Below are 64457 nucleotides of genomic sequence, written 5' to 3'. Positions count from 1 at the left end.
AATACTTTTTACCTTCAAAGTGGGGCTTGAGTGACTCTAGTCATAAATACCTTTATTAGGATTGATATAAAATGCTTTGCTTTTAAAGTTACAGGCTAAGAAAAATTCAAAGACCCTGCTCAGTGAGAGGTGGTCACACCTTGGAGGCAAGTAGCCTTTGGGATGGAGATGTGTTTTGGTATTATAATGATATAATGAGCAAAGTTCGTGGCATTTTGGCAAAACGTGACAGGCAGCTGACCCCAGAGTGTCAGGCCTGCAGTTTATCAGTCCCACACTACCATGCAATACCTTTCTTTTTGCAACATCCTACAAAACCTGGCTACAGAATCTCCACACCACCCCAGCCTCCGTGCTGGTTGCCTAGAGAACCAGAGATTCCTTGCATGCCAGCTGCACTCTTGTCTGGGGCCCTCTGTGATGTTATACCTTTCCTTAGAGTGTGAACAATGCTATAGCTCTAATATAAGTTTAATTTCAAATTTTTTTCCAGTAATCATTTCACAAGTGCACACAGACTTATCCTACTGCCCCAGGGGCAGGATTTGCTTTATGTTGGACTGTCCAGCAGCTAATATTTCTGCCTCTGGCACAAGAAGTCACGAGCGTGAGCTACGTACACTTAGAGGACTTGTACATGTACAAATGTAACCCTTAGAATCTTTATTTTTTTGCTAGTGCTTCTGGGCAGGTGGCAGGTGCCGTGCAGCCTCTGCAGGGAAATGCTGGTTTTCTTTCTCCTTTCCTCAAATACTCATGTATAATGAGACATACCTGTTCTTACATGGTAACACCATGCCATGGGTTTGTGGGCTCTTATTTAACTGTAAATTAAAGCTGTTTCTTACATAGCAGGCCCCCTCTGGGGGTACAAGCACAGGACTGAGAGCAGAGTTCCTGTCACCCAAGAACAGACATATGAACTACAAATAGTCAAGTAATGGTCACTGTAGAATGCCATCCAAAGGGGCAGGTAGAACAAGCTTCTGGACACAGAAATTAATCAAAGAACCCCTTTGAAAAACCTCTCATAAATGGCAAAAATGCAGAGGATTACAAGGCATGAAGGATGGTCAAAGAGCCCCCTACAAGAACAGGATGGAAGTTATCACGTCCAGCATTAGCCCCAGCTAAGGATGCTGTGTCTGATCAACACCACCTCTTCACTGCTCGTAGGTTCCCCATCCCTTCAGACAGGGAGAGGACACTGCTTTTTGATTAACCTTGTGCTGCTGCATACTCAGCAATCATATAGTAGAAAAATAACCCAGTGAGGTGTAAACTATTGAGTAAATGAAAATTTGAGGGAGCCAATCGCACACACAGTTTCTGCTCTACCTTTTCCATGTAACAAGGTCATGGCTGCTGCACTTGGGCAAAGTAAATTTAGATACAAACTGTTGGATGACACAGGCATCTCCAGCAGTCAATCTGCCAGCAACTAGACTGACCGGGGCTACAAAGAGATCTGCACCAGGCGAAATGAGTTCAGGTGGAGGTCTCAGAACTCACAAGTTTCACCTGCATGAACAGAGGCATGTCAACACAGTCTGGGCTTGCAGAAAGTAGTAATTCAGTAGCAGCTGAACCCACAGTGTAGTGGTTTAACCCTGGCCAGCAAATAAGCACCACACAGCTGCTCGCTCACTCACTCCCTCTTCCCAGTGGGGTAGGGGGAAAATCCAAAGGGTAAAAGTGAGAAGGAAACTTATGGGTTGAGATAAAAACAGATTAGTAATTAAAAAAGTAGGTTTTTTCCAAATGTATTAGTAACAGAGAGAGAAGAACCCCCACAAGTTTAGTTTGATCAACACAGGATGTGTCTGATGCAACAAAGGCCATGACTCTGAGGGGGCAAACGTGGGAGGAGAAAAAAGCACTATACATCTGTTTTAAGGAGCAACAAGCAAGTAGAAGCTGAATCAAATAGAAAGGCTGGGGCTGGTGTGAGAAGAGAGACACACTATTCAGGGACTATCACACGCACTGCAAGAGACACACGGCGGCCTGGGAAAAGCCATTAAAAGGTGGAGAAAGGACCACTGCAACTCTCAGGGTGAGTCCCGATCCAGAGGATTGGGCTGGAGACATGTGGGAGGAGCCAGACTCACATGAATCTGGTAACTGTAATAATTATAGTGCTAGAAAGGGCTTGTTTTCCCACACCACATGCTCCACTGCAAGAAACAAATGGCACTTCCTTACCAAACCCACTGTAAAGAAAACCCAGCCTGCAGATGCAGCACAGCAGAGAACGTGTCCCTGTCACAGCAAGTCTCATTCCATGGGAGGCAAAAGCTGTGACGGGTGATGGCTGCCCTAAAGAGGGATTACATTGAGTAGCTGGTTACACTGGAGGGATGTCCTTGATTAACAGCATATGACTGTATGGATCTAGCTCAAGCTGCAGCCTCAGGGTAAGACTGAAACCAAAGATCAGCCACATTGTCTGAAGATCCCCCAGTCAGCTGTAAATAGTCATTACTGAAGCTAGACTGAAACATTACATCTTATTTCCATTCACTTCACTGTTGGACTGTAAAAATGACATTTTATTTCTATCACTACACTATCATCATCCATTCCCAGGGTAACTCCCTTTGACAGAAACTGTTTGTAAAGCAGGATGTGGATAAGATTAAATCTGCCTTTAAGGACACATTTTGTTGTGGAGACTGTGACTTCATTATTCATCCAGATCTGGGTTCCCAGCACAAGAACTACATATATACACTGTACTGAGCCCAGAGAACTTGCCACTCAAGGCAACTAAAAATGATTAAGAAGCTGGAGTGTCTGACATATGAGGAGATGCAGAGGCAGATAGGATTGCTTAGCCCCAAGAAGGGAAGGCTCAGTGGGGATCATGTCAAAGCATAGAAACAGCTGATGCAAATCAGATCAATCCAAAATCTTCTCTATGGTATCCAGTGGCAGGACAAGAGGCTGTAAGCACAAATTAAAATACAGGAATTTTCACTGCATCACCCTTTTTGAGATGCAGAGATCAGAACTGCACTGAAGGTGTAGACAAACCATGAATTTATGCAATGGCATAATGACATCCTCTTTGTTCCTTCTCCAGTTGTTCCTAACATGAGATTTGCTTTTGTGACTGCCGCTGAAAACAATGCCTATTTGTTTCATGTAACCCCACCATCTCACCCCTGACTGGCCCTAGTCAGCTCAGAATCCACCATTTCATATATGAAGCTAAGAATGCGTTTCACCTCTGTGCCATACTTGACTTACCAGCATCAAATTTCACCTGCCATGTAACTGCTCAATCACTCAGTCTTGTTCTTGTGCAATTTTCTAGTCAGTTTGTGCCCTTGCTGCTTTGAATAACTTAAACTAATCAGCAAATCTTGCCACTTACTGCTTATTTGCAGTACTTCTGGGTCATTTATGAAAGTTATACAATACAGACTAACATGGAACTCTGGTGAGCATCTTCCTCAGTTGAAAGAACATTTATCCCTACCTTTAGCTCTTATCTATTAATAATGTATCTGTACTAGCACCTTAGTTATGGGTAGGGTTTCTTTGCTGGTTTGAGGGTTTTAATTTCTTTTTATTGATAATATAGGTTTGTAGAAATTCAAGTAGAATACATTAACCAGATCACTATAATTTTCATGTCTGCAACACCCTTCGTAGAACTCAAAATTCTCCAAGGCAGAAATCCCTCTTACAGGAGCAACGTTGACTAAGCAACTTGTATGTCTCCCAGCATCTACTAATTCTATCTTCTGTCTTTCTACTAATTTACCAGGAATAAATATCAGCCTTGGAGACCTACGGTTCCTCAGAGCTCCACTGCAAACCCTTTTATTTACAGTCTGGCATCAAGTTTGCTACTATGAAGTCTTCAGATATGAAGACAAGTTTTAGGTAGGAAGTTACACACTACCATAAATGATTAGGCTTTCTCATCGATGAGTTTGATGAGACTCCCTGGACCAGATAGATGGGTTTTTTAGGGTTTACTCTGTTAATCTCCACCATAACCTGTTCTACAGTTGCTCTTGTTTCAGATGGATCCTCTATGGAGTGCTGATCCTAAAAGGGCTTCCTTTGAAGGGAATAGTCCTGCTTTCTTCCAGAGGAAAGGCATATTTATTTCAGGAAATATACCTTAACAAATTAGCAAGACTCACAAACTTGGTCGATGCCTTCAAAACTTTCTTCAACACCTTTCTTGACCGCAGTTGACGTTGTCCCGAGCCATCCTGAAAATCCCCAGCATGAACTGCTCACCGAGAAGATGCCACAAACGTGCCTGAGGAGCGAAGCCCGCCCGGCCGGGCAGAGCGGCGTCACCGGCACCCAGAGCAGGCTCCGCGCGCGCGCGCTGCCTCAGCCGGAGCTGGACAGCGGCCTCCGCCCCGGCCCGCCCCGCCTCAGCTCACGGCGCGCCCACCGCCCCTCCGCCGCCACGCTGGGGCCCCGCCGCCCCGGGGCGGCTTCGCCGGGGCAGTTTTCTTCTTTCTTTAAAAAAAAAAAAAAATCCTAAAATACAATCACACTGCTCGGTTTTTTTGTTGTTGGGGTTTTTTTTTACGCCCAGAGGCAGCGCCCCGCTGCCTGCCGGCGGCTGGGGAGTGGGTCGGAGTGTAGCGGTGCGTGAGGGAGGGGAGGGGAGCGGAGCGGAGCGTGGTGCCGCCTCAGGTGGCGGTGTGCTCCATCCCCACAACATGGCGGTCTCAGAGCCTTTCGCAGCGGTGCTGGCCGCGCTGCGCGGATGCTACGCAGAGACCACCCCGCTGGAGACCTTCATCAGGCGGCTGCGGGAGAGCGGCGCTGGGGAGGCCGAGGTGCTGCGGGGCGACGACGCGCCCTGCTACCGCACCTTCGTGGGGCAGTGCGTGGTGTGCGTACCCCGTGGCGCCCGCGCCATCCCCCGGCCCCTCACCTTCCAGCAGGTAGGAGGCCAGCGGTGACCGCTGGACCGCTCGCACCTGCGGCGGGACGGGATGGGGCGGCCGCAACCGCGCAGCCCTTGCCGAAAGAGCGAGCTTTGTGCCGGGGGTCGCGGCTAGGCGCCCCCCCACCCCGCCGCCTCTCTGGCCAGGGCGCGGGGCTTGCCTGGCGGTAGAGGCGTGCGGAACGGGCCCCTGCGGCGCCGGGCTCCGCCGCCCGTCCGGCAGGGCGCTTCCTGTGCTCCATGTGGGGACGGCCGCCCGCCTGTAGCCCCTCGTGGCTGCTGCTGGCCGGGCCTCGCCGGGCCCCGGTGGCCTCACCGGTTGTTGGCCCCATCCAGAATCGCACCCCACCACCTCCTCTTCTCGGGGGTGCGCGAGGAAAGCCCTGGTGCCGGCGGGTGGGTGGTTGGATAACACCCGAGGTCTGCGTGTTTGGGGCTCCCCGACTCTGCGTGCCCTACGGGGTAGGAGCGACCAAATGTGGCCGGGGAGCAACTGAAAATGAAAAATGCCGCTTTCCCACCCTTGAGAGAATAGAGACGAGGGGGGAACACCATTTGGAGGTCGGTGTTTGAGAAGAAGAAATTTTTTAGAGAGGAAAGACTGCTTTTCTCACGGAGTTTACTGCGTGCGCGAGCAAAAGTGCTACTGTAGGAAGCAGGCTCATTGAGCGGGTCTTAGAACTGTAAACCGAGTCGTTCAGTTGAACCTTTCTTTATGTTAAAGGAAATGGAGGCCTCAAGAAAATCACTGTTTGCTCCCTGAAGGTTAGAGCCTGTGTGAGCACGTATCTGCGGGCAGAGTGATCTGAAGGCCTTGCAGTCCAGGTTGCTGAGGGAGCTAAGGGGAGCAGTGTAGGTTGTTTCCTGGGCAGGAAAACCGGGATCAAAAGGGCAGACGTTAAAAAGACTTCCTGAAAGTCGTAGGCCCAAGTTGCTGCATTGTAAATGTCGTGTGGTGTGCTTGAAAATCGTTCGTTTTGGGTATGGCACTTGTGAAGCATTAATAATTGCTTTGAAAGCTGTTGTCAGGGATGGTGTACCTTGCATGTCTGTTTACTTAAAGCATATATTGTGGCTGATGGAAAAGTTGATGATAAAAGCTAATTTTCTTTCTTCTTTCTTGCTTTCTTCAGTTATCTAGTCAGAGTGAAGTCATCACAAGAGTCGTTCAGAGATTGTGTGAAAAAAGAAAGAAGAATGTCCTCGCATACGGATATTCCTTACTGGACGAAAACAGTTCTTGTTTTCAAATCATGCCGTCTTCAAACATATACAGCTACCTGCCCAACACTGCAACAGAAACTATTCGTATCAGCGGCCTTTGGGAGACACTGCTGAGCAGGATAGGGGATGATGTGATGATGTATTTACTGGAACACTGTGCAATCTTTATGCTGGTTCCCCCTAGTAATTGCTACCAAGTTTGTGGGCAGCCAGTTTATGAACTTATTTCACGTAGTGTAGACTCATCCCCAGCGTTTGTTAAGCAAAGGTTTTCAAAACATAAACATAGTCGGTTGCTTGAATATATGCAGAGAAGATGTACGTTTCAGAGGCAGTATCTTTCAAAGTTGAATTGGTGGAAATGCAGACAAAAACTTGAAGCTAATGTCTCCAGCATGGGAAATAAAAAAATGAACAAGATACAGAAGTTAACATTCAGATACCAGTGTTCTGCAAAAGCTGTTTCTAAAACAAGCAAACACATCAGAACAGTTACTGAACATCTGCAGAAACAGAGTAGTTCCAGGTTGTATTTGTCAGTTGCGGTGCCATCTTTAAAAAGGAAACTTGATAGGGAGCAGCTTGAGATTTCAGCTAAGAGAGCAAAATTAGAGGAGAAAGCGGGAGAGGAAAAGGCTTGTAATGTCACTCCTGATGTAAACCAAAGCAGTTCCAAGAGCTACGGAGCTGATCATGTAGCATCACATCCTGTAAGTCCCATTAAAACACCGTGTGTTTCTCAAAGTGGCAGTGATATGTCTGGTCCTTTAGTTCACATGTCTCGTGGCGAGATGAAGTTTGCGGCAGGGGAAAGCAAACCTTTAAAGCCCAGTGTTGAAACGCAAGCAGAATCCCATAGGAAAGGAGCAGAGGTGTGTATGTCTGAATCTCAGTTGGATTCTGTGCAAACCAAACCCGTGGAGAGCATTACCTCAGAGTGCAAAAGGCAGGAAGGTTCCTTAGCATATTTGGCAAAGAAGTTACCAAATACGTTCTCGCGCTCTGCCGTGTACATTGACAGGAAGTTTCTTCTGTATTCTCGCAGGAGTTTCCAAGAGCGATTCCCTAAATCGTTTTTGTTGAATCACTTGCAGGGCTGTCAGGCAGGTGGAAGGCGGCTTATAGAAACTATATTCCTAAGCCAAAAGCTGTTGGAGAAAAAGCACAACCAAAGTCTGCCACATCACAACTGGAGAAAGAAGAGGTTGCCCAAACGCTACTGGCAAATGAGACACACATTTCAGAAGCTGTTAAAGAACCATGGAAAGTGCCCTTACTTAGTTCTCTTGAAAAAAAATTGCCCTGTCTGGATATCTGAAACTAGTGGGAGAAAAACTAAAGTGCCTTGTCAGGCAGCCTTGGCTTGGGAAGCAGAGGTTCAGGAGCAAGCAGAACAGTTTGGGAAAGAGCCTACTGGGAACATGACAAGCAGCAGGTGTGAATCTGGCCGCAGCAATGTGCCAGACAACTTAGGCGCTCCTCCTCTGGCAAAGTCTGTGTGTGGGGAGTCACGGAGGGAGGAGCAAAACCCTGGAGAGGAGTGTGACTCAGCCCTCAGGGAGCTCCTCAAGCAGCACAGCAGCCACTGGCAGGTGTACATGTTTGTGAGGGAGTGCCTGGAGCGGGTCATCCCCTCTGAGCTTTGGGGTTCAAACCATAACAAGTGCCGGTTCTTAAAAAATGTGAAAGCGTTCATTTCCATGGGGAAGTTTGCTAAGTTTTCCTTGCAGGAGCTGATGTGGAAGATGAGAGTGAATGACTGCATGTGGCTTCGTCTAGTCAAAGGTACTTCTTGTATTAAAGAACTAAGTGGTGGGGCTGGGAAGGGGAGGGTGTTGAATCTGAATTTAGAGTCATTTGCTTTGGTGGTGATAACTATAGCTGAGAAAGGACAGGTAGTTGTGTTTGGAATTGATGGTGGAAGAACACTTCAGTCTGCCTTCTGAAACAAGTTTTCATCATTTCATTTGCATGTTATGTGTTTAGTAGGGTGACATTTTCAGAAACACAAATTTGGAGCTCAGGCCTTTGACAACACTCTTTCCTTCCACTGCTGCCCTCCAAATTGCAGTAACTCTGGAAATTCATTAAAGTATGACCTAAGCACATGAGGAGCAAATGCAGTCTGCCTGTAGGTTACCATAAGCCTCAATAGAGAACTAAAGGCAAATCAAGACACTTTTAGTGACAGATGTTTCTCTGCTGTGGGAGTGAACCTTCATGCCACAAGGTGTTCTTTTTCCTCATGTATCACATGAATTCTGAGCAAGACTTCAGTCAGAATCATTTTTGTTTGGAAAAGACATTTCAAGTCCAGGCACTAACCTAACGCTGCCCAGCCCACCACTAAACCACAGTACAGGGTTTCCCGCCATCTGTCACTTTTCTGGAGCACTCTAGGAACAGGAGACCCTTACTGAGCATTGCTTCAGGCTGGGTAGGTGGTGACGAAGAGGTCACCAGATCAAGTAGTCCGTGACTGAAAGCTGTGTGAGGGAATCTCCTGCTTGCCCTGAATTCTATATGAATCCATTCAGTCTTGTTTTCAGATGATGACAGGAACATCTTGCTTCCTGGAAGAAGTCTGTTTTTTCAGATACCATCCTAGGGCTTAAATCTAACTGTGGTTCTGTGCTGCTAGCTGTAGGATCTAATGCATGGTGGCATTTTTCTCTCTCTGTACAACATGGATAGCATTAACTGGTGTGTTTGCAGTGTTTGTTCTTACTTGGATCCTACTGTAATGTAAGCTGAAGATGGTATCTCTTTTTAAATGGTGCAGCAGGGTTCTGAAGTTACTACGGGTTCTTTGTGATGGAGGAGGAAAAGAAAAAAATGTGATTTTTTGAGAAACAGGGTTAAAAATAGGGGAAGTTATGCTTCCATAAAAAAAGTTAATTCTAGTGAATATATTGATTCTTTATTCAGAAACACTGGCTCAAATAACATGATTTTCAAAATGCCATGGAATTAAATGCCTTAAAAGGTTTTTATTGTAAAATACACATTTAGTTCGTAGTCATTTGGAATATCTCATCTTAAAAAAAAAAAAAAAGTAATGCCCTCTTGTTCTTTGGCCTTGTTCCAGGAACAGCAACGCATAGTCGTGATTTTAACTGTCATGAAACTACTCCCTCATACTTGAAGATTAAACACGTGTTTAATAGCTTTGCTGTGCTGTAGGTGGTTTTGGGTTTTGTTTCCAAAAGAAGTAGTAGTGGTTTCTTGTCAGTTCCCTGATTTGCAGTCATCAATTGCATCTGTTTTCAGGATCTTAGAAAACAAATGATGGGGTTTTCAGGACAGCAGCTTAAAAACATCCTGGTTTAATTTGTATGTTTCAACTGCATATTGCAACCCTTTCTTCAGTTAGAACATTTTCTAACAGCAAACGTGTTTTCTTTTTCATTTCTGTTGCCTGGCTTCTTTTGAAGTAAACACTGTTTTATATCTTTATGGTAGTCTTTTCTTAGGTGCTGTAAGTGCATGAAAATGTCTGCACCCTGAAGCTCACAAAAACCAAACAGGGTAGAGAACTGGAAGTCTGTCTCTATAAGTCTCAGTTTTAAGCCTCAGCTTTGTTGTGTCAAAATTAAGCTGTTTTTAACATTTGTGCAATAATCATGATTTGTGCTGTGCAGCTGAACTAATGTTTCTGTTATGTTGTATTTTGCAAAATTCTGCTCTTTGATTAGAAAAAAATACCATTGAAATCTGGCAAAAATACAGTATGGTAGCACAGGGTTTTTTACTCACTACTCACCTATATTTAGACATCACTACAGATGTGTGTGGCCTTGAATTTGACAGTATGTTCTGGGTTCATAAATTTTGTCCCATTTATATTTTATAAGAGCTGATAGACTTAGGGTGTTTTTGGATTTGTTTTTTTTTTTCCTCTTGTTTTCTAACTGCAGCAGTAATTTTATATAGGGTGTCTGAAGTAAAGCCTAACTCTGAAACTAATTTTCACATACTTGAGAAATCTGAATATCATTCTCATCCCCAAGTCATCTCAGTTTAATTCTGTTCTTTTTACAGTGTACTTACATATTTTCACCCTTCTGCCTTTTTTTTTTTTTTAAATTTTATATCGTATCAGGCTTATTTTCATTTTTCCTTTCCCTTCACAATAACCTTGCCATTATGCCTTAAAGATCTTGCACAATCAACAACAGGGGAAGAAAGAAAGTCTTTGGGCTACTAATGACATGTGTTTGTATCTTGTGTGTCACTTTGTCACTGCATTAATTTTCATGTTTGTATTTTTAAGCTTGAGGCGGTCACATAATTTAATGGCAGTGAAAATTTGGAGTGGCAATTGTTTCTGTTTGCTTTTTATCTTTCTACTAACTTTAAGCTAAGAAAAGTGTTGTGTGTGGGGTGGGGTTGTTTGTATGTTCTGTTTCTTTGCCAATACAAATAGTTGATATTTGATACAACTACTTTTGAATTGTTTATTGAAGGTGATCACTTTGTTCCTGCCTATGAACATTGTTTCCGTGAAGAACTTTTGGCTAAATTCCTATACTGGCTGATGGATACTTATGTTGTTGAGTTGCTCAGATCATTTTTCTATGTCACCGAGACCATGTTCCAGAAAAACATGCTTTTCTACTACCGAAAGTTTATCTGGGGCAAGTTACAGAACATTGGAATTAGGTAACATTAGAAAACTAATCAAACATTAATGGAATATGTGGAAATCTCATGTTTTGTAGTGTAAAGTTATAATTCTGCTTTCACCTGCCTCTTTATCTTCCTTTTATTTACTTAGTTTCCCAAAAGAAAATTTGACCTGTGATTGTAGTATGCACAGCCTGTAAATTCAAAAAATATTTAGTGTGAATTAACTGATTCAAGTTTAGAATTCTTTGGTAGAAAAGAAACCTTTGCAGTAGTAAAATCTGTTAAAAAGATAACTTTGTTTTGATAAGTCTGTTTTTGACACCTTCTTACAATGAATATGGTGACAGAATCCTAAATTAACCTTGGGAAAGTTAACTTTAAAAAATATTCAGTTGGCTTTGTTTTTAAATTAAAGCAGTTGAAGCACAAGACCCATGCCAAACCAAACCCAAACCTCTGCTGAAATACGGTAATACTCTGTTCATAAATTCAAACAGTAGCCTTGTGGCTTTGGATTTTTTTTTTTTTTTTTTTGAAAGTAGAGGAATTTAAGAGCTGCAGCTTTTTTTCAGCTGTGGAATTTCATGCTGCTTTTTTGGTCTTAAAAATGTATGCATATATTGGTTAGGGAATTATTTAAGATGAAATTTTAAGCAAGTAGCTGAGAAAACATGAAGACTCTAAAGGTAATTTTAATGAACAGTGTTGTGCATGTCTCTGTAGTTCATGTCTTTTTTTTTCATTATAAATTTTTGTTGTCTGAGAGATCTTTGAAACTGTACAAAATCAACATACTTAACGTCTTGTGTTTTAACAGCTATTTTCTGTGGTAAATCTTTTGCTTTCACAGTGGTCTGTTGGTCTACAGTGTTACATGTGTGATTTTTAATTTTTTTTTACCTCCTGTCCCACCACTTCCTGATTCAACATTAGCATCTCCAGGGCAGCTCTTCTGCATATGTTTGCACCTAACAGGGCCTCGATCTTGTTTGTAGTTGTAGCACAGAATATACAATTTAAATAGTAGTAGTAGAATATTTTCATCCTCACATACACTGTTTGTCTTGTCTTCAACCTAACAGCCTTGGTGTTGCAGTTAGTCTTTGAAGTACATTAAAACTACATAAAACTCTAGGTTTTTTGCCATAATGCATCATGAAGTACTAACTTTTACATATTAGATGTAATTCTGTTTTTAGTAGAGTGTGTGTTTCAGAGAAAACAACCAGCTTTAGGTTTAGCCCTTTATCCCTGTCCTCAGTTTTGCAGAAGAACCCAGTGTATAAGAAAAAGGTGCTCTGAACTCAAAAGACCCTAACCTGGGCTGATCTCATTTAGCTTCTGATTTCCTCCCCATGTATTTCCCCACCTTACAGAAACGCAGTTCTCACCTTTGGCTTAAGGAGTCCCTGGACTTCAGATTATTGGAAGATGGGAAAACATACCAAGGAAGTACTGCTGCATGCTTGTCAAGGGCATGCTGTAAGGACTGAGTGTTTGTCATTTGCCACAGGATATATAGCTATATAGATTTTTTTTGGTCTGATCCTAGCAGCTGCATTTCAGCTTCACTCACAAGGCTGAGGCTTTCAGCACACTGCTTTTGAGTCTGCTGTGCAATGTGAGGTCTCCCACTAATTCGCCTTACTGTGTTCATACACATGGCAGACTGCCCACTTCACATAGCAATAGAGAAATTGCGGTTTAGAGATACTGTGAAACAGCTGTTCAGAGCTCCCTGTGCTTCCTTGGCCATTTCAAGACTCTCCAGGCACCATCCTCTCTTACCCAAGCAGTGTCTTCAGTCTTGGTGAATTGGTGTCAAAGGCTGTTGAGCTGCTTCCATCTTCTCTGGAGGAAGAGTGTTCGGTGGCCTCAGTTGTTGCCCTAATGTCTGTTTTGGGGCTGTTCTGGTTCTTAACTCCTCTTCATCTGGAGGTGCTCGTAGTTTGCAGGAAAGCATTTGCAGCCAAGCATAGCCATTGGTGCCTTTCCAGTTCATTTGCATCCTCCTTTGGATGCCCTGCATTGTCACTAGGAAGTGAATGTCTGGCCTGAAGGGCTGTCTGTGTTAGTAGATCTTCCCATGCAGAATCCCACTGAAGGGGGATTGCTGTTCTGGGAGATGACCCAAATCTGAATGTTTATGTCGTGGTTTGGCCCAGCTAGCAGAGCAGCACCACGACAGTCTCTCGCTCGGTGCCCCCGTTCACCTCCACCCTCATTAGGATAGCAGAGGCCCCAGCGAAATGGGAGTAAAAAGATAAGTAAGGTTATTGTGGATTAAGACAAGGGCAGGGAGGGCTCGCTGCCAATTAGAGTTCCAGGCAAAACAAACTCCAGTACTCGACCTAGGAAAGTATGAAAGTTTATTCTACAAGAAACAGAACAGAATAAAAGCAAAAAGGGAGTAGGATGATGAGAAAATTACAACCAGCACTTTAAGATCTCCCTCCCCCATCCCTCCTTTCTTCCCGGGCCCAGCTCACTGCTCCCGATATCTCTATCTCCTCCCCACTCAACAGATCAGGGGGGCAGGGAGTGGGGGATGTGGTCAGTCTCTCACAGATGGGCTCTGCCACTCTGTCTTCTCAGATGAGGACAACTCCTTGCTTCTTCCCCTGCTCCCACATGGGGTTCCTCCCCTAGAACACAGTCCTTAATGAGCTTCTCTGGTGTGAGTTGTTCCCTATTCTGCCGATACAGGGTCCCTCACAAGGGACACAGTCCTTGGTCAATATCTCTGGCGTGGATTCTTCACCACGGTTGCAATTTCTGCAGTTACAGGGTCCCTCTCTCGGGACAAGGCCTCTTCTGGGCATAAGTTTAATGAGCTGCTTTGTCGTGGGTTCCCCCCCACAGTTGCAGCTGTGGATATTGGGTCCCTTCCTCGGGACATGACCTGCTCCGGCCATAGTGATAAAGGGTCCCTCCTTTGGGATATGGCCTCTTCCAGCCATGGTTTTAAAGAAGAAAATCACTGCCCCGACTCAGGATCTGTAGTGAAGTGATTGGGTCCCTCCCATGGGACACGGCCTCCTGCAGCCATAGTCACCGTCTCTAGCTCGGGGCCTTTAATGAAGTGAATCACTGCCCCTGGTCCGGGGCCAGCTTTAGCAAAATGAGTCTCTGCCCCTGATACAGGGTCATCAAAATGAGTCTCTACTGCTGATGCAGGGTCTTTAAAGAAATGAAAATAAATCTCGGTTTCACCAGTCCTCTCTGTAGAATGCAGGGGAGTCTCTGCTCCAGCACACCTCCTCCTCTCTTTCATCACTGACCTTGGAGTCCGCATGGCTTTTTCTCTCACTGTTCCTACTCCTTTCACCACCACCAGCCAGAAGAAGACGAAGGGACAGAAGAAGGAAGAAACAGGAAGAAGAAGGAGGAAGAAGCCTCCTCTTCCGGCTTCTTCTTAAAAAGTTATCGTGAAGGCATCTAATTGGCTCAGCCCCAGAAGTGGGTCTGGCTCAGAGCTGGGGAGAGTTGCAAGCAACTTCTCATCTTTACAGCCCCTTCCCCCTTTTCAGAAAAGGCTGTCATGTCAAACCATGACAGTTTATCTTGGTGCTGTGTGAGTCGAGATTAGAGTATGCTGGATTTCTTGCACACAGATAACTTTCTTTTTGAAGCTATACCAAACTTCATATCCCAAATTAAAAATAATACTTTATTAAGAAAAGTCCAATATTTAATGATACAGGTGGTTCAAGTTATGTGGCCCAAGGAATACAAAGTTATGTTTTCAAAGTAATGTACCCAATTTCATGGTGACAGCACCTGTTTGTCTAAGGACCTCACTGTCCCTGCCCTTGCCACACGGTAGCTGTTGAGGATTGAAAATGCTGCAGAAATTCTAAATTTTTCCCCATCAGACTGTGGTGGGATGTCAGAAGACAGCAGGACCATACCCTCGGCTTCCTCCAGGTTCCAGTGCATACTGATGCTGTGAGTGTGCAAGTGCGAGTAGGGCGTTTCAGTGGCTGCTGGATTAGTGCGTGTTCAGCATCGTTAGCGCTGCTATAAATGCCATGAAATAAGCAATGAAGGTTGCTGCAGGCAAAATGCCAGTTCTGCAGCCAACCAGAGATAGTAATGATGAAAATCTGCCAATAACTGGTTTTCCCTTTCAGAGGAAGTAATATTTTTTTTCTATATATAGTGATTGTTTCAGGGTTATTTTTTCCTTTCAATCTTGAATATAAACTGCAAAGTGATGGAAATGTGTTCATCTGTTTTTGTTGACCTGGAGTTGCTCGTTTTGTCTTAGTGATCTAGCTAATACTGTAGTACACAAGCTTTATGGGTTCATGAAAGAGTTTAAGTAATAATAAATAATAATAATGATCTCTAGCTGTGGAAAAGTGATCTCTTGCTCATTCTGGTTTACTTTGGGCTACATCTGTACCAAGAACATTGGAAGTAAATTTAAGTATAAATCCTGAAAACACTTGCTCTCTAATAGCTCAAATTGCTGTCCCTGGATTTCCCTGTATCTTCTAGGTGTCGTGCCCTGTGTTGCACAGACACCAGCAGTTCCAAGCAGCTGGATCATTAGCTTGTATGTGAGTTGTATTGGCATAACGAGGAGAAATATTTGTGTGCCTCTCTTACCTGCATGCCAAGTGTGTCCTAAAGCATGCCTACAGGGTTTCCACCATCCATCCACCCCCTTTATGTGATAGTATGGCCTCCTTTTGCTAAACCAGCCTGGTGGTTGGTGTGGAATAAGAAAAATCTGCATGCAAGTTTATATTTGCATCCCTCCTTCTGCAGGGATTCAAATTGTCTCACAGGGAAGTACGCGAATCCCTAGGCTGTAGGGCTTTTTGGAATGACGTTTTGTCCTTCTGAAACAATGCAGGAGACTGATCCATGTCTTTCACATTTCTAGTAGGCCACTTTAACAAATGCATCTTAAGTAAAATCATGAGCACTGCCTCCTCTTCTTGTCTCATTGCTTTGGAAGCTGCACTGAACTGTATATCCCAAAGGAGTGTCTGAGGGGAAAGCACATTTCCTGATAAGATGGACTGTTGGAGCTCAGAATCTATGTCTTGGGAGCCTTCTGTTTTTTGTTATTCTCTGCTGTTCACTTCAGCTGATGCCTACTCATCGGATTGTTTCTTTAGAACAACGGTACTGGATATTTGAATGTCCTTTTGTTATATATGTGTCCTAGCATCTCTGTTCACTACACTACCTTTTAATATGTAGTAGGTCCCCTAAATTTGGGGAGTAAAACAGCCCATCCATTACAGTGTGCAAGTCCTTCCCTGGATGTTTCTTAACAAAGTTTTCCGAAGGCTTTAGTCACCTTTGTATATGTCTTTCAAGCTTCTGAAACCATGAAAAATAACCAGTGTATTTCATAATGTGCAAATATATGTGCCTAATGTGTGCTTAAGTTTTAGTTTGTATTAATTAAGATTTTTCTTTATTAATTTGTATTGATCAGAAATGTGTATTCTCTTACTATTGCATTACATTGTCATTAAGATACCTTGAAAATGTTCTGAAATTCAGATTTCCGTGTCACTTTCTGCAGTGGTCATTATTTGTAATTATCTTGTTAGTAAATTATTTGGCTATGTTGTAACTGTTGCTTACACTGAATATGTATTTACATTTTAGAAGCCATTTTGCCAAAGTACATCTACGTGCTTTATCTTCAGAGGAGATTGAAGCTGCCCGTCAAAACAATTATGTTCAGCTGGCATCAAAGCTCCGGTTCATTCCCAAAACAAATGGGTTAAGACCCATAGTGAAAGTGAGCGGTGTTGTTGAAGCACAAGCATTCAGCAGGGAAAACAGAGAAAAGAAGGTTTTTATTTTCTTTATTGCTTTATGCAGTTTTGGTATTGGCAGCTAATAGAGCAAGTGGGGTTTTATATGTTACAGAAAACTATTTTTAGTGTGGTGAACTGGAACACTCAAATCTGAATGACTGACTGGGTCTATGTGTTGCAATTTAACTTCACACTTCCCAATGCTTAATTACCGTTAGCTTCCATGGCCAGAATCCCATACTTCTGTTAGCGAGCCTGTCATAAGGAACCTGTCAGGTAATCATGTTTTCTTTTTCTCCTCTTTCCATCCCTTTCCCTCCGGCTTGCTAACTGTGCCTGGTTGTGGTAGGTGTTGGCCATCTATGGGCGTAGGCATATCTCAGAGTTATTCAGTGTTCTGAGCTAACGTGTCATGTTTGTTTGGCACGGGAGAGGGTGAAAAGCAGATGAGCCTGGCCTGTTGGGAGTTGTCTGAATACAGATTGTGCACATTGATCTTGGGGCTGGCTGCAGTGCCAGGTCAACCCAGGGGGCTGAACAGTGCTGAGTTGGGTGTGCTACAGAGGAAGGTCTAAGAAGGGTGAGGAAGCTGGATCAAACATAGTAGGGAGATAGGAAGGAAGCTGTTAATTTACTCCAGAGACACAACACACAGTGTACATAATAATAATCTTAATGGGCCTGTAAACTGCAAGACAGTGGGAACCCAATTTTGCTGTCTTCTACAACTACATTAATTGTTTTTTCCTTAAGGTTGAGTCCCATTTAGTGCACAAGATTAAATGTTCCCCAAATGGGTGAGAGGTCAGTGACTTCAACTGTGGTAACTGCTGGAGTGGCTTGAGCTAACCTGGCTGCCTTGGAGATGAGAGGGAATATCTGTGTCTGCTGAAAAGTGCAGGCAGTTCACTCCTGTTGGATAGTGCTGACACTATTAGTAGCTGCTGAGGATTGAAAATGCTGCAGAAATTCAAAATCTTTCCCTATAAAATTGGGATGGGATTTCGAAAGACAGCCAGACCGGTTGCAGCATAGCTAATGATTTTTGTAAATCCAAGAAGCACAAGGTGGTGGCAGTGTGTTACCTCTTTTCTCAGATAGAAGACTGAGACAGAGGAAAGTGGCTAGTGCAAAATGGTCATCTTAGTCATGAATTCAGGGATTCCAGTCTAGTGGAAGGGATGTAGTGTTTTTTTTTAGTTTTTTTCCTTCTATTTTTCCTTTTTTCCCTTTTAAAATTTTCTTATTTTCCTCTTTTATTTCGCAACTTTCATTGTTTGTTTCTGTCATGGCATTTTATCCAGCACTATTCCAGATTTTTCATCCCGTAGCTCATCCAGCTTGTCTCAGCCTCCAGTTTCCTCCTAGCATTTAAATTTTAGAAGGCAGATGATCTTTTGGTTCTTTCTCTCTGATAATGTTCAAGGTTTTGGAATTTGGAAGCCAGCTTGGAATTGTATTAGTAGTCTTGTCCAGCTTCTGTGGCTCAGCACTGCAATGTATCCAGAGGAATTGCCAGAGAGAATCTCCCAAATATCCAGCAAACAAACTTCTGAGTATTGGATAACTGTGAGACTTTGCTGCAAAACATATGGTGGAATGTGTCCAGTTCTGTGAATTTACCCAAAAATCAATGTAGATTTTGGTTTGTTTTGAAGGTTTCACGTACTTGTTTTACATCCTCCCTTATTGTTTGAAGTGTTTTTGGTGTTATTTTTAATGGGAAGCTCCAAGCACCAGGAGGCAGAAGGGTGCTAAAAGATGTGATTTCTCTGAGAGTTTATTTAGAGATTTATTCTGCAGAGATTCCATTAGGTTTTGCAAAAATGTTAACTGTGGATTAGACTTGTTCTGGGTAATTAAGAGGCTCAGGGGAATTCCTTCTAATATGAGAATGTGCAACTGTGCCTCTCTCAGGTCTAGCTTAAACTGGATTTGAAAATGGTCTATTAAGTGAGTTGCTAACCCACTTGCTAACACCCCTGTGGCCATCAGCTTTGTGAAAAGGTGAAGGTGTGCTTTTTGTGAAAGTGCAACCCCTCTGGGATAGGTTCATTAAGAAGGAAAGAAGGAACATTTCTATTTTGATTTCTGCTGCTTCTCTTTACCTTTGAGCTACACCTCTAGCCTTTTGACTGTTTTTCTAAGAAACTTGGCCTGTAACAGAAAAGATACCATTGCAGTAATTCAGAAAAGCATTTTAATTTTCAGAAATCTTTGTTTTATAAACTGATCAAAAACATTTTTGCAAGATCAGCCGTTGAATGAACACGATTACTTGCCTTGTGTAAAACAGTGAAGTTTGATCGAGTTGTTTTGAAGGCAGTGGCACTAAGGGTTTTTAGTGTGCTTTAGTTTAGCCAGCTCTTCGCTGAAACCTCTAATTGATTTTTTTTCAGTGCAAAAGTTAATGTTTTCAGATAAATTGAAATGCTTCTGTAATTAGTAGTTTAAGCATATCAGTATCAAGATGTCAGTAGTACCACTGAGAGTAACAAACTTCTTGTGTTCTGTGTTTACACTTTGGAACATTTCTCTGAAATTCTGAACTGATTTTTAAATACCTTATACATGCAGCTTGTGTATTTTCTTCAGTAGTATCGCTTGCTGTTTCAACATTCTTTTGTTGCTAGGTCTGTCAATATTTTTTTTCCTTAAGGTGTTTACACAGGTGATAAGCCTTCACAACTTCACTGCCGCTTAGGTGTGTTTTACTGTTCCCACAGCCAAGAGTTCAGTCTTTGCTAATGTATTTGCAACAAGTGCCTACAGAGGCTGAACTAATGATGCAGCTGGAGTTAGCCTGAAGTCTCAAAGCACACGTTCTTTTTGTTGTTCTTGCTGTGATAATGGCCTCCAGCAGAGAGAAGGAATGATATTTAAGTAGTTACCTTCTAATTGGTGCTGACCGCTTTTTTTTTTTATCTGGAGTCCCTCTGTTTATCTCTTTTAACTATTAAACCTTGATTTTCAGTCAAGTACAGGAAAAAAAATTTTTTTAGGATTTAAATGGACCAAAAGAGAAAAAGTATTTGAGACTGGTTTGCCACTTGCAGGTAATTACTGCAGCTGTAGTCAGAGTGTCTGAAAACTGCCATTGACCAAAATCATGTAGTAAATATGCAAATTTTGTATCCTATTTCATCTAAATGTGAAATTTATGTATTGCACATATGTTGCAGCATACTTAAGGTGATTCTCTTTGGTCTCTTTTTAGATGCAGCAGTACAACACTCGACTAAAAAATCTGTTTAGTGTGTTAAATTATGAACGGACTATAAACACCAGTTTTATCGGCTCCTCGGTATTTGGTAAAGATGATATCTACAAGACATGGAAGAAGTTTGTTACAAAGGTTCTTGAATCAGATGGTGAAATACCTCGTTTCTACTATGTAAAGGTATGTCTTAATTTACATATTCTGACTAACTTGTGAAAGTCAGCTTGCACAGTTTTTTTTTATAGCTGTAATAGCTGTAATTTGAGTTTATCATCATAGAATCATCATTGAATGGTAGGGTTGGAAGGGACCTTTAGAGATCATCTAGTCTAACCTCCCTGCAGAAGCAGGTCAACCTAGATCAGCTAGCACAGGAACTTGTCCAGACAGGTCTTGAAGACCTCCAAGGAAGGAGACTCCACAACCCCTCTGGGCAGCCTGTGCCTCTGCTCCGTCACCCTCACAGTGAAATAGTTTTTTCTTGTATTTAAGTGGGACTTTTTGTGTTCCAGCTTTATCCCATTACCCCTTGTCCTGTTGCTAGCTACAATAGAAACAAGGGATGCCCCAACCTCCTGACATCCACACTTTAGATATTTGTAAGTATTAATAAGATCCCCCCTCAGTCTTCTCTTTTCTAGACTAAACAGCCCCAGTTCCCATAGCCTTTCCTCAAAATAAACTTTTGTGCATACTTAACACAGGCTCTGGTTGGTTTTTTGGGGGGATTGGGGGATGGTGGTTTTCTTGAGGGATGTGTGTCCCTGCAGTAGTGCTTCCCTTACTTGGGTCTTTTTCTATCCATCTTTGTCATGCAGAAGCTCTTGCTTCTGCACATGCACTGGATTGTTTCATTTATATGGGATAGAAATATAAACTCAGATATGCTTTTAGGGTGACCAGGAAAAACTTGCTATGTGCATTTGGATAAATTCAGCATCTTTTTAAAAATAGATCTCAATATCATTCATGTTGAAGTTGAACACTTGAACTGTGTCTCTCCCAAGTTTCTTCTCCTACTTGAAAAAACGAGCGCTTGTCATATGCCACTATTTGAAGGAGTTTCTTCTTAACACTTTAGGTTTCCAGTTATTTCTAGCAGGCAGCCTTTTATGTTTAAGCTCAGTTCATAGCTTTGAATTGGGATGATTTATACAAGTGTAAGTTACATAGTGTTATAGTGGAGCTCCTCTCTTGTGCTCTCATATGTCAGTTGTCATCCTGTCCTGAAATTACTTCTAGTGATTGTCTTGTTATCTTTTAGGCCAAAGAGTCATGTCATTGACTTTCCTTCTTCAGAAGGATTTGAGTTTTGACTGTGACAAGCAAAAATAGAATTAAAATCGTAACATGAGTTTTAGAAAAGACAAAGCATCTGAGTTTTGTTGTTTTCCAAAAGCCTGAGATGCCACCTCCATGATCATATGGAGAGTAAGGTTTCTTAAAATATTTAAACATATAAATATATTAACAATAAACTTTAGTTAAATGACTGAAGATAGAGCATTAGATTTAGGGTTGCATATGGTATCATGTTCTGTTAATAACAAGAACTGTGATAAAACTGGTGGTTTGGTCATCCCTTGTAAGGGAAAACTCACTGATTAGCAGGGAAGGGTTTTGCAGATGAGCAGTGAGTTTTTGTTTTGTCACAAATTTGGACTGAGATGGAATGATGCAGTAATTTCCCTTTTACATGATTTGTCCTTCAGCCTTGTTTACATACTACATCAGTAGTTTTTTCATACTACCACAGTGTTTACAATTATATTGATGAATACATAATGGGAGACATTTCTTCTGTTTCAGGCTGATGTGTCAAGGGCTTATGATACTATTCCTCACAATAAACTTGTGGAAGTGATTTCACGGATTTTAAACCCTGAGAAAAGAACTGTCTACTGCATACGGCGCTACGCTGTGATTATGGTCACCACAAGTGGAAAAGCCAGGAGGTTCTATAGGAGACATGTATGACTTGCTGATTTCTTCTGTTTGTTGTTGTAGACATATTTTGGTCCAAGGAATGTTTTCCTCTTTAGGTGCTTCTTAGTCACAAGTCAAATAAGGCAATTACTTCAGAAACCCAGAAGGGTTAACAGTGTTGGATACTTTCCAAAGGCAGCAAAGCTTCTTTTTATTTGGTACTTTATACACTTTTAACTCAACACTAGTAAGAATAAAGATAAATGTGTTGTGGAAACAGAGATACGTGAGGGAGATACTTCATTTTAACAATAGCAGAATTGTTGGATTAAAATAATGCAATAAGGCTGGCCCTTTGACTTTCACTTAATAAAAGAGTCTGGTACTGAAATTTCTATTGCTTTTGTCATTTATTTCTTTACACTTAATGTACAGGTTTCTACTTTCAAGGATTTTATGCCAGACATGAAGCAGTTTGTGTCCCAGCTTCAGGAGAATGCCTCTTTGCAAAATGCAATAATAGTTGAACAGGTAAGTATTGGGAGGCCTCTTTTCAACTGAAAAAGAAACCTACAGAAGAATTGGAGGAAGACTGGGATTTTTAATTGATTGTGCATGTTATATGGTGACTCTACTCCTCTTCTAGTTACCCAGCACCTTCCCTAGAAAGGCTTTTGTCATCTCTTCTTTGATGCTTACAGCAGGCTCCCAGTGTTCAGTGGAAGGAGTGAAACGGGCGAGAAATCTGACAAGACATCCTGGACTTTTTCCAGATTTTCAATTTTAAACCAATGTTTTTGCCTTGCCTTTCCCCTTTCCCCTTTCCCCTTTCCCCTTTCCCCTTTCCCCTTTCCCCTTTCCCCTTTCCCCTTTCCCCTTTCCCCTTTCCCCTTTCCCCTTTCCCCTTTCCCCAATTCCATTGTTTGTTGCAACAGTTCTCAAATGAGAAATGGACTTTTAAAGATGAGCTTCAACACTTACTGTGTCCAAAATGTGCCCAAGTAAGAGTGCATGAATTGTATTCTGTGCTCAGTAGCTAAGGAAACACATGTGATATCTTGAGCAGCAAACTGCACAGAATAGAAAATTGACTTTTTTTTTAAAAAGTTCATTATAATGATTACCTGCCAAGATTTCTAAGAATGAACTCTTCTTTAGATGAGTTAAAGTGAAACACAAAATAAGATCAACTCTTGTATTTTTTGTTTAAAGAAAATTTGTAACTGGCAGTGAATTGCAGTTAAAAATTTTATATCTTTTAAATTTTTTTCAAGTGACACTTTGTAACAAGAAACAAATATCCTTCTGTTTTAATTCCTATGCTGCAGAGAACTGTACTAGTTCCAAATCTCTGTTCTCAAGATTTCCTTCTGCTCACGGATCGTGACAGAGAAAGGCATAGAAGTAGGTGATGTGCTCAGTTTTTGAATACATTTTATTGCTTGGAATCATCTTGTTCCATGATAACAACCCACAAGATTCCTGAGCATCAGATGAACACACAGGTATTTTCTCACAATACAGAGGGCCTAATGAGTACATGGATGAAAACTAGATGACTCTTGATGATGTGTATGTAGGTTTTGTTACATTCTTTTTTTTTTCCAGTGGACATCTGATTTAGATTACACTAGATATTAACTGGACAGCAGCATTCTATTTCATACCATTTTACAGTTGAAAACAATTTCTATGTGTGTCACTACTTAGAAAGGAAATATTTTGAGAAACATATAATGTCACCTTGGGTGTCTTGTACCACAAGTCCATCACATTAGCATTCTAGTACAAACCGTTGCCTCATATGGCTCTTTCAAAAGCTGAGTGCATTTGTTTGATGTCTTATCTATGCAAATAGGAAGCAATTTTGCTTTAGTTTTCATGACATCATTGTTAACAGGATTTAAATTGCTCTAAATTAATTTTTTATCACACAATTTTGAACATCAAAAGCTTCATAAATACTGAGTGGACAGTCATGCTTGGAATTGTTTGTAATATGTGGCAGAGAATGTGTTTTGTGCTAAAACTGTAGAGTGTACTTATACTTGAGGAATTGTGAAGAATATTACAGTTAGAGAAATTGTCCTACAGAATAGAAAGTGTCCAAATGAACAAGGTCTCAGATTTTGTAATAATCCAATATAAGCACTTAAACAAGTGGTTTTAGATGTGTGATTTTCCATATAATGCCAATCAAAATTGCTTTTCTCCCTAAAGCGATATAAAACAAAAGTGCACCATTCACTTTTTAGATGTGAGCAGCTTTTTGACATGTGTATCCAGATCTTGATTTTAGGTGGATCTTTTCCTACCTTAGGGGTTTGAGCTACTGCAGCTTAACTTTCCATAAGGGTTTCTGTGTATCTTATAAGTTTATACTGTATTTTTTAGTTTCAGTATGTTTCTAAAGTACAAATGTTTTGTTTTGTCCCATGTCTAGAGCTTAACTTTTAATGAGACAAGTTCCAGCCTGTTTACTTTTTTTCTTCAAATGATACATAACAACATTCTGGAGATCGGGAGCAGGTAAATAAGAAGTTTTTCTTTGTATAATGTGTTTGGGTTTTTTGGTTGCTTGGTTGTTTTAGATAGATTTAATTGAGTCAGGACATTTTTGATGTCTGTCTTTTAAAGATTTTTTTTCCATGTTAATAAGAAATCTGTTTATCAATTTAAGCTCCATAAAAGCATGAAGAATTTGGAGTCAAATATAGAATCATAGAATCATTTTGGTTGGAAAAGACCTTGAAGATCATAGAGCCCAACCACTACCTGACACTGCCAAGCCCACCACTAAACCATGTGTTCCTCAGCACCTGATCTATGCATCTTTTAAACATCTCCACTGATGGTGACTCCACCACCTCCCCTTCCAATGCTTAATAACCCTCTGATGAAAAAGTTCTTCCTGTTCTCCAATCTAAACCTCCCCTGGTGCAACTTAAGCCCATTTCCTGTTGTCCTATCATTCATTACTGGAGAGAAAGAGTGACCCACATCTTGCTTACATCCTCCTTTCAGATAGTTGTAGAGAGTGATCCTATCTCTCTTCAGCTTTCTCTTCTCCAGACTAAACAACCCCAGTTCTCTCAGTCACACCTCATAAGACTTGTTCTCTAGATTCTACACCAGCTCCGTTGCCCATCTCTGGATATGCTCCAGCACCTCAATGGCTTTCCTGTAGTGAAGGGCCCAGAACTGAACACAGTATTTGAGATGCGGCCACACTGGTGTGGCTGCACCTCAAATCACTTCCTTGGCCACGTTATTTCTGATACATGCCAAGATGCCATTGGCCTTCTTGGCCACCTGAGCACACTACTAGCTCATGTTCAGGTGGCTGTCAATGAACATCTTTTCCTCCAGTCAGCTTTCCACCCATGCATCCCCAAGCCTGTATTGTTGCATGGGGTTGTTGTGGCCCAAATGCAGGACCAAGCCCTTGGTAAAGCTTATACAGGCCTCAGCTCACTTATCCAGCCTGTCGAGGTCCCTCTGAAAAGCCTTCCTGCTCTGAAGCAAAAATATATTGAATAAAACTTCTGTTTCACACCTGGATTTTCAAAAGAAAAATGCTTTAAAATGTTGTGATCCATAGTGATGAACAAAAGCAAGGTAATATCTAAGTAATCATGCAAAAGCCTTTAGTCATTTCCCTGTAATGCAAAATTAAACTTTTTCTTCACAGCTTTGCAATTTAGCAAGTTAAAATAAAATTAGTAGGCAATAACAACAGGAATTAAAATTGTTTGCAACTCCCGAATTAGTAATTGGAGTAGTACTGCAGGTTTCTTCTTGTGTTGCTAGAGATACTGATCTGGTTTTTATGTTTTGCCTCTAGGTGGCAAATGTGTACCAGGACATTAGAGTGAATAGTTTCTTGCTCTTGAAAAAAAATGCAACTTTAATCTCTTAATCTCACCAGGACTAAGGCAGGAGGAGAGAAGCTTTCAAGAAGTCATATAGAAGAGCATTTCTAGATTTTTCTAGCATTGACACTTAGACTCCCTTTGGCAGGATCGTGAGAATGCTGATGTGGCATGTCACTAGTAAGGACTAACTGTCATCAGTGTGTTTAACAGAAGTTTAATGGCTTTAAAGAAAACACATTTTGACAAAGCCAACTTCACACTTAGTTGAATTCAGTCATAGCAGAATTGAAAAAATAGTTTGTCCTGGAATTAATTTGCCCTTTTTAAGTACTTCATTCTCATTTGTTCAAAAAATCCCCAACCCAGCATTGCAAATAAGTTTATTATAAGAATATACTCATTCATTAAGTGCAGGTTCTCAAAAAGCCATCACAATTAGTCAACATTAATTTGATGTTTTGAGAAAAGTGCTATTGTTGAGCTGTGGACCGTGAAGGAATATTTTGATACTATTTGATGCATTTATCAAAAGTCTGAAAAAATATAAAAATTCCTACTAGGAAAAGATTGCAAATGACTTGAAACATCAGTAAGATCTCTGCTAGAATAGAGTATTGTGCCGCCAGTGTCTTCTTGCATACTTTTGTTCTTACTAAACCATTCGTGTAGTAATGGTGAAGTGAACATTATTACGTCTCAAAACTTCAAAAGAGTGTTGTGGAAATAATTCACAGTTGGGTTTTGTGAGGCATATTCATTCTGTTGCTACTAGTATAGAAAAATCCACAATGTAATGGGGAAATCTGTCTTCAGTATCATATCTAGATATGTGATACATCGCATATTACTATGTGTAGTCTTACTGGCTTTGTACAAGTAACAAGATAGGGGAAGCATTAATGAACCTGCATATAGTTGTGACTATTTAAATTCTTTGAAACCATGAGAAACAAATTGAGATTTACTCTTTTGCACAATGACAACTGACAGTGAACTTCTCAAGTTGGGAGAAGGCTGAGTATAATTACAAATAATAAGGGTTGGCATTTCACAGGATTTGGTGGTTTTTCCTAATTAGAAATAAGATAACTTCATGCATGAGCAGTTAAATGAAAAAATTTGGAAGTGTTCTGTCTCAAAATCCACCTGAAATTAATTCTTGATTTAGATGTACAATATGTGCTTCAACCTAAGGATTTTTAGTGGTCATCTGCTAGGAGCTCTTTGGATAGTAATTAAAAATAATTACTATCCTAGTGTGAAAATTTTGTCTAGTGCATTTTGTTTCTTGTACAAGAACAACTGTTTTGAAGCTGCATAAGATGTAACACAAAGAATTATAGAGCCTAAATGAAGAGTGGCTCTTCAGCTGATGTAGGAACAGTAGGCATTGTAACTTGAGAAAAATTTCTTTCAACTAATGACAATTGTCTAGTGGAGTTTTTTAACAAGAAAGGAGTATGTGTATTAGTGGTTTCTTTTCACTGTTTACTTTAAAACTTCTGGAGTCATGTAGATTCTTAGAGGAAAGAACAAATGTAAGTAAGGCTAATTAGCAAGCACATATATTCCTTAGAGGAAATGTCCTACACTTGAAAAAAAAGTAAATGTTTAATGGCTGCTGCAATCTGCTTGTTGCATGTTTTGGTTATTTTTTTTTTCCTTTTATTCTTCCCTAGGTACTACTTACAGTGCTGTGGAATTCCACAGGGCTCCATTTTATCAACCTTACTTTGCAGTTTATGTTATGGAGACATGGAAAACAAATTGCTCTGTGGAGTACAGCAAGATGGGTAGGGATGCTTTGTTCTGTGCTTTGTTAGACGTAATATTTAGTATACGTGTTAGACATTTTCTCTGAACTTGCCTGAAGTTTTCAAGAATTTCCAACTCTCCGTTAGGATTGTGGTGCACACAAATATCTCTGCAGCTTCAGTGTCACTGTGATTGTTTCATGGGAGAATTTCTCTATTTGTTGTAAGATTGGGAAGAAAAGTTCTGAGAAGTAGCTTTCCCAGGTCTGTGGGGAGGAGACTTGTTCTTACAAAGAGCACAGTACTTAGAGAGCTGTAAAACGCCTGATGAGGTAATCTTTTACATCTGAGAAGTTTACGATTGTCTCATGCTCATCCCCATGACATCTGTGGTCTTTTGTCCTCAAGATGGGATATTGGTTACAGACTTTCTGATACTCCAGTCTTCTGCCAGAGAGATTTCCAATCCACCATCTGTAAATCTTAACGTTTTGTCAAGGTCACAACTTCTTTGCAGATTTTTTTACATGACACGTCAGCTCTTGTTTGAAGCTGCGTGTAGCTCTTGGTATGTCTTCTAAGTCTTTGTGCCCTACTTGTGCTCACATTTTAGGTAGCAGCTTGGCGCAAAGCTAGAATGACAAGATTTCTACCTCTGTTATTAGCTGTAAAAACTTTGGGATCCCATTTACCTTCATATGAACAGATCCCCAGCTGAATCCCAGATTAGAGTCTTTAGCCACGAGCTGGACTCAGGAGCTTGTCCCTGTTCACTCGTTTCCCTCCATTGCTCTGATTCTGTCCTGAGAAAGTAAAAAGAAACTGAGAAGTGCGTAGGAGTACTCCAGATAATTACATCTGTCTGATGTCTCTTGAGAGGCTCATTGAGTCACGGAAAGTCTCAGATTTTTAAACATTTCCCTACCCAAGTAATGGAGTTCTTCTCAAAGGCTTCAGGATGCTGTGTTGATATAAATCTAAACAGGTATCTTTTGATTTCAAAGGGTGTTTTTTAGACATACTGAAATTATGAAACTGATTCAGGACAATGCACTCTTTAATGTAGCAGCTATTTTTACATAGAACAGATTTTACAATGTTATTGTAGGGATTCTGTGATTCTGTCCCTGTGATCTTCAAGGCAGAGTTTATCAGTAAAGCATGCTTGAGACCTGAATTCTATTGAAAAAACAACATTCCAGGTTTTACAGCGGTAGATGACAGCTTAGTTTACATTCAGTTCAAGATACAGCTTCACAAACAAGTTATTACATGGTAAAGAAAGAATTAGAACACATCAGGAATCTAGTATCTGCGTGTATGCCTGGTAACACAACTCTTTTCCTTGTCTTGTGGATTAAGGTCCTGCAAATTCTCCCACAGAAAAATGTAAAACCTGATATCCAGAAAACTGTTGTGGGGTAGCTTGTGTGTTATAAATTTCTGTCGTGATTCATGTAGCCTCCCCATTGCTTTCCTATTTTTAGGAAAGAAGCAGAACTGAGAATTTCTTTACGAGAGTCAATTTTGGTGATCATATTAGCCTCTGCCTTCCTGTGAATTAAAATGGGCACACTGTTGCTGTTAAGAGTATGACAAAAATTTGAAAGGATTACGTAGGAAAAGTCTTAACAGTTCCTTCTTGATTACAGAGTCCTGATACGTCTCATTGACGACTTTTTGCTGGTTACTCCACATTTAATGCAGGCAAGAACTTTTCTGAGGTATGATATTAAAGTAGTCTATATATAGTCTTCAAAGACCTTTCAGGTCCTTCTTTTTAATTTTTATACATGCTTGTAGAGAGAGGTGTATCTGTTTTATGGGTTAATAATAATCAAGGGCTGTTTTGGAGTCTTTTCTGATAGCCTATGCCTGAGGGGAGTCCCAACAGCTACATTCTTGATGGCCAGCAAACTATCTGTTGCGTCTTAGATGGTGGGGGATTCCTGCTGAAGCTCAAATTAGGGACCGAGCTGCTGACCTTGGTGGAGCTTCTAGCAGCAATTAGTAGTGCAGACTAACCAAAGCAGCCAACAGTTGTCTTTTGAGATCATTTTCCCTCAAATTTTTAAGGTGTCTTAGTTACATTCTTAAAAAGTTTTTATTTTGCATAGAATCTTAGAATGGTAGGGTTGGAAGGGAGCTCCAAAGATCATCTAGTTGAATCCCCCTGCCAAAGCAGGGTCAGGTCACACAGAGATACCAGGCAGGTTTTAAAAACCTCCAGAGAGGGAGACTCCACACCCTCCCTGGGCAGCCTGTGCCAGGGCTCCCACACCCTCACAGGAAAATAGCTTTTCCTTATGTTTAAATGGAACATTTAGTGTTCCAGCTTTTTCCCATTACCCCTCGACCTGTGACTAGATACAACAGAAAAAAGTGGTGCCCCAAACTCCTGACATCCGCCATTTAGATGTTTGTAAGTATTAATGAAAGTATAACTTTTCTCTTATCCAATATTGCTAAGAATTTTCTGGTCATTAATATTCTGAGGTGGGTTTTTGGAGATACTGATAACATGGCAGCGTGCAGCTCACACACAAGTTTTCAAACAGGAAGTCTTTGGAGTGATTCAGAACTACTTGATTTTTAACAGCTGAGTATCAAAAAAGGTTCCTGGTTGCCATGGACACGAATGTACAGTCAGTATCCAAGAAGAGTTCTGCTGATGCCAAAGCCAGTTTTAAGGATCCAAATGAAAGATCTTGAAGAAAATATTTGCATCTGCAATGCAGTCAATGATAGAAAGATGCAGCTCAGTTGTAAGCCTAAACAGGTGATGGGGAAACCAATTATGCACAATTTGAAGTATAAATTGTACTGAGTAGTAGATAGTGTACTTTGAAAACTTCATTTGTACTCATTTTCTGATCAGAACAGAAAGAAATTTCTAGGATTGTGTGGATTTACAGTTCTGGAAATAAGTTAAATGAAGAGACTGGGGATACCTCACATCATCTCCATCGTATCCTTTCAACATAGTGTCACTTGGAGTAGTGTTACAAATATTTTCATATTTGCCCTTTGAAGTTATCTGCATCTTTTGTTCTTTATCAACTCCTACACCAGCTATAGACAGACTGTAGACAAATAGTCTCTTCTGTGCAAGTTTTCCAGAACTGCTTACAGATCCTGTTGCCACAAATGGAGAAGTAACATTTTTTTCTAATGTAGTATTAGAACTGGGGGCCTCAAGGTACTAATTTTGAGGAGACAGTGTTATGATTATTACTTACCAACTGGAAGATCCTTCCTCTTATGTACCTTTAAAAGGATGAAGCCTATAAATAAACACATTGCTAAGTAAGACAGACTGCTGCATGTCCATGAGATGACACTGCTGATCCAGTGTGTACTCAGTAATCAGCAAGCATTCTCGTAAACACACCCTTAGGAAAAACTTTGTGGAGAAAGTTCAGAACTTTTCATCATAAATGAGGCTGCTGTTATGCAGATCCTCATTGGTTTTGTTAACTTTTAAAACAGAAAATCTTCACCTGTCTTTTCCAAGTGATGTTGATCTGAATGGTTTCTGTGAGTGTGGTTTATGCAGCTTGTCTCAAATATTTTATGGCTTAAGTTCTTAATGTGCATTTATCTGTAAATGTATTTCTCCAGTAGCTGTATATCCTTAAGCTTATTTATTTATTTTATGTATTTCTAATATCTTTTACTTTATTTCTTTCTAGCTGTTAAAACTAGCTAGTAATTAACTAGCTAGTAATTAAACTAGCTGGTAATTAACCTAAAGAGTTGGCCGTGGTTCTCTTTATTCTTTAGTTTCTGTCCTTTTATGCAAGATCGTGTGTCTTGCAGCATGCTGGGATTTTTTGTTCATCTTTGCAGAGGCTGTTAGGCTAACTGTTTCTGTCTGTTTTAGGACTCTAGCAACAGGTATTCCCGAGTATGGCTTTTTAATAAACCCCAATAAGACAGTCGTGAATTTTCCTGTTGATGATATCCCAGGATGTTCCAAATTTAAACAGCTGCTGGATTGTCGTTTGATTCCTTGGTGTGGTTTGTTACTAGATGTACAGACACTGGAGGTTTACTGTGATTACTCCAGGTAAATAGAATTGTATACTCCAGCATCAGCTTTACAGTATATTGTACATAGTATGAGAAGTAATAAGGGTAGTTTAATTAACTGCAAAGTAGATTTTACCGTTCTGTTTCTTATGCAGTAATAAAAACATTTTATTCTGCTGTGCAGCTTGCTGTTTTCCTTATTCCATCTGGGTGGTAAGTACATACCATTAACACCACTGAATGTGACACAGGTCACTAGTGAGGTCACATACCATGTGGTGGCTACATGGTTCTGAGAAAGTTATGTAATCAGTCTCAGTTCAGCTTCTTTTCCCATTATGCACTGTATTGTACCTGGTATCATATAACTACATGTGTTGTTCTGAAATTGTTATTTCTTGTACCTGCCTAAAAGAAGCAGTATTACATGAACTACTACCAATTGGGAATAATTTTGTGTAGACTAGAGGGACTAGTAATCCCTTCAACAGCATAAGTCTTCTCTCTGGTACACTTCAGATAGTGGTGTAGGGGCGAAGTAACCTCTAGCAACCTTGTCTATATACCCAAGGCAGTCTGAAGTGGCGTAGAACCACAGTAGATACTGCAGAGTAGATAGTGCAGTAGGATAGTGCAGTGGCGTATCCACAGTAGATAGTGCATCCAACTGAAAATCTCAAGAAACCCTTTACATGGGCTAGTAGACTGGCATTGGACATCTGCTGAAGATTAACAAGAAGGAGCTGTTTAAACAGAAGGTTAACATTGCCATGTTATTGACTATATTTAGTATGAACAATCCATGCATACATTTAAGTGGGAGATTAAGAGGATGTTTTCCATCACCAGAGTGGTCAAGTTCTTCAGTAGTCTTCCAAAAGAAAAGCTTGGTCAGTTTAGAAAAGACAATATTATGACATGATGTTCTGTAACAAGAGGACTGAAATCAATGCCAAAGAGATTTATTCACTGGCTGTGTTTCTAAAAGAAGCAGTTTGTGTTAATGAGGGCATTGGTGCTACCTACTGGTCTGGGAGGCACTAATCAGAATCCTGAGGGTGTTTGTTACAAGGGCAACCTTGCTTTTGATAAGCTTTGTTTGAGTAACTGGAATGCCACAGGGAACTGAGGTGGTTTCTAGCTTTAGCTCCTGCATCAGAGGGTCACAAAATATAATCTTCTTGTCATTGGAGTCCTTAATAATGATCTGTCTAGACCATGTGTTTTAGAAATACATCTGATTTGTGTTTAAGGATTTTGGTTTGGTTTTTTTTTGACTGTGAATTATTCAGCCCTGGGCTGATGAAGTCGTTCCTTAATTACCCTAATGCCACAATGTCTCTTTCTACATTGCATTTTATTATAGTGATCTTTTAGCTACTGGCTTATTGATTAACAGGCAATCTGTGTAACATGAGAAATTAAATGAGGCTTACTTTACAGAATTTAATGTAGTCTATTAGCCTATGCAGTTTGTTTAACTGCTTCTTTTCTTTTTTTGTTATAGTTACACCTGTACTTCTATCAGATCAAGTCTTTCCTTCAATTCAAGCAGAACAGCTGGGAAAAACATGAAGTACAAATTGATTACAGTCCTCAAACTGAAATGCCATCGTCTATTTCTCGATTTACAGGTGGGAATATGGAAATGGATGTTTGGAAATACTGTGATTAGTGGTAGAGCATTAAAACTACTTTGAGTTCTAACATAAAGAGTTGATTTTGAGCGGTAATCCACATAACTTGTAAATATTGCCATCAACTAAAGTGTGGGGTCTCAGCATCTTCTAGAATGAAGCCTTCACAACATTACTAACTTTGGCACATAAAATAGCTCTTTGAACTTTAGCATAAAATATATTTTCTCTAGGTCTCTAAGTCATCTTATGCTGTTGAACAAATCCTGTTGTGACACTAAAATAATCCCATAGCTCTCTTTCTGTTCTGTTCTAGATCAACAGCCTTAGAACAGTTTTCATTAACATCTACAAGATATTTTTACTTCAGGCCTACAGGTAGGTCACTGTCTTCTGCAGTAACTCTTGAGTATTTCATTACTCTTTCTTGACACATGGAGGAGCTACAGATTAGGAAAAAGTGTGCAATATAAATATGCAGTGGGAAATCTCAGTAGTAAATCATCTTATTCTTGTTTCAACACTGTTCATATGTAACATTATTAGATTCCGGATACAGGATTATATCAATGTGTATGTTTAAGTGGCACTACACTTAAAATATACTTGAAATACGCTACATGTATTTTCACTGCCTCGTGATATTGACAGGTAGTCTGAAGTGGTCTTATTTAGAACTTTTTATCAATTAAAATTACATGGAACTTTGACATGTATAACTTCACCTAAACTGAGAATTCATCCTACCAAGTTAGTTGCAGTTCCTTACCTGCTGATTATGTCTTTATTGCTCCTTAGCAAGCAATATCTTGGGTTTTGGGAGCTGTTCTTGACCAGCAGAAGAAGTGGATGTATTAAATAAGGATAAAGGAAAGAAATAAAAATTGATAAGCAAATTGGGAGAAGATATTAATCTTTGTGTATTGAAACCTTTGAGTGATTGTCGGCACCCAGTAATTGTTTGTTTACAGTTTTAACACACACAAAAAAATCAGAGCTGCCTCCTTCTTTACAGAAATGAAGTGTTGCTCCTTTGCTAGGCTCATACTTGTTAGGAAGTGACAGTTCAGCTTTGTTCTTAAATTCAGCTTGGTCCGCATTCACCTTGTATCATTCTTGTGTCCAAGAAGTGTGATTGGGCTTGTCTAGTAGGGCACCGATGTGTCAGACTCTTAAACTTCAGGTTCACAACCTTGTGGATTTTCTCTTATATTGGACATGATTACTTAGTTACTTCTGTTTGCTTTTACGGTAACACTCTAATAAAGATCTTTATGTTCGTGTGCTTTTAAAAAAACTCTTCACCATGCTAACATCGTGTCAGGTTAATTCAGCCAGAGCTCCATGATGCAGCATAGTAATTATGTTTGTCCTTAAAATATTTTAATCTTTCATAATCTCATGAAGTAATTGGGCTTATGCAGGGTTAATTTGATGACTAAATGTATACATTACTGAGTAAATAAAAATCAACATTGTAGTTTTTGACTACATTCAGCATAAGCAGGATTACCGAGACAGAGTCTGAAGGAAGAAAAAAGGGAGGAAAAAATGCCAGCAGTTTTAAAATATGTCAAAACAGAGATGTAAGGGAACACACAAGTAATTTCTATAGAACTGGCTTACAAATAGACAAAAGAGTGGGGGACCTGGTCTGTAGAACTATGTAATTTTGAGATGTGTTTTCCTGAATTTCTGACAAGAGTTTGTTGTTGGGTTCTGTTTTGATTTGTGTTTTCTTCCGCTTGCACTCTCTCGTATGGCTGTTCTCTGGCTGCATGGTCTGTGATATGGAATTGGTGAGGATGGGTAGTTCAATTTCTGCTGCACGTATGACAGTTGTCATCCTCAGAGGAGAATTCTGTTGCCGAGGCACAGAGCTTAAAGATCTTTCAGGACAGAATTTACAAACAAACATATTGCGTGTCTGACACTCCAGGGATGTAAATGTATGTAGGAAAGATGTTGATATAGCTAAAGACTTTTGGGTGCTCTTAAATGTTGTATAGTGCCTAAGTGCTATACAAATGTCAGATTACTTGTAATTAAACAAATTGTAATGAAACAAATTAATTACAAGTTGTAATTTAATTACATAATTAAACAAATGCAAATGATTTGTAATTAAATAGATCATTTCTATGAACAGGTTCCATGCCTGTGTTCTCCAACTTCCATTCAACCAGAAAGTTAGAAACAATCCTTGTTTCTTCCTAAGGATCATCTCTGAGACTGCATTATGCTGCTATTCCATCCTGAGGGCAAAAAATGCAGGTATAGTATGTTAATGGCTATTAAGTGGCATATTTGAAGGTTTAAGGGTTTTCTTAGACAATTAAAACGTCTTGAATGTGCAGTCAGGTCATGCCATTTTGAGATGAAGATCAAGAATGAAAAATATTGAGTGTGATAGTAATCATGATGCATTTCTTTTCTTAAACTCAATTTCCTGAAAATACTGCTGTTTCAGGTTTTAGTTTTCAGTCTCCTGCTGACATAGGAAACTTCATTGACTACTTAGTTTTTTAGTAAAAAACCTTGGAGTGATTTTGTAGAAAAAGAAGAGAGGTTAGACATAATTATTAAGGCTTATAATTTTGAGTGGAATTCTTTTCCTTTTCTGTCTCTAGGGCTTGCTTTAGGTAACAAAGGTGCATCTGGCATGTTCCCTTCTGAGGCAGCAGAATGGCTCTGCTATCACGCCTTCACTGTCAAACTGGCAAACCACAAAGTTGTTTACAAATGCCTGCTTAAGCCCCTGAAAGTCTGTAAGTATTTGATTATTTTTACAGTTTGAAATATGGTTGATAACAATAAAACTTGGAAATTAATGATTTTTTAAAAAAGTTTGCTTATCCTGTTGCTCTAAAATGCACATTAATGGACTTTCTGATTTTAATGAAATCAAGTATAAGTAGGCAAATTGTATGTTTTTCAGCACTGTGTGTTCCAGAGGCTTATTCAGGGACAGCTGTTGATATTTGGCACTCAGTAAGTTTATATAGTTCAGAAGAAAAGAAATATAAATGCTCAGTTTTCTATTTTTAAAAATGTAGGCTCACTGGTAACTAAGTTCTTACTGCAATGTAAACTTCTACCAAAACAAGTGTCACTTCGAAACACAAGCACTTGCTGTGCTATATATGTTAAAGTACATTTAGTAGTGATGGCAAATCTCTGACTTTTGTACTTGGTGAAAGAAGCTGCCTACGTACCTGGCCTCTGGAGAGCTTTCTCTTTGGCCAGTTGTGTGGTCTGTTCCCACGCTAGCCACAGAGGCAATAGAATTTTCAGTTCTAAGGTATTAGAAGTGAACAACAGTAGGTGTTTCTGAAATGGTCAGTACTGTTGATGAATTTAGCTGCAGTGAAGGCCAATCTCCTGACACTGACTCTGTAATTCACACTCTAAATGACTCATTACTTGGGTGGTTTTATTCTACACTACTGAGAAATTTTTTATTCTGGCTGCAGAACAAGCCTTGTTTGATTTTCACTGTATCACAAGCTTCCCTTGATACCTAGGCTGAGGCCCAGCACTCCAAAGAGAGAGCAGTTCTTCTCCATAATGTCAAGACAACTCTTGTTTTATCTGTGAGGTCCAGTTTCTTATGGAAATATCTGAGACTTCAGTTACACTGCTGAAAGATAAAGGCTTCAGAGATTTTTGCTTAATGGCTACCTACACAATTACCAGACTGTGAGTTGTTACTGTGAAGCTTTTAAGATGGAAGCTTTTGCTGTAGCTGGTCAACAAACAGATCACTGGAACTCAGGTAGTTCAAATGGCATTTTTGAGATCTGCATTTGCTTATAGCCTCCTGAAATCTTGCCTATACTTCCACTAGCTCTGTTCCAGCTGTGCTGCAAGGTTTGCTACAGTACTTAGTGGAGCACTTCTGTAGTTGCTGTTTTTAAGAAAAGCCCCCAAAACATCTACTAGGTAATTTGGCAGGAGGGTAGCTGTTTGGGGCCACCTTGTTGTGCAACTTGAATGCTTAGCAGTGACTGTAATTTTGAGAGGTGCTTTGACTGCAGGTATATTTGCTTCCCATCTGCCTTTCTTCTTCCTTTAAGAGTTGACTGAGATTTTATAAATAACTTAAAACTGTTTTTGAAAAGCAACTGAGGAGGCAGGGGATCCTTCACTTATTGGCTGAGCTGGAGGGAGGGTGAGGCATCAGTGAGCTAGTTCTGTGCAAAGACATCCTGTGATCTGTAGTGATAAGTCATATGCATATCCTTGGTGTAAATGTGGGTCATTATCTCCATGTCTCTAAGATCTCTGATCATAGATCAAGATTATTTTTCAGTCATCTAATTGTATGTGGTCTTTATATTTGTATTTTCTTCCAAATTTAGTAAGATACTAAATCTCTCAATCCTACAAGAACCTACTAAAATCCATTTAAAGAGACATTGATAGAGTTTTCTATTCACTTTTTTAAGTTGTTTTTATTTGGCTTGCAATTAGACTTATTCCTGAGTAATGTTGTAATCAGAACATCATACTGTAGTGAAGGTTACCACAGAGCTGAGCATTATGTAGAGATACAGGAGCTAATTTTAAACATGGTATTTTCATTTCTGTCTTACTTCTGAGAAAGAGGTAACATGTGGATGTCAGAGTAGCTGTGACAGGGAAGTAACTGGTTCTCAGGTGTATTTCTGTAATCTTAGCTGAGTATCTCTAGGTCGGAGATAGCCAAGGCTGGTAACAATGCCCGTGTTGACTTAACAGATATACTTTTTGTTGTCATTTTGGAGTTTTTGCCAGCTATATAAAACCTATTATCTCCTGTAAGATCATGTTGACAGGATGGGTACTTTTTTTTTTTTCTTGTGTACCTGTACATGCCTTTCTGTTACTCTCCATGGGAACTGATATCAAGCTTATAGGTTTTCGGAAGGAGATTCTTCCTACTATTCCAAATCCTGTTAAACATCAACATCAACGTTGTGTCAGTACGAATTGTCGTCATTTTTCAGAGTTAAGTATTTAAAACATAGTTACTCTTCAACATCCCTCCTATTATTACCAGAGGGGAAAGGAGCAAGAGTCTTTCCTTATCATGATAAAAATAGAAATACATCATTTGTCTCCTTTCAAAAAATACAACAAATGTTTATTGAGCTCTTCTGCCTTTCTGCACCATTGACAGTTTTGCCAACTGTGTTTAGGTAACGGACTTACACTGTTGCTAGGATTTTACACGTTCTTCCTAATCTTTATAAGTCCTTTTGATTGTCTATAATTCTGTTGTTGATAGACTCAATGATCTCTGTGTTTCAAAGCTGTTATCTCCTCTTATAAAAGTTTAAATCCTGATTTAAGAGTCTCATTTAGTCTCTAAAATTTTATACCTTAAGAGTGGCTTTCCAGTTAGCTTCTTTTCTCTTACAAGGAGACACAACAGGGAGAATTGCTGTTACCAGTGTTACAGAAAAGACACATTTTCCATGGGATTTATTTTTTTAAAATCTTTTTGTATATGTCAGTTCCAAGCATGGGCTACTTTGGTGTTGTATCTGAAAGTAGAGGGGAAAAGAGACAGTTTGCTCCTCGCTGTAGGTAAACATTAGCAACCGGGTAAGGACCTGTTTTTCATCCTTAACGTTTAAAATAAGATCTTTCGACCTTATGTGGTTAGACAGAAGGCTTTTTTTTGGTGGATATAGTTACTGAATAAATGGCCTTAAAAGGTCAAAATACTTTTGAACTCTTCAATCCAAAACAAAGAAGTGTTACAAGGACATAGTAGGAGGAATTTACTCCTTCGTATCCTTAGTTTATCGATATTTTAACATAGGATTTTAAACTTTTTTATTAATTAGCCTGATTTAAGGGCAGAAGAATGCTAGCATATTTTACTATAGCTTTTTTAATCCCAGTATTCTAGGTGTTCTAACTTTTAAATCAGTTTCAGATAGTATTGATTTCATTACATTATTATCATTTTCCCTAGAAAAGAATTGTTAGTTACTTGCAATAGTAATGAATTGTTTCTGATCTTTTGGTAGGTAAGATGCAACTCTTCAGGAAGATCCCAAAGGATACTATGGCACTACTGAAGGCAGTGACAGAACCATCTCTCTGTCGAGATTTCAAAGCTATCTTGGACTGACTGAAGTTTGTTTTATAATTTTTCCAGGTTTGGTAATAAATCCTATGTCTTTAGATGACTTCTCTGTAGTTTATTTTAGTAAAGTGGAAGGAAAGAAACTTCACTCAGTTGTTTTTCATGTTTGTTTCTCAGATACCACTCAAGGATCTATGAAGAGAAGATGTATTTTTTTTAATACCTTCTTGGTTGTGTTAGCCTGTAAATTCACAGGCTATTGGAAGTAATTGACTTGGATTTGTTCAGTAATTCCCGTCTTGGTGAAGGCATCTTTAGACTAGGTTTGTACAAACAGATCTACTTTCTTGTTTCAGTGTGGTGTTTCTGAAGAAATGTTCTTTGCTTCTCCCTCTGTTGCAGACTGTTTTATAATAAATTGTCTGGTTAATTGCAATAGGACATACTTGTCTCCAGTACCTTTATTTCACAGTAATCCTTAAAATCCTGCTCAACTGGGTTTTCCAGAAAGACAGCTACCTGCACAGGGCAAGCATATTTCATGGTACTACCTGACAAAATGTACAAGTTAGAAATTTCATGCTTTGGAGAACACAACTGCTATATTCCAAAATTTCAGTGTCAAAGCTGGTTGTGTGTTAATGTATATTTTACATATTTTGATATCTATAAAACAGTGGTATTTTTAATACAATGACTGTGGTGCATTTATACCTACAAAGCAAAAGTTCTTGATTAAGTAACATACAGAGCACATTTCTATTTACATTTTCTGTTCTTTATTTAGATTTATCTTTGGCTCTATACAACATTAACTGAAGTACAGCCTAGCCTTGGTATTGGCATGTTGTGCACAGCTGAATTTTACTCTGTGGCTGCTGTGATAAACCTGCCCATATGGGTTTCTTTGTTGGGTTCTTTTTTCCTCTTCCAGGCTTATTTTGAATTTTAATTGTTCAAATGTAGAGCTAATTTATTAGGATTCTTCTGGGACCGCAGTAGGGATGAATGCATCCTTACTTTCTCCTGGCCATGTGTTCACGTGAACCTTCAGAGAAGGTTTAGACAGAAGACTGTAGTCATTTTCTGAGAGCCAACGAGCTCATTTTGAAAGAATGGTCTAAAGTAGGGGTTGAGCAACCTGAAATGAACCAGGATCCTACAGCACAAATCCACACAGGCAGGATAGACCCCTGAGAAGAGGGCAGAGCCTTTCTGCAATGAAAAGCTTGTCCAAAGGGAAGCTTTCAGTGTGTTCAAAAGAGTGTCCTGGATAAGTAGGGTAGGTAACTGGAGCAAGAGCTGTGCTGAATTGATCAGTGTTTCAGAAAGCATTGTGGCTAGGTGGACTCGGAAGGACTAGAGGAAAACCTCTCTGCTCCCATCCAAGGTCAAGGTAGCTATGGATAGATTTGTTTCCTTTGACCTTAGATTTTTTTCAAGCAAGCCATAACATGTTTTATTTTATGAATTTTAATGTTAAAGACAGAAGTTTTTAATGTCATTCAGCATGCTCCCTTCTAGAAAAGAATGGATCTGTTTCCACCTTAAGGCTCAGAACTACGGGTCCTGCTTCCAGCACTGTTGCTTCTTTATGTGGCTTCCATGGGATGATGGTCTAATACTGGAGGATGGAGGAAATGTGAACTTCACTGGTGGCATGGATTAGCCCATGTTTGCTCTGTGTTACAGTGGACGTTGTGATAATATAAACTACCAATGTGGTCTCAGCTGAAGGTGTCACTTTATGAAAATATATGAAGACCAATGCTTGCATTTCTCGAAGCCGATGGTCACTTTTCCCTGTAACTGCTTGCTGAGTCATCATCACTTTTAAATACTAACTGCTGTTTCTGAGAGCTGTTTGTAAATGTATACAAATACAACGCAGAAATCACAAGAGAAGATGATTTCATTTTCAAATATCTTCCATTCAAGAGGGCAAGTGGGAATAAGAATGAAACTGGCATGTGTTTTAGCAAATGGAGAATTTAGAAATGTAAAGAAGAGCTATCAGTCTGTACTGGAAACTTTTACTTACTTGCTGCTGCAGTTTATGACAGTTGGAAAAAAAAGGTTTTGTGAGTATATGCATAAGGAATAGATGAGCCATAGCAATGGCAGAGATAGCAGTGCTCTAAAATGAGATGTTTCTCCCATTGGGAGGGTAGAAATGTTCCATAAGGCTACTTGTATGGAACTGTTCTAAAAGAACTGGTGCAATATGTGTCTATAGAAAAAGATACATTTTCTACTCAATTAGTAGCAAGGTGCTGTGGTTAAACAGCAGCTGCTGACAGGTAACATTTGAGTGGAGTGAGTAACTTGAATCTGGAAATACTAAAAGAATTAACTTGGGACCATTCTGAACTGGTAGCATGAATTTTCAACAACCATTGGAAAGCTGGGAAAATTGCAAAAGATTTGAGGGCATGAGGGAAGGTTGTTTCGGTATTTATGAGAGGGTAAGTAGAGAGATTGAGAGCTAAGACCAGTGCAACCTATGTTGCAAGTGTTACAAACTGTTGTGCAAGGGAGCTTGCTGGAGGCTTTGCATGGAAAGGAGGAGTGGTAGGGCTGAAAATTAGTGTCTCACTGCAGGGCTGGAAGGGGTGAATTTTTGGAGAAGATTGTAGCATCTGGATGTTTCCATCAAACACATCCTTCTCCCCACCGTGTCCTTCTGGCTAAGGATTATGGACTGTGAAGCTCAATTTGAGGTAGGTGTGAAATTTTGCAGTGTAGGGAAATGTGTTCCAGAAGGAATATGATTTTCTCTCTCCAGCTTTTCTCAATTGTTTTATTTATTGTTTATCTTGTTTTACTTATTTTTTAATTTTATTTAGTGTTTATTTATCGTGTTTATTTATAGTGCAATTGCAGGTTGGTATGAGTTCATAGCAGAGAGTATTACAACAAAGAAGATCTGATGGGATATGCAGATAAAAGATGGAGAGGAGAGTAAGCAGAAAGTACTTTGTATGTAAGACTTTGATACAGATTCTGTTTCATGGTTACATGCGCATGCTTACTTGAGTAGCAAAGTCAATCATGCTATTCAAGAGAAAAAAAGTACCTATGAGGTGCAGTGCTTCATAAAAACAGGAAAGATAAGATCAAGGCATTAGTTTTACTGAAATAAGGCACGGGAATTTTAGTAGAGGTCACATCAGAAGTGCACTGACAACAGAAAAACAACATTCCTGCAAGAGTTGCTCAACACATTTTCTACATGGCCTCTTCAGCTAAACAATAACTTCAGCTGGTGTCTTTCCCTACTGTGAACTGGAGCTGCTGTAACTGAACAATGTTTTCCCCTGAGTCCCATCCCAGGCCGAACAATATGTCCAGCTGCTCGCAAAATTTTGCTTCTGTTGAGTGGGAAGGGGCAGCTCAAAAATCAAGAAGTCTTGTGAGTGCCATGACAGTGGCTTGAGAGGGATTTGCAGATTCAAAAGTCTTGTATATGTAGCTTAATTTTTTTCTCAGCTTGTTGCTGTATTAGTTGGATGTTTTTTCTTTAAGAACTGTTCTCTCACCAAATACTTAAACTTGCTGCATCTGTGACTTTAGTGAACATCTAGCTATCTGCACTCAGATGCATGAATATAAAGTGTACACTTTGGTTAACTAAAAGTTCTTATTTATGTATTCATAGCTTTTATATGAATATATGATAATGATTGTAATTATGTTGGGTTTTTTAATTGTTCACTCTTTACAGAAGTTTTTTTACTCATAACCTTTCAAATTTAACTTGCAAGATGCAGAGTGTCACTTCAAATTTTTTCTGTTGCTCTCAGGAGCCTTTACAAGTGCACAACTGCAGATTGTCAAGAAATTTGCCTGGACCTTTGTGTCTTGTGAGGGTTCTGCTAATAGAAACTGTGTTTCCATGCAGGGGTAGCTGCTCCTCTATTGACTTGAAGAGCTGGGGCTATTGTCAGGCTAATACAGGGAATTGCTGGAGATTTTCATGCAGACCACTGGTCAAATCTGTGACTCTCGGAAATAAAACCATGCAGAACACAGGCACTCAGCTGTTTTGCAGGTGGTAATACTCAACCCACATAATGGAGGGGCCAGGAGGCTCTGGCCTGGCAACTGCTGTGCATACAGACAATTTTGCCCTGTATTTCCTTCCAGGAGGTAGAGGCATGATGTGCTTTTCACAGAATCAGAGAATCTTACGGGATGGAAGGGACCTCGAAAGATCACCTGGGCCAACCCCTCTACCAGAGCAGGACCACCTAGAGTAGGTCACACAGGAACTCGTCCAGGTGGGTTTTGAATGTCTCCAGAGAAGGAGACTCTACCCATCTGGGCAGCCTGTTCCAGTGCTCCATAACCCTCACAGTGAAGAAGCTTTCCTCATGTTTCTTTGGAACCTCTTGTGTTCCAGCTTGTACCCATTGCCCCTTGTCCTATCATTGGACATCACTGAGAACAGCCTGACTCCATCCTCCTGACACCCACCCTTTATGTATTTTTAAACATTAATGAGGTCACCCCTCAGTCTCCTCCAAGCTGAAGAGCCCCAGCTTCCTCAAGCCTTTCATCATAAGACAGATGCTCCACTCCATCATCTCTGTGGCCCTGTACTGAACTGTCCACAGCAGCTCCCTGTCCTTCTTGAACTGAGTGGCCCAGAACTGGACACAATATTCCAGATGTGGTCTCACGAGGTCGGATTAGAGCGAGAGGAGAACCTCTCTTGACCTACTCACCACAGCCCTTCTAATACATCCCAGGATACCATTGGCCTTCTTGGCCACAAAGGCACATTTCTGGCTCATGCTTATCCTGCTGGAGGTGAGGCTGACCAGTCTGTAGTTACCCAACTCCTCCTTCTTGCCCTTTCTGAAGACTGGAGTGACATTTGCTTTCCTCCAGTCCTCAGGCACCTCTCCTGTTCTCCACAAGTTACTGAAGATGATGGAGAGTGGTTTAGCAATTACTTCCATCAGCTCCCTCAGCACCCACAGATGCATCCCATCGGGGCCCATGGATTTATGTACATCCAGACTGCTCAACTCAACCTTAACCCAGTCCTCATCAACCAAACAGAAATTCTCCTTTAACCTGATTTCCTCTGGAGTCTGAGGCTCCTGAGGACAGTCTCCAGCAGTGTAGACAGAGGCAAAGAAGGCATTCAGTAGCTCTATCTTCTCTGTATCCTCTGTCACCAGGGCACCCACCTCATTCAACAGTGGTCCTACATTGCCTCTGGCATTAGTTTTATCTGCAATGTTTTTGAAGAAGCCCTTCTTCTTCTCCTTGACGTCCCTTGCAAGGTACAACTCCAACAAGGCTTTAGCTTTCTTAGTTGCCTCCCTACATTCTCTGACAACAGCCTTATATTCATCCCAAGTAGCCATCTCTTCCTTCCATGACCTATTGACTCTCTTCTTCCACTTGAGTTTGCTCAACAGTTCCATATTTAACCGTCTTCTTATGTACCTCGTGTGCTGACAGACCGGGTTCTCCTATTTCTAGTGCCATCACTGCTCCGGGAGAGTCTTTCTGTCCAGGCTATTTGGTGGAGGATGTTGCAGCTGCAGCAGCTGTGTGAGGGAACACTAAATAAAGGGTTTTTTTATTATCTTTTTTTTATTCTTCTCTTTCCTGAAGCAGCAAAATAAAAACCACCCCCTCTTCCCTCACAGACTTTCAGTTCCCGTTGTGCTCCTTTCAAGGAGGCAGGTAACTACCTTTGCTCTGCAGAGTTTGAGTTTGTCTCGTTCATCCTCACTGTGTGGCCAAATCCCTGTTGTCCATTATGTAGCCCTGCCAGTGCATAGCCTTTCACAAGGCTAAATATTCAAATTGCCACCATTTTCCTTAATATTTCTCTCTTTTTCCTTGACTCTCTTAATTGCTCAGCCTAAAGCCTTTGTTATACCTTATCCTCACATACTTTCCCTGTATTTTTTCACAGGCTGCTGGTAAGTTCAAGTATCTTGACAAAACAAATCCTCATATCCTGTCACTGGAGAGTGGCCAGCATCTGAAGGCAAGTTTCTGAGTAAAGATTCACATTGTCATGTCATGTAAGGCTGCAGCTCACTGAGAAGCTTCCATTTATCTGAATTTTATTGCAATATTCAGTTACTATTTTCAGTAGGAGAAATTAAGGGGAAAAGTTGATGTCATTCATTTCCACTGTATTTTCCACTACAGTAAATTCTGAAATCTGCTAAGAGATTTGTGCAAAATTAATTACTCAGATTTGCTTAATGTGCATTCTTTTTAACTGCTGATGCTTTATTTTCCTTCTTTGCAATGCGTGAGAATGTGAAATAATCACAAAATGTGTATAAGGCTTTTTACAAAAAGTAGAGTGTAGTGGACAAGAGGAGTCCTTACTCTTCAAGAGCTTCCATTCTACATCTCTCAGAGAGGGGGTGAGCGAATGAAACTGTGAATGCTTGTGTTCTGTTTCTTTATGCTTCTGGTGTTTAGGAACAGATTGTTATTTTAGAAGTGAAAGGAGACAGAAGGCACTTGCAATAACTAGCAGACTCTCTGGGTTTGAAGTCTGTCTGGAGAGAGACATCAAGTTGGTAACGCATGAAAAAGGTTAAAGTGATGAGGTTGGTGCTTGGTTGCTGTATAGGATTCAGGACAGGATGTAGGAGGGACAAGATTAATATATGTGTTGTGAAATTGGTTGAAAATAAAGGAAACAGCAGCACTGTTACAGAGTGCTAGTGATTGGCTGTAAGTGTATGAACTGAATAAGCCAGGTTGGTTGGATGATACCGTACTGCAGTTAATGACATCTGATAAAGGTTCTCTTAGTTCCCCTTAGAGACAGACACAATGAGTGTTTATTCTTGCAGATGAGAAAAGTTGCTGTTAGCCCCTTGACATGAAAACACTTGTTTTGGTACAAAGCTTAGGTCACTGCTTCTGCGCATCTGTTTGATCAGATGGAAGAGTGCTCCCAGAGGTATGAACACACAGGGCAGGGCAGCTAAAAGCACACAGATGGACACTACCCAAGGTGGATAAACTTTCTCCTCTTTCATAGGGAAGCCTTCCTATGGAAATAAAGAAGCAAGCAAAAGAAATAATTAGTAGGTACACTTAGAGTTGTTATGGTAAAGGACAACAAAAGGTTTACTCTCACTCTGCAGTAGCATTCAGTGGCCATGTCCTCTGTGTACTCTTCTAAAGATGTCTGCAAGTGTTTTACAGCTTCAGAGATTTATAGCTGTGTGACACATTCCTAGGGAAGCGGAGCTCGCCCAAAGAGTTATCAAACTTTCATCCTCTCTTGGTTAAACTCTGGTTATTCTTGTTACTACTCAAAGCTCACCTGATTTCAGCAGTTGCCAAAAATCTTCTTTGCCACATAGGGAGGGATTTAGATGAGGAATTTTGAGGGAATAATGGTAATGCAGTTTCTGTAGGTCTCTGGCTACGAGTTTTGTTTTGGGATGATAGATACTCAATGGCATTTGGAGAAGACACTGATAGTGTGCAAACTTAATGCAATTTAAGACCAGTATCCCTTTCACAGGGCTTGTTTGAGAGGGGTCTGGGAAACTGCAACTGATGTCAGACAGTCCAGATCCAGTGTTCTCAGCATCGACATGTTTTTGGTGCAGAATTAACCAACACTGTTCTCAGGCCACTGCCTACCTCCCTATCTGACTGTCTAAATCACACATTCACCAGTGACCCAGTGATACTGTTAGTTCTCACTGAGAAATGTTTTCATCCCTAGCGTCTGTTATGCTGCTCTAAAGCTTTCCTCATGCATTTGTTCCCCCTCTGAACCCACTGTAGGTATGGAGTATCTGTGAGACATCCATTTCACTTCAACAGTTCTCTGTGTTGCACACATCCGTAAGAAATATGGAGCATGGAGTGTGCAGGACTCCTCCAGAAGAGGCTCTGTTAACGGAAACACATGACAGTCTGCCTAACTGGAGCTTTCTCATTCTGAGCATTGCATCACTTCAGGCTGTGTTGCGTAGGTGAGTGCTAGGTGGCAATAATTTTAAGTGATCTGGTAAGAGAGAAAAATATACAAGTTTTGCTTTTGTTAGAAGTTTTGAAAAGGTTCAGTAACATACGTATTTAGGGTTCCAGGCTGCATAGCTTGGCGGCTTGTGTGTCTGAAGAGTAACAAAGGCCACAAAGACAATTAGCAGGAGCAGAGGGCTAATAAACTTCCACGTCATCTGCCAGTAAAGATTAGGTTTTCGTCCAGTCATCTGTTTCACATCTTTACTGAACCTTTTAAGAGAAGGCATGGTTATGATGATGTCAGGTCTAAGTGGTAACAGTTTCACTTTTTCATATTTTTCTGTAAGTTATAAACACATGGTACAGCTCCCTAAATCTGTTCTTTAATAACTTTAATATCTTTCTTTAATAACTTACTATAGACTTAAGTAAATGCTAATATCAATTAAGTAGGCTTTGATTGATCTCTACCAGGGATGAATAATCAATTTACATTACCCGAGCATCTAGTCTAATGTTTCTAAGTACAAATAAGTGATGGAAATATCACAGCTGTTCTGCTATACTACTCAAACGTTTTTAAAAAGGACACAATTGCCAGGGGAACAAACATAGCTTGTTTTGAGGAAGTCTGAACTAACCAGCACCAAATGAATCAAACTAGGTCAAGGGATAAAATTATTTTGTTTGGTCATGGAACTGATCTTTTTCATATATCTCCTACAGTTTTTTATAATGAAGGCAGTAGGTAAATCGTTCTGAATTTGGGTGTTACATGATAGTACATATCTATCAAATTGGAAAGAGTTTTGTAAGCTGGCATAGGAGTTTTTATTTATGTGTATGTTCAGCTTTGTCTTTGATTCTGTTAATCTATTGGAAGATATTAGAAATTCTCTTGAGGTCGAGGATAGGAGTGATTTGACTATGCTTATATCCCACAGTAACAAAGAGGAAAATGTATATGTATACTAGTATGACAGAGAAAATACAAATGCTGTGGAAGCCAGAGTCTGTTGTAGCATGTGAAACCAGATTTTATTGCCATTTCTGTGTCTCACTGTGTGGGCAGCAAGGGGGGTCTGTGAAACTGTTTATGATGATAGAGCCTAGGAATTATCACCATTTAATATGGGAAGTGCTCCAAGATTCTTCATAATGGATCTGAAAAATGTAGTGCGGGGACTTTATCTGTAACTGAGGATTTTTTTTTTTCTTCAGTTTCTCATTTTTAAAATCATAGCCTATGCTAAGACTTAAGTTGGGATGATAAAAGAACACATTGATATGCAGCAGCACTGGCCAAATGTGATTTCAGTACCTAAACAGTATACAAACTGATCTACCAAACATCAGGACCTACCTTCATGATCTCAATACCAGAGTAAGAACTGGAAAGGTGAAATCTAAACATGTAACTGAGTAAATTATAGAGGGGAAAAGATCAGTCTTCATTGAGAATTGCGGAAGTTTCTGGACTGAAAGGGGCTTGAATAGAGAGACAGTTTTATTCTAAATCAAAATGAGGTAAGGTTTCTGGCATTTACAGTTACAAAGGATGTAGGAAAGCTTTTAAACTAAAGAGTGAATTTAATTAGTGTCTGTGACTGTGGAGATTCTCAGCATGCAAGTTGAGCCTTTTAACATGGAGGAGTTCCTGTGTGTTGCTTACTGTGAAGTTTGAGGGGAAAAAAAGATAAACAAAAAGTACACGAGTGTACAGAACAAAAGGACGGTAACAGGAGGATATTTGAAAGATTGTGTAACTCCTCTTGACCAAAGAACTACAATGGCTGTTGATGTTCTGCCTTTAAACTTAGGATCTGCCTTCCATAAGTGCTACACAAAGATTATCCTATCTGTTTTACAAGTATAGGAGACTTGAAGCAACAAATGGTAACTATATACAGAGAACTGCTAAGTGCTACAGGAATAGGTTAATATTGTGTACCTGTATGTAACATACATGGGTTGAGAGGACAACACTTTTATCTCTTATGAGAAAGAAACCTGTCCATTTCCAACATACCTTTTAATTTTATAGACATATGCAACCCCAATCACTTCGAAGAAAGCGATGACTAGAAGAGGCAGAGAGCCTGCATAGCTGTCAAAAATGTCAATCCAGTAACTTCCTGAAGCCAGTGTAAAACACAGAGCAATGAGGAAGGAAATGAGACATATTATACCTGAAGGAAAGAAGGTATCTGTTACTGGAGTACTGAAGTGAACTTGTTAAGCCTATTTTTGTTATAAGTTATTTTTGTTCTTGTTCTAGTGATTTTTTTATTCTCTGTCCCTCAGCAGCTGGTTTTTGTCCTTAAAGGGAGCTAGTAACACTTCCTAAACTAGGTTTTCCGCTGTGTATTGGCCAAGAGGCACCACTCTGGCAGGAGAAATGGACTTGTGTGACTCAGAGCACCCTTCAGTTAGTACTTCCAGCAGATAGCCTGTTGCCCTAGCTATTTTTGAGTGTGTAGTGAGTTTCACATGCCTTTATTTCCATGCAGTCACCAGCTCAAAGCACAGGCAGGCAGCACCTGAGAATTGTAAAGGCTTCTTGGATTTCTGCCCTGTTTCCTCAAAGGGCCCACAGGTACAAATGTGCATGTCCCATATGTCCTGGCATATATGGCTTATGTTTCACCAAACTTCTGTAGAGCCTGTTCCAGGTTTTGGGGTAACTGAGAAAACAAATGGCAAGGAGGGAAAGTGTTGGTGGATGCAGGCATGGGCTGCAAATCAGTTTGTATGTTCTTGTTCTGTGTTGCTAATTGCTTCTGTCTCTGAGATGGTTTTTGGTGCAGTGCTGTGTAAAACTAGCTCAAGGCATTTAAAAACAAAAAAACAAACCAAAACAACCCCAAACCTTGCAATTGAAAGACCCAATTTCAAAATATGGTTACCTCATCAAGTTGTAAATAAATTTTGTTTCTATTTAAAAAGATGTAAAATGAGAAAGATGTAATTTAGGTGCCACGGGAAGGCTCTAAAAAAGGCATGACAACAATATCCCCTGTGAGAATTTAGAAGGATAGATTGTGGAAGTAGTAATCTGTAACTTCAAACTGTCACAATTTTTTCTAGACCAATTTCACAACAGAACTTCTCAGACTCCAAGAATCAGACCAAGCCTGACTCTTGAGGAACAAGTTGGGCTCAGCCACTGTCTTCAGGTTTGGTGCAGAAACAGGATTGTACACACTCATTCCTCATTTTCCAAGTGGTGATTTTCTGCTCTGGCGTGTTCATAGTGAATGTGAAATTATCTGTAGCAGCATAAATCTTAATGAAATACGTGTAAATAACCTGTCTTAAAGTTGCAGTAAGTTCATATATGTAAGTTCATATGGTAGACCAGCTGCTGTCACTGGTGGCCTTAAAGTGACCTTTTTAATGCAAAAAGCTTTCAGGAAGGCGAGACTGTTCCTGATACCTATAACAGCTCAGAGTAAACTTGATTCCAGGAATCGCCATTTGACAAGCTTTCTTAGACTGAAGGAGCTCTTGCAAGCTAAGAAAAAACCTGTCAAGAGCAATATAATACTGTCATCTGACAGCTGCTGCCATAACTGCTACCTCATGTGTGCGCTTATCTTCTGCAGAGTCCACTGCCCTTACTAACACTATGAGATAGGCCAAGTTAATGTTACAAATTCCTAATCCCTCTTAGGATATTTATTAAGCAGTTTGTAGTTTGTGCATCTATAAAGAAGCCACCTTCTTTGAACAAAATAAAGAAAGTACCTTACCAGACAGTAGCTCCTTGGGTGTTGATTTAAATACTTGAAGCTCTAGAAGAGGAGTGAAGACTCCCTCAATGTTCCCAAACATAGAGGAAAGGCCCAAGCAGAACAACATTGTGAAAAACAGGATGGCCCAGGCCTGGGAGCCTGGCATGAGAGTGATGGCTTGAGTGAAAATGATGAAAGCTAGGCCAGTCCCTGATACACTCTGCAGAATTCACAAGCAGATAGAAATAAGCATTATAATGTTGCAAATGTAGTTTCTCATGCGTATATAGAGTTGTAACACACTTCTGCCTTTCCTGACCTCGAGGGTGCTGGTCAGCCTATGGAGATCTGTGGCAGCCAGCAGTTGAGGAATAAGGTAGTGGGGGAGTGTTTGTGGGGATTTTAATTTTAAATGGTCTATCAGAGACGTGTAAACAATCGTTAGAGCAGAATTTCAGCTTGCGCAGAGAGATGGGTCCAGAGTAAAGCAGATCTGAGAGTTATCATTGAAATAGCAATTGATTTGCTTTTTTTGTTTGGTTTTTTTTTTTAAAAAAGAAATCTATGATGTGATAGCTTCTGGAAAGAAAAAGATGTAAATAAAGATTTAATTGCCACTCTAGCAGCAAGAGAGTTGATTGATCTCCAAAAGCTCTATAATTAATTACCAGGGCAGAAAAGGCTCATAGGGAAAAACCTAATTGCAGCCCAATTTCTTTGCATTCAGTCTCCCAAGGAGTAGGATATTTAAATCTACACATTGAAAAATGCTTATGTTGCTCTAACTGCAGAGTAAAATATGTCAAACCTTAAATCAGAAATGGATGCCAAAAGAGGAAGTGAGACAAAACAAACTGACTGGTGTCAGTGTTGGAATGTTATCCTTGGACTCTCCATTGTGTGAGTAAAATAGCCCATTTCATCATCCTTGTGTGTTAAGGCTTTAGCACACTGTCTCTAGCAAATGCATCCATCCTTTTTTCCTAAGATTATATGTGTTTATTTTTTTGTCAAGTTCCTTTCTTTCTTATTCTCTCCTCCATCCATGGCCCTATTATATTTACATTAGATGGTGAGGACGAGTAAGGGAGAGTCCAAATGGGTGGTCAGTGAGAGTTACAAGACTGGGTGAGATCACTGGAGCAAGTGGAATGATGTTGAACAAGTAAACAGAGAACAAACATCTGTGTTTAATGATAGGAGAGATGTTTTAGAAGGGTTGAAAGGAAGAGGATCATGATGTATTTTGGCATGGGAGAGAGGAGTTGAGGGGAGTAAAACAACAAAACATTGGTGAGAACCAGTACAGAGAAGAGGAAAAATAAAATGGAGAGGAGAAAGAGGAACAGAAGGATGAGGAAAGTAAGATGATACAGAGATGAGAGAGTGATAAGATAGATAATAGTGATAAGATAGATACCTTCCTGGTGGTCATATATGTGACTGAAGGCAGAGAGTGAACATTTTAATATGTTTGTTGATACTTTCCTAAATATGGATTTGGAAAATGCCCATTTAGCACCCTTTTTCTATAATCTTTCAGCTAGATGTGTTTCCTCCATTGTGCTTATTCCTGTAAACCCAAGTAGGGCTGAATTTAGTATCCATGGTAGGCTCCAGGTTGGAGCATCTTTGAAGATGAGTTTTATGATAGTAATGTGTGATTTTGCACGCTGTACCACACGGCTTTGAGTTCAGACCGACCTGCAACAGTGTTATAATTTCAGGTGTTGAAGAATTGCTTTGTTTCATGGTTATGTATAATATATTAATTACAAGTAAATAACAGAGTGAAAAGGAAGATACCAGTCTTTCTACCTATTTTGTTTAAGGGTTACTTGATTGAAAGCAATTATGGTACCTGATCAAGAAATTCTTGAAGGTCACAGGTTTTCAGTTTGACTCCAGCAATTTTTTCTGGATATGATGAATTTAGGAAGCTAATCCAGGCTGTATAGTTCTGTCGCATGATGCTTTCTTCTGGAAGATCAAATTCATTGATGATATTGAGAATGTTCCTGCCAGAGAAGCCCACATATCATTAATTTAAGTGTTTGCAGATGATGTGGCTGGAAATGCTATTCCATGTATTCAGACGTTAATACAAAGTTGTGTGGAAGTTGTGTTTACTGTCTGTGCTTTTATTTACACTATGAAAGAAAATCTTAAATGAATGCTTATATAGGAAATGGTTAGGAGAAAATATCCAAGCTATTGGATGTCTTTTCTTTCAGATACAAACTCTGAGTACTTCATGCAGGTGCAATCTCTAAAGCGCTGATGTTTTTATTTGATCATCTCTCCAGACCATTTCCACCACTTGTGTTTAATATCTTAGTGTATCTGGCAGAACAGGAAAAGGTGTTGGTTTTTTAACTCCTTCTAATGCCAGTCTGAGGTTGAGACGTGATCCTTGAGGCACTACTTGCAATGGATTGTTTTAGAGTTTGTCTTGCCTCTTACCAGTGCTACTATTGGTCCTTCCTGCCTCAAAGCTGTAATACTTTCTGTTTTTATATTGGACTTCTCCATATTGATTCTCTAAATGCAGGTTTTTCAAGTAACATGCTATCTATGTGGGCACTGAAACCACAGTACAATGCAAGTTTCTCACCTGTCCAAGCAGTCCCAGTAGCCTGTTGTTGCTTTAAACCCCAAAACAGAAAAGACTGGGATGGAAGCGTAGAGGGACGTCAGGCTGTTCACAATGGCTACTGTCACAGCATCCTTTTCACAGTCATTTCTAGAAATAATATTCAAGCAAGCAAAGTGACAAAAAAAAAAAGGCAGTATTTTATCTGTGGTTCTCTTGGATATTTCTGCAAACAGTTTGATTTTTTATTTTATAAACACTTCCCCACATCCCTCCTGTTTAGAAAATCTACTTGGCCTTTTAGAAGGACAACAGCTCTTAAGATCCTTTAGGAGAAAAGAAAAAAAAAGATCCTTTATAAGTATCCTAAGGGAAAAGTTTTGAAAATGTTGGAAAATTGCCCAAAATGCAACAAGAAGTTAGCCAATTTATAAAGGCTGGAGTCGTACTTACTTTGGTGGGTTATAGCTTGAGAACGCAATAAGTCCTCCAACAGCCAAAGACAGAGAGAAGAAAATCTGAGTAGCTGCATCAAGCCATATACGGGGATTTTTCAAAGCATTGAGCTGAAAGAGTTAGAGTAAATGCATATATTAGGCTTAAATCAAAATGCCTTTTTCTCTCCCATTTCTCTTAGCTCACCTCTTCACTTCTGAAACTGAGAGTTGTGTTGCCATCTAAATATGTTGAAAACTGAAAAAAAGCCTGTCAGTAAAGCATCTGCTTCTGAAGAAATTATTTGGTCTTTCTGAAGAAATTATTTGGTCTATTTAAATGTAGGTGGTTATTATAGAATCAATTTCATTGTACTGTTCTCCCTGATGATAAAAATGGGTTTCCAAATGAGAGGCATCTAGGCACACAGTGGGGACCGTACGTTACATTTTCCCTCAGTCTGTTCCTTTTTGTTAATCCACGTACTGGGTGACTTCTAGTTTAAGAAAGTAATCTTCCTAAGACTGTGTAAACAAATACTAAACTTATTTTTTGTTTTAAAAGACAAAGTAATTCCCTAGTTTTCCAAATTTGCTTTAAAATAGTTTTTAGAAGACTATAAGCCCAGATAGAAAAGAAGAGGGTATTCGTTAAAAAGAGCATCTTAGATTCATAGAACTGTGAAAAAATAAGGAAAACTGAGAAATTGACAGAGTGAAGTTTGGATTTTGATATAAGGGTAACCTGATAGGGGAAGCTAAATTAAAAAGTGAATTGCTGGATTACAGATAAGAATATGCAGTTTTAAATAGCTGCAGTAAGGAAGAATCTTAACATTAAAATGGATCTAAAAGAAAATGATAAAACAGAAGTAAAGCACAAAATGTGCTCAATAAATATTAGTTTCCTGCAGAAACTAAATGGTGTGTTATATTCATACTCTGCCAGGTGAATTGCTTTCAGAACTCTTGTCGATTAGAGTGAAGAGGAACCAGCATTAATGATAAATGAGTGTTTTAAAAACCAACTGGCCCAAAAGTAATATAGAGCCTGCAAAGTACTTCACTTTATTTGACATCAGTCAGAGTCAAGTCTGTATCCTGGCCATGAAGGGTGAATGGTGTGCTGTGTTTTGCTTACGTGCCTGTGCTATTGATCCTAGTATATGGCTAGTAACATCTGTAGGAATGATCCTACAAGGAGCATTGGTAGGAAAGAGAGATAAGTATACCAACAGAGACTCTTAATGCTGATTTGGATTTCTCTGAAGCTGGCCTGAGCTTGAAGAGGGAGAATACTGGATTCACCTTGGTGTATATGGATGCAGTAAATGCCATTACTTCAGATGCTTTCTCCATAAGGCTGCAAGCACTTTGGCCTCAGCAGAACTGGTGTAATGTTTTGTACAGCATAGCATAGCATGCAGACGTGTGTAACCATGACTGGCTGAGGTGCTTCAGCTTGGGCAAACCTTTCTAGAGGTTTATTTTGACAGATCATAACCAAACCTTCCAATGGCAGAGTGCTCACTGGCAGGAACTTGTGAGGGTGCAGGCAGGACTAGACTGCTGTTGCAGTGCAGAAGCTCAGCGGTTGTGTTGCTATGTGGCCTTCACAGTTTGATTAAGTGCTGCCAAGTCTCAATTGACAGTGCTGGTAGATGTGACTATTGCAAGTCTGGCTTTCTGACTGGGGATTTTGGCAAATGAGTCTGAAGATAGTTTAGTGTGGTGCTAGAGTGTGGTGCTAGATGCGATACTTTTATTGACTCTAAAAGTAATCATCCCCCAAGCTTGAAGAACTAGTGGATGTGCAAGCATGCTGTGGCAATATCATTATCTGGTCTCCAGCAAAGCATGAATCTAAATGTTATTTTGTATTTTTGACAGTATGACATGCGGGTTTCATAAGCCTGCCTTCAGAAGAAAAATGTGCTGAAGCTGAAAACAAGCAAATGGAGATACGCAACTAGAATGTTAGTGAGTGAACATGGGATTAATGAGGAAATGAAGCATAGTTGCATGCCCCTTAAGTAGAGAATTATTTGAACACCCAATGAACACATGAAACACAGAAACCTTCTTAAAACAGAATTAAAAAGTACTGGAGTGCCCATGATGTGTTGTTTTGGTGTAAAAGCGGCTATGCTTTTCTCATAAGCAAGTAGCCAACAAGTAGTTCTGCACTTAACGGCAGCAGTTCATTAAGCTAATGCTTTTGTTCTCCTAATGCCGGAACCAATATGGACAGACCAGCTACCTTGAAAGGAGTTGTAAGTAATATAACAGATATAAAACTAAACTGCAAAATAGAGGAAAAAAATGCAAGTTGCCTCTGCGATAAAGGATCTGGTACCTGTGCTGCCTTTTTCTTGACTGTTCTCAATGCTCATTAAATAAACATCTGCAGAGGAGCTCTAGGCACAGGCATTATTTATTTGCCTAACCAAGTTCCTGGAACTGTTCATTGCCAGAGAACTAAAAAATATCTATAGTATCTGAAGCTCTTTCAGGTTTGGGAGACTGGAGAAGGAGGCATTTGTGCTCCTGAGCTGACACAGGTGTCCACAGAAGCTGAACTATGTGGAGACCATTGCTGATACTCAGTGAAATCCCTTTTCTGCTGCCTCTGATTATTTTTTTTCTTCCAAGGACTTTTCCAAAAAGTCTCTGTTCCAGCTCGTGTTATTTCTTCGTCTTTGTACAGCTTCTGCTTTCCCCTCAAGTGTCTCTGAGCATAACTCTGTATCTTTTTTTGTTTTCTTGGCAGCTTCACTTCCCAGGTAGCCAAGGATTTAGAGAAGATGAGTAAATTGTCAGACTTTTTCTCCATGTCTGAAAATCAATGAAAAGAAGTATTCCTTATTTGTTCTAGAATTTAGGGTGTGAAAATGTGTCAGAGGACAAAAAGCCAACTGTGTATTTCTGCATGAAAATAAAACCACAGCCTGCCATATTTAAAATCCATATGCATGAAATTATTATTTGTGATACTATTAGTAAGAAATAAAATATACACCTGGAAAGTGAGTAAATGGTGGTGGTTTTGAAGAAAAACCCAAAACTTGAGTTGTGCGATATGTTGTAATGGGGAAAAATGTGACATTCATCAAGAGATGTTACTTTCTTTCACACATTTTCAAAACCAACAGGGAGATGTAACAGTTACCAGAGAGTGGATGTGGCAGCTATTACAGAGCAACTACAATTTCTGCTGCACTGTAAAGCTGTGGAAAAAAGTTGGAAAAAGACAGTCTCCAACAAGTAGAGAATGTAAAAATCTTTTTATATATCTGTTTTCCCAAAAGCAAGCTGAAGCAGGCAGTAGGTAAAATAATTCTCACTTTATTTTGTTAAAACTTTACAAGCTTCCTGCAAAAAAAAACACCCCCAGGCAAAGAAGAAAACAGGACATTCTGCAGAAACATGCTTTACAGTTTTGTAAGCTAACAGGGTCTGGGTGGGCCAAGTGAATATTTGCCCAAAAAAACCCACAAACCATCAACACCCCTCTACAACTGACTGAGGGACAACCTCTGTAGAGAAGTGTGACACGAAAAACCCATGTATTTACTGATGGCAGTGGTGGAAATAGTTCCTCATTAAACAGGCTAATGGAAAAGGCAGTACTGGCACTGCTGGGGGGAAGAAGGGACAAAGGAAATGTTGCAGCTGTATGCTTGCTGTCTTTTTGAAGCCCTTGAAGTGTCAAAATCCTCCGTAGCAGCTGGTATGTTAGTTTAACAAAGCCACCTCTGTTTTATGCTATAACTTTCTGTGCAATAGCAGCACTCATGGCAGATACCACTTACCAGGCTGTTGGATCAGGTCTTCTAGATTTGTAGATAAGAACATAGTTTCATCACCAAAACTGTCTTTGGATGACTCTTCAAGGATCCCCAGGATCTGCTTCCTCAAATTGACTAATCATTAACTGCAGGCTGATTGCAGCCAGAGTGTCTTTCTGATTTCTGGCACCACTCTACAAAACCATCTGGCTCTTATGATGATCTGCTCCCCGTCAGCACTGCAATACCTCCAGGTTTTGTGGATACGTGCAAATCTAGCTTTCACGTTAAGTTCACTGTGGAATGATCTTAAGTCCCAGAGATAACTGAGCTCTTCCAGAGAAACTTGACAGCCAGGCTGAGACCAAATGACAATGAGCCAAACCCTGTTCCAGTTCCTGCTTTCTTCATTAAGACACTGCACCAAACATTCATTGTCCTGTCTGGGCCCTGCAAAAATGCAAGTGCAAGTCCTGATCTCCTGTTAAGACCAAGGTTATCCTTTGTGAGCTCTGACAGCATTCACATGGGTGCCCATGCCACTGGGCTTGCAGGAGAAGGGACAAAAGAGGTGTCTCATCTGAGCTTTCTCTTGCTGTTGCCTCTTTCCAAGCTGGCACGTAACATTATCTCTGGGCTTCTTGTCGTATGTTTTCCTTAATGCCTGTGTTCATGTTGGAAGGAAAAAGGAACTCCCAGTGCTCTTGTGGTGTGAAGCCCTGCTGTGGCTGAGGAGGCTGAGGATGCTTTGAGACCATCTGTCAGTGGGTGCTGCTCTATGCCCAGTGCTTTATGGAGCCTTTTTAGCACAAAGGCAGAACTGTGAGGAGCCTGTAGTTGATAGCAACCATTTGGTGGGACAATTTGACTTTGGATTTGGGAAGGCCACTAAAGACAATGTAAAGAGGTCCTTTGGAAATGGCCGGTGAAGGCTGTATAACATATGAAGGGATCTGGAACTCCTGTCCCTTTGAGAGAATGAGAAAAAAAGGGAGAGGGCTATTCTGCATCAGTTCTGCCTTTTAGGGACAGCTACAGCTGAGGGGAAAAACTTCAGCTATGGAGAAAATTAATTTCAACATCAACAAACCCCCAACACTTTGCAGTGTAATTCCTCAGCCTTTTTCCTCATGATTTCTTAAAAGATTAAAGTTGTGTAAGTTCTGTAGTATTGGCAGGGAGATACCTTCTTTATTCTATCTGTGAAGCTCATCAGTTTCATTTAGACGTTCAAGATGGAGGAACCTGTAATGTACTTAGATTCAGTTTTCCAGTATTTTCTGGTATACTTATTGCTGAACTGTTAAATACTTCACTGCTTCTTTTCTTGCTAAAGTGTGTTGGAGTACTGAATTGCGTCATCTCAGAAAAAAAGAGCTTAGCTGAGCTCTTGGGTAGGAAGCTAGATCAGGGGTTGCTGGAAAATGAATATACAGTGTGAAATCTGAGAGGGATGAGAAGGAAAAATAACATATCTGACTATAGCAGCAATACTTACGTTAGGGGTGAATAGGTAAGTCAGACCATCAGTGGCTCCTGGTAGACTGAGTCCGTGAATGAGGAATATAGTTAGGACCAGGTAAGGAAATAGTGCTGTTACATAAATGGCCTAAAGTAAGAAAGAAAGAAGACAAGCAGTTACTGGCAAAAATATCAATAAATCCTTCTTACATTATTGCAATATTCAGTCTTGATAAGACTGGATAAGATAGTCTCATGGTTTTGTGTGGAGCCATTTCTGGGAAGGGGGAAGGGGCTGTAAAGATGGATCCTGTAAGAAATTGCTCAAAACTCTCCCAGCTCTGAGCCAGACCCACTTCTGAGGCTGAGCCAATTGGATATCTCCGTGATCACTTTTTAAGAAGAAGAAGCCAGAAGAGGAGAGTTCTTCCTGTTTCTTATTGTTCTTCTTCCTTCTTTTCCAGCTGGTGGTGGTGGAAGAGAGGGAAGTGACCATGCGGACCCCAAGGTCAGTGAGGGAAGAGAGGAGGAGATGTGCCGGAGCAGAGACTCCCCTGCATTCTATGGAGAGGACTGGTGAAGCTGAGATTTGTTTGCACTTCATTAAAGACTCCGTGTCCCGTGTGAGGGACCCTGTATCGGCAGAAGCCACAGCTGCTGGGAAGAATCCACACCAGAGAAGTTTGTTAAGGACTGTGTCCAGGGGGAGGGATCCTGTATTGGAGCAGAGGAAGAATGTCAGGAGTCATCCTCATCTGAGTAGAGAGAAGCGGCAGAGCCCATCTGTGAGAGACTGACCACATCCCCCACTCCCTGCCTTCCTGAGCCGTTGAGGGAGGAGGAGGTAGAGATATCAGGAGCAGTGAGCTGGGCCCAGGAAGAAAAGAGGGATGGAGGTGAGTGGGGGGCAGTGAGCAAGAGGCTGTTGTGCTTCATTGCTGGCTGGGCAAAACCATGGCATTAATTGGTGCCCAATGTGGGGCTCAAGGTCGTGGGGCTTGGAGCATTAGAGATTAAATCTGAGATAAGGATATTAATTGGGAGAGGAAATGGGCAAAACATGAACTATGCTGTTGACTGATGGGCATTTCCAAGGTTCTAGCTGTGGTGAAGGAGTGAGGGGTGGATTTTATTACCTCTTTAAAAGTGATTCACGAAGGCAAGGGGTGGAATTGCCCAACTAATGTTGTGGTTTTGCCCATCTGGGAAAAGGAAAAAGAAACCCCACAACTGATGGCTACAGATGAATGTTGCCATCTGTAGAAGCAGCAGAATATGCTTTTGCACAATCTACTTGTAACAAAGTGACCAAATTCTGTGAAGGGAGACTGGTAGGGCAGAAGCATTTGCTATGGAAGAGGAGAAAAGTGTCATTCTGAGGTCCCTGTACTACTGTTACTGCCTCATTGGATAACGAGCACACTGAACTGATGCTTGTGTGGTAAATGGTGAAGGCTTCCCATGGTGAGGAAATAGCATCCAGAGAGCAGGATCCGGAGTGAGGGATAATACACGTCTCTGTTCTTTGCCTACCTTTCCTGTGGTTTCAATTCCTCGAATGGTGCACAGATAGACAATTGCCCAGCAAGCTGCTAAGCACAAAATGAGCCACCACTGTAATGTGCCACTCTCAGTGACATCGGGGGTTATGTTCAGAGTTTTCCTGTACCAAAAATAGTTCACTGCGGTGCTTTCATAACATTCCTCATTGAGCCCTGGAAAAGAAACAATGGATCAAGCATAAGAATCAATTTAAAAGTTGGTAATATTTTTCACACTCACTGTATGGTTCATTCCTAAAGCAATGCCTTATACTAGTGGTGAGGGGCAGGACTGTCTCTTGTGGGCTGCTAAATCAAATAAGAAACAGTCTTAACTGGCTTTTCTGCACTGTAATGTGCAGCAAGGAAAGCTGTCAGGGCAAGCTGAGACTGTGAGACTTAGAGGAAACCTTCACCAGAATATCACCAGCATTTTTACAGGCAGTAACTTTCTAAAGAGAGAAGATGCAAGGTGAAATCTAAACTGTAGTTGCAATGGAGACTGACATTTTTTTGGCTGTATATCTACAAGTTATTGGACCCACACTGAGATTCATGCACTTTAGGATACGTCTGAGTATGGGATTCCCTGGCTATGTCATGGCCTTGTAGTAGGGCAAGACCCAGACGTCAACCTCTTCGGTTCACATTTTGAGGGCTGTCTGCAAGCAGAAGAATGATAAAACACTATTTCACATACATCCTGATGCTGCTTTTACTGGTACCAAGTTTGAGGTGCCTGAATGAGGTAAGTGGCTACAGGAAACCTCCATTATTCTCCTTTTTAAATTGCAGAGCTGGGCATGATGATGTATTTTAGTAAGATAATCCTGAGGTTATAGGAAACAACTCCTCCCTCTGTTCTGAATCTTTTTTGTGTTGTATGAAATGACAATCTGTTTGACCAAGCTCTTAAATGGGTCCACTTTTCCCTTTTCTTGTGGCCTTTCACTCATTTCTGAAGCAGCCACCATTCATAACAAAACTCTGAAAAAAACCCAATCAAGAACATGGCAATTAAGCTACTAAGCAGAGCTCAGGGCTCCTCTGAGTTCCTTGCCCCATGGCTGCAGCAGGCTGCAGTGCTCTTGGGCAGCCACATATGTGATCTTGATGATGAACTGAATTTGGTTCATTTTTTGCCCTGATAAATTCTTTTTGTTTTAGGGAGTCTCTTATTATGCAGGAGCTGTTGGTTCAAGTATTTACACCTAGAGGGAGGAAGCAAAGTGTGGTGTTCTTCCATCCTTGCCTTGCAGCCTTCTAGGCTCTGGAAGGATGGGTACCTGCAGGTCCTTCTGCTGGAGTTCAGACAAAAGGACTGAGTGTGGAGCCCAGCTCTGGGAGAGGTTTGTGGAGTGACCCAGTGGCAGGAGAAGACTACCTGCACCTGACTGTGGGGTGCAGAATTATCAGCCCTTGCTGGGTTAAAGACAACAGGAAGACCTCTTAAAAGAGCAAAAGAAACCCCTACAAAAGACATCATTAAATTGATATTTCTGATGTAAAAAACCCCACCAAGGTAATATTCATAGAATCACAGAATAGCAGGGGTTGGAAGGGACCTTTAGAGATCATCTAGTCCAACCCTCCTGCAGAAGCAGGGCCACCTAGATCAGGTCACACAGGAACGTGTCCAGGCAGGTCTCAAAGACCTCCAAGGAAGGAGATTCCACATTATTATGCTTGTTAATATTAATGAGATGCCCACTCAGTCTTCTCTAGACTAAACAGCCCCAGTTCCTGCAGCCTTTCCTCACAAGGAAGATGCTCCAGTCATATTGGTAAACCAACATTTTGCTCCTCTGTAAAACAGAGTCATAAGAGGTCTGTCTAGTAAAAATGGACTGGAAAATGCAAATTACATAATAAATAGTTACAAAGGATAACATTTAATCAAACCGGTGCAGCAAATCTCTGTGGAGACAGCAGAGGGGATTCCCAGTTTGTAAATCTTGAAATACTACAGAGAGTTTAGCAGACAAAGAGGAAAGCAAGAAAAGTGACCTCAGAAAGTTCTGTCAAAATCTTGACCTCAAACCTGGGCTAAATTCTGAGACAGCTGATCTAGCTGGCAATGGGCTGATGGTTGGGGCCGTTGTAGTGTTAATGGTGCTTTTCAAACAAAACTTGCCCTGGTGAGATTGCAAGGTGAAGAACAAAGTAACTTGCAGGTATGTGATGGGGTGCTTTAGCCAAGTGACTTTCCAGTTAAAAATTTTCACTTGAATGTGCAGTTGCCACTAGGATGTCATTACACCTGAAGCTGGTGACTCTATTCAGTGTATGAGGACACTCCTGCTCAGAATTGCTAGTGCCCTTTCCACAGCTCTGAATTAAAAGAACCCAGTATTCACCTGGGCATACACTGCAGTCCTGCTCACCTCTCAATAAGCAATCTTTGAATGGGATGAAAGTCTGTGGGTTGCAGCAGTGGGGTATGCATAGGGAGCCATGCAGTGAGAAGCTTTGCTGCTCTTGTCCCTTTAGTCTCAGCTTAAGTCACTGAGCCTGAAATAATGCCCTTCTAGTCTACTTCAGCTAAGCCTGGTGGATGGGAGCAGCTTCTACTTGAGTCACTTAAGAAGTAGGTCTCTGGAGAGAGCATTGTGATCATACAGAGAAGTGCAACTCCTTCCCATCTTACACTGGTATTGAAAGATTCATTGTTAAAGGACTTCTTCAGTGTTTTCTTAGAGATACTTAACTAAAAATGCAAGTTTTTTTTCTATACCAAACTAGTTGATTAAAAAGTGGATCTCCAGAGCTTATCTGGGCCATCTTAAAGGTCTTTTCCAACTGTAATGATTCTGTGATTCTTAAAGCCCAAACAGTTTTCTCTACTTCTGTAACGAAGATGGGGGATGTCTGATTGGCTTCCTACGCTAGAATAGTCCTAAGGTCTCTAAAAAAAGTTTGTTTTCTGCTATATTTTGTCTTTTTTTTTTTTTCTTTTCTTAGCTTCTTACTCAGATTGTGTTTCTTGCTCTGTCAAGATTGTGTTTCTTGCTCTGTCATGGAACTTGTCAACTTTTGAGCTCTCAACAAGAAAGAAAACTGAGAAATAATTTTAAAGAATGGAGAGCAGTCTTCCTTATCCTGCTTTGGTACACTGGTCTTACTAAAGGCGCTGTGGTGAGTAGTGTCAATTTAGTCCGAACCTCAAACATTTCTTCTTGAAGTAGTTTCTCTGCTACCTCAAAAGTGTTTTGCTTATTTAGTTGCTGCTTTTAATTTAAACTCTGTTATTTTGAAATCAAGCAAAAGAGACCATGGAATTCCTGGCTTTTGTTGCTTGAATAGGCTATCTTCACTCTCACAGTGTTTTGACAGGAAAACAAACCAGGTCATGTGCACAACTCTGAGCCAGATCAAGTGTGGCTTCTCTTCTCAGTGGTGTCATTGGTTAGCTGCTCTAAGAAGGTGTCCTGTCAAATGTGTAAGAGTAGTCTCAGCAATCTATAGGCAGAAAGTGAGGTTCTGCAGTGGCGTTGTGTTTCCTGCTCTGGCAACTTAGATGACCTTTCTCAGCACACTGTGGCAAATGAGCTGATAGGTTTCTGTAAGAGCTTGTTATGAGTCATAACTTGTGCATCACCAGGTAATGAAAACTTAAAGATCTCGTTTAAAGTAGTTACTGAAAGTAGTCATAAATTTCATTCTTAATTATGCTTGCAGTCTCATCTATCTTGATAAAGGTTGTCTCTCCATAGTCAGAAAGCAGAGACTCTCTTTCGACTGGTATTTGTATCATAGCATGAGCATAAAAAATAAACAACATTTCCCTCTTCCCCTTGCTGTCCCCTAGACTCTGACATTTGTGGTCCTCCTTTTCCT

General features: G+C 40.3%; 2 protein-coding genes across 2 annotated transcripts in view; one reads left to right on the top strand and one right to left on the bottom strand.

The window, feature by feature from the left end:
• The first annotated feature begins 4697 nt into the window (after positions 1-4697).
• TERT (telomerase reverse transcriptase) lies at positions 4698-39493 on the top strand. Its single transcript, XM_061994698.1, has 16 exons — positions 4698-4925; positions 6061-7936; positions 10618-10813; positions 16415-16604; positions 19787-19969; positions 21599-21760; positions 22151-22246; positions 24159-24244; positions 27270-27383; positions 28997-29068; positions 31228-31413; positions 32884-33010; positions 33330-33391; positions 35163-35287; positions 35644-35781; positions 39034-39493. The coding sequence occupies exons 1-16, from the start codon at positions 4698-4700 to the stop codon at positions 39135-39137; spliced, it is 3945 nt and encodes a 1314-aa protein (XP_061850682.1). The 3' UTR covers positions 39138-39493.
• A 6429-nt stretch (positions 39494-45922) lies between these two features.
• The window catches only part of LOC104560257 (sodium-dependent neutral amino acid transporter B(0)AT3), a 29757-nt gene continuing 11222 nt past the window's right edge, over positions 45923-64457 (bottom strand). The window contains exons 4-12 of the mRNA XM_010205543.1: positions 60613-60794; positions 59117-59227; positions 53850-53962; positions 53418-53546; positions 52665-52821; positions 50822-51023; positions 49099-49258; positions 47177-47339; positions 45923-46135 (exon numbers count right to left, since the gene is read on the bottom strand). Of these exons, the coding sequence (XP_010203845.1) occupies positions 45923-46135; positions 47177-47339; positions 49099-49258; positions 50822-51023; positions 52665-52821; positions 53418-53546; positions 53850-53962; positions 59117-59227; positions 60613-60794 (1430 nt within the window). The remainder of the gene's footprint in view (positions 46136-47176; positions 47340-49098; positions 49259-50821; positions 51024-52664; positions 52822-53417; positions 53547-53849; positions 53963-59116; positions 59228-60612; positions 60795-64457) is intronic.

This window comes from Colius striatus, chromosome 4, assembly GCF_028858725.1.
Source record: "Colius striatus isolate bColStr4 chromosome 4, bColStr4.1.hap1, whole genome shotgun sequence".
NCBI lineage: Eukaryota > Metazoa > Chordata > Aves > Coliiformes > Coliidae > Colius > Colius striatus.
Note: the sequence above shows the minus strand (reverse complement) of the source record. Positions and strands in the feature narration are given on the sequence as shown.

Coding starts and splice junctions, on each gene's coding strand:
- TERT (XM_061994698.1), top strand. CDS start 4,698: ATGGCGGTCTCAGAGCCTTTCGCAGCGGTGCTGGCCGCGCTGCGCGGA. Junction 4,926..6,060: donor GGCCCCTCACCTTCCAGCAG/GTAGGAGGCCAG, acceptor TGCTTTCTTCAG/TTATCTAGTCAGAGTGAAGT. Junction 22,247..24,158: donor ATGCAATAATAGTTGAACAG/GTAAGTATTGGG, acceptor TCCCATGTCTAG/AGCTTAACTTTTAATGAGAC.